Source organism: Lycium barbarum, chromosome 8, assembly GCF_019175385.1.
Source record: "Lycium barbarum isolate Lr01 chromosome 8, ASM1917538v2, whole genome shotgun sequence".
Classification (NCBI taxonomy): domain Eukaryota; kingdom Viridiplantae; phylum Streptophyta; class Magnoliopsida; order Solanales; family Solanaceae; genus Lycium; species Lycium barbarum.
In genome coordinates, this window is record NC_083344.1 from 84,231,382 (window position 1) to 84,292,329 (window position 60,948).

Here is a 60,948-nt window from a genome sequence, read left to right on the forward strand (position 1 = left end):
CTACAGAAGCGGAACACCAAAAACTAGCAAAATCTGACATTTCACCAAGTCCAACCCAAAACCCGACACTCATCCAAGACCCCTCGGACGCAAACCAAATATGCTTACTAATGTAAAAACACTCTACGAACTCACCCGTACCCTCGAAATTCCCAACAGAGATCATCTTAACCCGGTCAACCGCCAAAACCCCAAAAATAAGTTTCCAACCAAGTGACCAAAACACTCCTGAGTGCATCAAGAACTGAACTAACCACCTCACCAAGTTATAAATGACTCTCCGGACCTCATGGAATCTACGAAATTCCCAAAAAGGTTCATTACCCAAAAGTCAACTATTGGTCAAACATTTTTCACTTTAAGCCTTTAGTTTCCTCAATTTTGACTAAGACTCGCCCGACTACCTCGGGAACCGTTCCACCCATCCCCATAAGTCAAACGCGCTCTAACGAAGCTTGGGGAAAGGTCAACAGGGGTAAAAGGTTCAAAATGCCTAAACGACCAAACGAGTCGTTACATCCCATCCCTTTTCATATAAAATCAAGGAATAAGAATTCTCATTCCCCTTCTACTAACATCATAAGGTAAATGACTATCACCCTAAATCCATGGAATTTTACCCCTTGTTCTTGGGTTTGGTTTTTGAACACTAGGGTTGTGGGTTTGGGCGAATTTGGGCGAGAATTGGTATTGTTGTGCTTGAATGTTATGCTTAGGACTAGAATAAGGATTCCCCATTAAAAAGGTTAGGTTTTACAACCCCCATTGTTGTCAATACTAACGGTAACATTCTACGCCCACAAGGTGTGCGATAAAATGCTTGAATCGAGTTTTGTGTGAAATTGTGAAGTCTTAAGTGGCAACGTAACACTAAATGATTATATGAACCCTTGGGCATCAATTTGAACAAAAAATCGAGACTTTGAAATAAAATTTGATAATAGGCATGCACGCCACAACGCAAGTCCTAAAACATGATTTTCTTGCTTTTGTTTTGTTTTCTTTTTTACGATAGCGTAGGATTAGTTAATCTCTTTGTTTTCAATTTTTGTACTGTGGTTTGAACAAAGTGTGGGGTCGGTTCACCCCCAGATGAGCACAAAAAGAGGGAATACTCATAGTTAGTGCCCGAATTTAAGGAGTCACGTACTCCAAACACAAGTACATGTACTAGACCAAAGTGTGGGGTCGTTCAACGACCCTATTTGGTTATTGAATTGTTACTTATAGTTTGGGATGCTTTGTTTTGTAGGCATCGTGGGTAAATCAAAAGGGAAATTCGTCGCATCCTCCTCCTCCCAAGGCACAAAGAGAGGTCGAGAGAAAAACACCCCGCAAATAAAAAAGGGAATCAAATCAAGAGGGGGTTAGAATCTGACAACTCCCATTCCCACAGCTTCGTCTACAAGGACTCGCCCTGAATTTATTGGGTAAGGGTGGGAATGGTGCAAGAGCTTTGACCTATCAGAAGGTTACATCCATGACGGGGTTGTCAACCATGTCCCGCTGAAAGGAAATTTCAAGGACATATATAACAAGATTTCGGCCATAGGATGGAGTTCCATCTTCGAAAAGTCGGGGCCCGTAAATATTGATTTTGTCGTTGAATTAGATGCAAACTTTGATGTTGTACGCTCGGAAGAGTATCGCCCCTCAGTTTTCCTTCGAGGCAATTGAGTGCCATTGATAGCATCTACCTTGTATACGGCTCTTGAGGTTCCAGATCACCAAATTGAGCCTTTGAAAGAACTCATCCGAAGTCCTGACTACAAGGCCATACGAAAGACACTTTGTGGGTCGGATTCCAAGGACAAATAGGCCTGGTATGATGGAAAATATCAAAATCACAAGAGTATGAAGATGAGTAACTTTCATAGAGAGGCACGATTGTGGTTGCGGTTGTTGAACTACATAATCATGTCACTCGATCATTATACGAACATGCTGAAGGAGAGGGTGTGCATAGTGTATTTCCTCATGATGGCTCAGCCCATGAATACATGTAATTGGATGCTTTAGAAGATGCAAAGAGTGAGAAAGTGCAGGTCTCATAGGTTATTCTTCGGCAACACCCTCACCTCCTATTTGATGCATCTCGACAAAAAACTGGCAGATCCTCATGATAGGATGCTTGAGGCACACAATGATATGATTGACATATCCAAAGTCAAGGCCCCAGAGCAATTCACCAAGCATAATCTGACTCCAGCATAAGAAAGTCGGCATGTCCAATCTGCTAACCCAACTCCACAAGATAGCGGTGTTGCAGGTCCAGCATTTTCAGTTTGTTCTCTCGGGAGTATATGCTGAGGCACCACACATAGTGTACTCCCGGGCACTTCTCAGGGATGAGGCCCGATTACCTGTAGATGAAGAAGTAAATACGGTCGATCTCATGGAGGTTGATGAAAAAGGTGATGAAGAGGAGTCACATGCACATAGCGACCCTGATGATGATAATAAGGCAGATGATGGAGTTGAGCTATCTAATGGAGAGGATGATGATGATGTCGCTAAAGGCGATGATGACTAGGCTCTAGCAGGCCCCAAGTATCTCTTGCCTTACTCTGTTTTATTTGATTTTTATATGCATTGAGGGCACCGCATGAAATTAAGTGTGGGGTGGGAGGTGCGTCTCGAGATAGGATGCTTATGTCGTAGGAGTTTATTTCTTTTTCTTACTTCTAGAATTGGGATTTTTAAATTTTGCCCTTAGGAAAAAAAGTGAAAAAAGTGAAAAAGCCAAAAAGATTTTGTTTTATTCTAGCTTTTTATTTTTCTAACTTTTTAGACCCTCAGTAGTGGCATGAGGCATCTAGGTTTTTATTTTTCGTCATAGAAGAGGCTTTTTCCGATGATGGATGGATAACAACCGTCTTGAGGGAAAATTAGTCCATAGGAAAAGAATTCAAGCCTTTAAGACCATTCGAATACCAGGTGCTAGGGTTAGGTGAAATATTGAGACTATGAGCAATTCTCGATGTTGATTTTAAAAGCATGCCTTGAAAACAAATCACCTCTCTTTAAACACTTAAGTGTTTATCTTGCTTGACTCATATATGACCCGCTTAGCGTAAATTGTACGATGTTGCTTGATTTGAGTGACGATGTGGATCCTGCTTACGTTGACTACGTGTCATGTGTGTGTAAGGATAATTCTTGTATGCCCATGCTCTATATTGACACCTAGAACTTGCCATGTGTGTTCATAAAAAGAAATCAAGTGTGTTGTACTTAGGTAGTGATAGAGGCTTTTCTTTGTTAGCCTAAATTTTAACATATCCTACCAACATATACATGATATCCTAGTCAGCCTCGTTGAGCCTTTAGCCTTTTCTTTAAAAATAGTCGAGAAACTCATACCCTTGTTGTTCTAATTGGCCTAAATTTGATCCATTGTACTCCTTGAGCACTTTAATGATAAGTCGATGTAACTGGAGTTGGATTTGATTGAAAGGGGAGAGTTTGTTAGTTAAAATCTAGTAAAGTCTATTGGTGCACCTAATCATTAAAAGAAAAAAAAAAATCTACTTGTTAGTTGGGAATTGAAACTTCAAAAAAAAATATATGTTTGATTATCATAGAATAAAAGGTTCCCTTCTAGCTTGTGGTGCCGAAAATGTAGTTCTTAAACATAAGAAATAAATGGGTGATTTAGGAGAATGGTTGTTGGTTGGTTGTAGAATTTGGTTGATGAAGAAATTGGCACGAAATGATTATGTTGTATGTATTAAAGTTCTTAGGGAGGTTAGTCACTATTTTATCCAAATTTTTCCTACTCATCCCTTAGCCTACATTACAACCCTTTAAGTCCTACTTGATCCTAGGTTCAACGTACTGATGTTAGTGAAGCGGCTACACTAGGGCAAGCTTATGGTTCGTCGTATTTGGCATGTGATGTTCTTTGTGAGAGTGAGCGTAATTGTTGATTTCATGTCCATTGAAATAATGTTATTCAATTCATGTGAGATATATGAATAACTATCTTTCGGTGAGGGCACATAGTTGATAAAAGTTTGGTGAAATATTGGTTTCTCTGTTAAGTAGCATAACTATTTTGCTTTGAGTGGTGTCTTTGAGTCATATTTCATTGAAAATAAGTCATTTTGAGGAGTTTGTTTGCGATCTTATTAAACTGAAAATTTTAAGTGTGGGCATGACTAAAGTGAGGATTGGCTCAATGTTTGATCTATAGTGTGTTTTTGAAATTGTCGCATTAACCGAAGGCCGAGTATACCTGTTTGAACTGCATAGATGTGAATTGATGATAGGTTGGTGGTTGGCGAGTGTTTTCTCGAGGGCGAGTAAAGTCTAAGTGGGGGTGGTGATATTTGGCACAAATATCTATATTTCGCGTCACATTCCCTCTATTTCTTAGTACTTTAATCGCACCTTTTGGGTTGAAATCGTTGTATTCAAGCTTATCTTGCTATGTTTGTGATGTGTAGGTACATCGAGCAAGAATGAATGAAATCCGAACAGTTTTGGTTGAAATTGGAAGCATATTGCACCTGAACAAGAAGACGAGAGGATAGCACAACACTCAGAGAAAACTGGATCACTGAACGACCATGTGCGTTGGGCCCGCATCGCGCATGGAGGGCGGATAAATCACCTCTATGACCATGTTTTGTGCTTGAGTGATAGGCAGGCAACGCGTCGAAGACCGCACATATTTAGACTTCAAAAATCCTTGGGCGATGATGTGTGTCACCTATGCAGCGTACAACATCATCCGTTTTTCCTAATTTGTTCAGAATTTGGTCGAATGCGTCTAGACTTAACCCTAAACTATAAATAGGAGTTTTTAATGTTCAGAACACGTATGGGACATATTTTGAGCATTGTAAGTCGTCGTTCTTAGGTTTATATCTTTTTTATCTTATTTTTCATCATAAAACCCTAGGTTATTCATGAATTCTTGCATCTCTTCTCGAATCATGAGTCGCTAAAAGTTATAATTCTAGGGTTGTGGCAAAGACATGATAGTTGGTTTGACGACAGGTTTTTTCTATTGAATTTCCATCTTTGGGTTCCTTACTTATTCTTGTGCTTAATTGTTTGATTATCTGGCCAATAGTTAGACATTATTTGTGGCGTGTGAATTGAACTTGGAAAAAGGTATTTGCATACGTAATAAGAATAAGTAGAGCTTGTTCGTGATCCCTTTGAGGGTAATTGTTTCGCTATTAAGGATAGGAATATACCCTTTAGCCTCGCTTAGCTGAATACGGAGATTGAAATGCGTTCTTGTTATTTTCCGATGACCATAGGAATATAGGCATTGGAGTAGCTTGAATAGATTTGTGAGCAAGTCGAAAGATACTCATAAAGTAATAATTAACCCGTTAATTAGTAACCGATAAAATAAAATAGGTAGAACTGTTAGAAGTCAACTGGATTGTCGGAAGTCATGACCTGAAACTCTTTCTCATCTGATAAACCTTAAAGTTTTCGTCCCAGTCTCTTTAGTTATAAGTCGTTAGTTTTATTAATTTCTTTTAATCGATACTTTAGTTACAAGCAACTTTTCAATCGTTACATTCTCAAATAGTTATACCATAAATTTGAGTTAGTTAAACAGTAGAAAGTATAAGTCCCTGTGGGTACGATATCTGGACTTGTGCGACCACGTATACTTGCGTGTGCGTTTGAGAGCAACAAGTGCATCTTATAAATATATCTTGAGTTGGTTCGCGTTGATTTTGCCTCTGTTCTATGTGCCAGTTTGATGGTTGCATCTTATAAATATATTCTCAGCAATGTGTATGAATAACTTACCACCTTTTTACTTTTTGATGGTTCTTGTGTCCGATAGTAAATATGGTTGATTCCCAATCCCATCTTTCTTTCTGCCCCCAAGCTAATGCAAGCACAATGGATTTCAGTGATTTACGATGCCACCTTTTTGCTGGAGGATATGCAAAATCATAAGACAAATCATGGACCTCTCAAATTCTTTCTTTCACTGTTCGAAAAATCAGTAGCTTTGTACATGATGCATATGTCCCTGTTTCAAATCGACTGTCGGTTTTCATTTGTTAGTCATTCTTCTACCAAAGGTGCAATAGGGAAGGACATTCATCCCCTTGAATATATTAGCAAGCACAAGAAAGGAGCATTTTTAGCTGAGTAGTGCTTCCAAATTCAAACATTGGCTTCCTCACTAAATTGTTGCCTAAATAGATATGCAAAAAGAAAAAAAAATACAAAGCTAAAGAAGGACTGGGTTATAATTCTAAACAAAAATATTTAAATTTTAAAAAGTATATAATGTTTATTAATTTTTAATATGACAAACCAATATCCAAAGAAATAGTTTATGCATAACTATACGCTGCATAACTAACACCTGCATAACTAACAACCTCATAACTAATTCATGTATTACTAATACCTGCATAACTCTAACCAGCTATCAAACGACCCCTTAGATTTGTATTAGGTGTTGATTTTGTAGTAAAGGGCTTCATAGACTAGGTAGAGTCTTTGAAGAAGTTAGGCTACAATTAAAGCACATTATAGAATGGAGGATAGGTGTTGTAAGGGTCGGTTCCTTAGCTATACAAAGAGTTGTAACCTTAAAATTGCTCGAGTTATAATGGAGAGTTTGGGGATATCCTATTGGAGATAATTCGTGATTTTTGTCTCCCTTTAGTGCTATAACAAGTAAATCTTAATTTATTTTAATATTGTAAACAAACCTTGTAATTTGACCATTATAATAGATATTCAATTAGTTTAATATGTCAAAAGTAATTTTGTGACTAACCTTTAGAAAATGTTTTTTCATGTAAATCATTTTTCTTGTACGGAAAATGGTAGTATTAGTATTTCTTAGTACAAAGGACGTGATGGTTTGCCTAACAAGCTCTTAGTTAACGGATTTTCCAGGGGACCCACAATGATGAGTTCCCCGTGGCATAGAGGAAGCCATTTGGGTCCCATTTATTACTGCAGTGCACGTCTACAAGCTGGAAAAAAAAGTTCAAATTTCCATGTTGCCTCTTTGTGCAGTTGCTGACATTCTTTTGGTACTTACATTCCAAAAAAAAAGGGGGGGAATACGTACTTCTCTTATTGTTCAAGAAGGAAAATCAGCATTGTAAGAATGGAAATGGGTATATTTCTATATGGAAACATGAATGCACAAAGAGAGCAAAAGTATAGCAACAACACCAAATAAGGAAGGAAAAAAAGGTACTGCTATGTGTTACATGGAAAAAGAAAAGTAATTTTGGAAAATTGGATGGTTGTTAGTATTTTTCGGTGATTTCAAGATTCTAGACTACTCTTTTATTTTTCTTTGTATTTCCTTTCTGATCAATGGTGATGAATCATGTTGAATATCCTAAAATATATGTGTAAAAATGTTGTCCTTTTTCTTTCTTTAAACTTTTTTTCTTAAAAACAAAAAAAATGTAATTTTTAAAAATGGAAAACATGGTAATTAATAAAAGCAGTTGAATTTTTCTGGGAAAAAATTTAAGTTTTCTTCCATCCCCCATTAGGTATCATCATCACCTCCTCGACCAGAGTTCCTGCATTAATCCTTTTAAAGAAAAAAGCATAGAATAAATATACATAGTTTTTGGTGCACCAACCATATTGTTCCTTTATCTGTGTGTATATCTTTTATATGCTGGAATCTTGATTTCTCCTATTTGGTTGTAATGCTGGATTTTTCTGGTCTGGGTTTTTGACTTCTTGGGGTTCTCTTCAGATTTTTCTTTTTATTTCTTTTAGTTTTTGTACAAACAAAACCTTGTACCTTGTAACATAAGTTATTCAATATATATATATTTGTGGTTGGCATTCTTGAAATTTTTGGCTTCTTCAAAGGATTTGCTATTATAGAGAGGAAGGCTTTGAATTGTCAAAGAGGGATTGGAATTTCTTGAGGAATTGGAGGCCTGCATTGGTTGGTAAGTTGGGAAGAAAATAGAAAATCCGCAAGTTTATTACAATAATTTTTCAACTGAAAAATTTGGGTTGGTGCAGGTTTATTATGCGGGTCTCGAATGTGTCTTGAGTGAGAGAACATATTGGTTACAAAAGAATGGGCTGCATTTGCTCAAAGGGTTCTTCGGAAGATGAATATGTTTACGAACATGACAAGGAGAAAGAAAAAGAAGTTGATAAATCTTTTTCTGTACAGATGGTTGCTCCCTTACAAAGAGAGGAGATTAAAGTAGACTTAGTTAATCCTAAGATTGAAACACCTATGAAATCTAAATCAAAGCGGATATCAGAATCCGTGCATGCAACAAAAGTACTTGAGGATGATGGAAAAACAAGAATTATCGAGAGGCCTAAGGAAGGGCATCACAAGAGGCGGTCCACAGTTGATTTTGGAGTGCAACAATCAATGTCTAGAGTTGTAAGCATGCCTAATGGTGTACGGGGTGAACTCAGAGCTGCAGGATGGCCATCCTGGTTAAGTTCTGTCGCAGCTGAGGCTATTCAAGGCTGGCTTCCTCGAAGTGCAGAATCATTTGAAAAATTAAACAAAGTCAGTTCTTCTCTCTACTCATTTTGTTTTTTAACAAATCATGCCTAATTTCATTTTGTTCTAGATCTTTTTAGTTAGAACAGCCATAGTTTGTTTAACTTTGATATCTGCATCTTGTAGTTATCCACCTTAGGGATCCTGTTGTTACTTAAAAACGGTCATTTATGTAATGTTGTTTATCTCCAAACTGTCACTCATGTAATGTTGTTTATCTTATGCCTATTTTTGAGGACCTTCCAAAATTTCTGGAAATCTCTTGCTTGCGGTACTCAGGGTATTGAATTTGCTAATATCATAGAGATCAATTGTTTTTGACAGAAGTAGCTGAATCAGTTTCCATCCAAAGTGTCTTTTTTCTAAAAGTTTCTTTGTTATGATCCATTAGTCTATCAGTTTCCATCCAAAGTGGCTTTTTTCTAAGAGTTTCTTTGTTATGATCCATTAGTCTCTCTTTTCTCTCTTGGGTTGCCTTCGAGGACCTCTGGAAAATGGATTGTTGATCCTAATTGTAAATAAATTGATTTTTGACACGACTACTATTTTTTTTTTCTTGGTTTCGTTTGAGTTCCAAATTTGAACTTTCTTAACCCTAGGCTGAGAGTGCTTGATTACCTTGTTCTTGTTGGAAGAACCGTGGAAACAGGATCTGATGTCATTTAGTTTCTCAGAGTTCTCTGACTAATAAAGAGTTCAGATTTTCATATATTCCGGTAATTAAGTCCATAAAAGTTTAATTTTATGCAGATTGGTCAAGGAACATATAGTAGTGTGTACAAGGCCCGTGACCTTAAAAGCAATAAAATAGTTGCAATGAAGAAAGTGAGATTTGTGAATATGGATCCAGAGAGTGTTCGCTTTATGGCAAGGGAAATAAGTATTTTGCGTAGATTGGACCACCCAAATGTCATGAAACTTGAGGCTTTGGTCACATCTAGGATATCAGGCAGCTTATATCTTGTATTTGAATACATGGAGCATGATCTTGCTGGACTTGCCGCAGCACCTCAGGTTAAGTTTACTGAAGCACAGGTACATCTCTCTTCTTCTCTGAAAAACCCTCCGGTAGCTGCATCTTAATTTACAAGATATATTTTGCATTTTGAATGGTGGTTTACAGATAAAATGTTATATGCAACAATTGCTTGGTGGACTTGAACACTGTCATAGCCGGGGTGTACTTCATAGAGACATTAAGGGTTCAAACCTTCTGATTGATGATAATGGTGTTTTAAAGATTGGAGATTTTGGTTTGGCTACAACGTTTGAGCCGAACCAAACTCAGCCATTAACAAGTCGTGTTGTAACTCTATGGTATAGAGCTCCTGAGCTTTTGCTTGGTGCAACAGAATATGGAGTGGCCATAGATATGTGGAGTGCTGGCTGCATCCTCGCTGAATTATTTGCTGGAAAGCCTATCATGCCTGGAAGAACTGAGGTATCTCCTTCTAACACACTTCTGATCTCTTTGGAAGTGTCACTTTAGAACTATTCCATTACCGATGAGTTTAAAGCTATTCTCTAATTTCCACAATTTATAGGTGGAGCAAATGCATAAGATTTTCAAACTTTGTGGTTCACCTTCGGAACAATACTGGAAGAAATCAAAACTACCTCATGCTACTAGTTTTAAGCCACAACACCCATACAAGCGATGTGTCACTGATACTTTCAAGGATTTTCCTCCTTCAGCTTTGGTCCTAGTTGACATCCTACTTTCTATAGAACCAGAAAAGCGTGGTACTGCTTCTTCTGCACTCAACAGTGAGGTAATGAAACTGTGTTCCAGTGCTCATCCACACTTCTTTGGTTTCTTTAGAATCACTCTTGTTGTTGCTTTTTGAATTCATCTGGTTATGAAATTACTTGGAGGTTTTTATCTAGATCTTTTTTCCAAAAAAATTCATTTGAAAACTTCATGGACTCAAAATGGTCCAAGCAGATTGATGTATGTTTGTTAAGCTATTCATTCTGCATTGACGTTTTGCAGCTTGCCGACATTGATATGATTCATGTGTTTTTTTTCCCCCTTTCTAGACATGATTGTTTTATCTTATTTGGCACACCATGCTTGTCTTTCAGAAATTACCAAGAGTGTTCTATATCTTTTTTAAGTACCATGGGAGGGTTACTCTGTTTTATATCTTCTTTGTTTTTTTTATATCTTCTTTGTTTTTTCACTTTCAGTTCTTCAATACAAAGCCCTTACCTTGTGATCCATCTAGCTTACCGAAATATCCTCCAAGCAAGGAATATGACGCTAAAATTCGTGAAGAGGAAGCAAGAAGGTATCTAATTTTAGCTCTTTATACCTCTTATCTAAAATCTGCATATCATTCCATTGCTACATTATTCTACATTCTGATCTCTGCATTTGTTTTCTCTTTAAATATATTTTGAGTTCAAGTTGCACTACTGATACATTCTTGAGTTCACGACTATATCCTTTTTGAGTTCAAGTTGCCAAACTTTAGTTTCGGGAGACAAAGTCTTTAGTATTTTACTTATCTTTTACGAGTAAAACTTGTAGCAAATTTCCCTAATCTAAGCATCCGTAAATAAAATCATGACTTTGGACTATCTTAGTAAGCTACTAATAACCTGTCCTATTGTAATGTACTAGTAATCTCTTTCTTCCTTTGTGTTGTCCCATGACTAATTTCTGGTTTGCTTTTGAGTTGTTTTTGGCTATTTCCTTAATGGAAGTGACTTGGAGGCTTTTACACTTTAAGGTTCATCTATTATTGAAGTTAGCACATACATTTAAGAATCTTGAGATTTAATGTCAATCTTACTTCTTCATTGGAAGTTCTGAGTGATTGGGATACTGATTCCTATTAAGACCAAAAGTTTGCCTTCTCATGCGCTTGGCTGTATTTTTACTTTCGTGTTCTACTCCAGAGAAACTGCATTTTTTGTGTAACCAAGCTTTAAAGTTGCTCTGTAGTCTCACGATTTCTATTTATTTAATCCCAGGCGAAAAGCTGAGAGTGTGAAAGGATGTGGAGATGAATCATTGAACAAATCCTCAAGGCAAGCAAAGGGAGAACATACTACAGCATCAAATGCTGGGCAGGTTGATCTTCTTCTATTTCCCAAAAAAATAAGAATAGTCCCGTTCACTTTGTCATTGAAATGGTTTCCACATTTCAGGGACAGTCAAATATCAGCATCAGTGTTAAATATAATCCTCTAGAAGAAAGTGGAACTGGTTTCCCTATTGAGCCGCCAAGAGTGAAAAATAGGAACGGAATCACTCATTCTTCTTCAGTGATCCATCCTAATGCAGCTGGATATGCTCGCAAAGTCAAAGAGGATTCATCTGTGTCCCAACACGGTGGAGAGTTTCTAAGGCAGGGTTCTCACAAGTCTCGAGCTGTAGGAGACTTTTCTAGTATTCATTCAAAGAGGGATGACGGGTCATGTTACGGGGATTCAACGGTGTGTACTTCAATCTTTACTTTCTAATTATCTTCATCTGTCGACGAACACGAACCGCAAACATGCTTCAAAGAAAGAGTTTATATAAGCTGGTTTCCCTTTTACTAAGTCAAACACACATGACAACTCATCGCACACATATACATGCCTAATATTAGGTCTAATAACCATCACTAAGGATCCATTTAAGGCTGTTGAGCTAAGACCTATGGAGTATTAATTTTGACTACACAAGGAGACAATGATTTGGAAACTAACTTGTCTGCATGTTTCATTTAATATTGAACATTTACCTTCCTTTTTTGAGCCTGACATGTTCCTTGTTTCAGGTTTATGTGCCAAAGAAAAGTAGACTCCTTTGCTCTGGACCACTAGTGCCACCAGGGGGAAGTATGGAAGACATGTTAAAGGAACATGAGAGACAAATCCAAGAAGCAGTTCGAAAAGCACGTCTAGAAAAGGGAAGGACCAAAAAGAACTGCTACGACTATAACTAGGCCAAACTTATGACTAAAGAAACCCCTCCTATCTTTTGAACTGATTGCTCACTTCTGCCGGAAGAAGTATGTGGTTATTTAGTTCTTTGTCATGAAAATGAGATCCACAGTTGTAAAGGACCTAGGAGGAGATACATTCATGGTCAATTCCATTGTAAAGGTTCTCGCGTTAATGCATTTTCCTTCGGAGAAGAATTCTGAAACCTCGATTAAGAAGGAGGGTAAAGCTTGTTGTCGAATTAGTACCTAATATATATATATACACACACCTTTGAGGATGGGAAATTTGCTTGTATAGTTTGAAGAATTTCTTGATTCCTGGATTGGTTTATGTTATGTGTACATGGTAAATCTATATCTTCTTTAATATCCGGTATATTGATGTTCAGCAGTTGTTTCTTGACAGTTTATTGGAGGAGGAACTATCCTTGTAATTTTCTCAGTGGATAGATAAATTTAGAACAAGTCTGGTCAATCTACTCTAGATTTAAATTACAAAAAAACAGTTGCTATGGATGCGCATTTTGTTTTTGTTAAAATTTCTCATCTTCAATATTTGTTTTGTCAGTTAAGAATTAGTGTGCTTGGTATGGCGGAAGTCATTTTTCATGCGTCCTACGAACCACACTAGTTTTTGACAGCTAATGATTGAAGTATAATGCTCATTCCAAAGGAAACTAATCAGGATTATACCTCAATTATTATAGCGAGCTAGTACTTTGCATTTTGTACGCCTCCATGTGTGTACTTATCATTCTTTTAATATACATCTTATCCTATTACTTTTAATGATTTATCCCTAATCTAATAATTTATTTGCAAACCTGAAAAGAGTTTATCTTGTGAGAAAAAAAATAGGTATGTTTAATTTTTAATTGATAAATAGGTGATCAAAGGGAAAGAAGAGAAGGGTGTATGGCGATATGTGGATCAAAGTTCTATTTGCTCGACTCTAGTATTCTACATTGGCAGTTTAATATATTATGATTTGCTATTACATCATTAGAACTTACAGCAACATATATACTTCATGAGCTTGCAATTGTGTGGATGCTTCATTTACACAGTATGGTTCCTCTTTTTCATAGCTAGAAGAAAATTATTAGAATGTGCTTCAGAGTTCCAAAATTGAAAATTGAATCGTAATTTTATTAGAATGGACCAATCACGTCAACAAAATAACTCGTATGTTCAATATGAAATTTCTTTTTCCATATATTTTACTTTAACTCCTAGAGACTAGAGGAAGTTATGCTCCATTTGTTTCTTTTATGTAAAATTAAATTTTTTATAGACATCATTATTAAAGAAATTTAATATTCTACAAATTTCTTAAATTTATTGTTGCTTTATTTTTATTTTTTTCCTAAAAGTTATATTCTTTGTTTAATATTAAGTTAACGTCATTTAAATTTGAGTTCTAATTTAGACTTATAGTGTATATAATTCAACCACACCTGAATGCAATTACCAATTTAAACTAATAATGCTTATATTTTTCTTAATCAAACAGTTTATTATAAATTTAATTTTTTTAAAGGCGTAGCACTACGTAGAACTAAACATTAAATAGCCAACTCGGGCTCGGCTCGGCTCGGTTATACTTTGGCAAGCTCGGTTGAGCTTAGCTCGAGCTAGGTATTGTAAAAAGCTCGGTTGAGCTCGGCTCGGTTGGGATCGGATCCGGCTCGGCTCGACGCCCAAGCCAACATATGTGTATCTCCATGACAATATTTGTGATATACATGACATATACACAACGTGATATACACATGTTACTTGAAACAAGTATAGATCGCTTCTAATTTGTCTCAAAATTTGTATATGACCTCGTGTAGGTGTTTCCAACCAATTCCAACAAAACTCACTCATACCCGCTCAATCTAACAAAGAAGATTTGCGTGAAATTAGGAGGAGAATGATGAGAATTAGCATGAAATTTAGATAAGGCTATACAATCCAAATTTTGTTTAGTTTCAGTTTCTAAATGCCAATATCGGGGTTGTATATAGGTTTCAATATTGAAGATGTGTATATATATAAAAAGTATGAGGGAAGTGCACAGATAGCCTATTCAGGATCCCTACTTAAGGCGTAGTCGAACTTCATAACTTTTTGCAAGTTTAGCCGCTTCATAATCAACTTCAGACTAACCAGTCTAAAAAAAATTTTAAAAATCAGATATATGGGTTTGAAGTTTATGGCTTGCCAATGCCTAACTTTAGACAAAATGTCTGAAGTTTTTGTTTGAAGTTTCACTTGTTGTATGATGTTTTTGCCTGAAGTTTCATTCAAATGTCTGAACTTGACTACAACTCCTTTTCGTTCTTTAACTTCAAGTTTCAATCCAACCCTCCTCAATTTGGCCTCAAAGACTTTCTTACTTCGGATTTAGCTTCTAACTAATTTCAACAAATTTTAGTAGTATCCAAACAAATATTATTCAAGATCGGTTGATAGGGCCGAAGAGTTCATCAACGTTGCGGTATCTACAATCATTGGCAGTGTTTTCTTCGACATTACGATATCTACTACTAAACATGCTCAACTATCATAAACTGCTAATAGACATGCTGGACATTATAACTGATAAAAGTATCACATGACAATATAAATATACAATGTTAAGACCCTCGGGGTCAATGCTCTTTAAAATAGTTATCTAGCTCATAACAAGATAATTTTAAATCATCAGGAACTCAAATAACATGTTTGTTTTTTTTCAGAAAGCAAGCTAAACAAGAAATTAAAGTCTCACTTATCAGAATCTCAACTTCCTCGTGTTTTCGTGATCAACAACTCCCAATTTATGCAAAACAATCATTATCGGAGTGGATTACACAAATTAAATAAGGTTTCGTATTTTTAGGATTCTTCGTTATCAAAGTCAACTTAAATTCAACCCTCGGGTCAACTATCCAAATCTCGAAACAAATTTGTAATTGGGTTACCTAGCTAAGAGTTTCAAATTTATACTTAGATTACCATTTTGAGCACATTTAGGTGATCAAATCATCAAATAAGTGATTTTTGGGTTTATGCTAAAGTACTCAATTTCATCCATCAAATTTCATGTTCAGATATTGAATCTTAAGGCAAAATCATGATATAAAATTCAAAGTTATGTTTAAATCACGTACCTCAAACTTATGAGTCCGCGACTTAAGTAGCACAAAAAAGAAATGTTGAACCAAACTAGTACAAAAAAATAAAAAACACATTAATAGGTTTCACGCACGAATTTCATGCGTGAAAGGACCAAACAGTAAAAATGCACTTTGGGCCTTTCACACACGAAATTCATGCATGAAGCAGGAGACCATAAAACCGACCCCTCCTTCCCTACGTGAAAGGTTAATTTTCCTAACACTTTAAGTTTTTTCACTTTCACGCACAAATTTAATAGGTTACTTTTTTTTAACCTACTAAAATCACGTTTTTTTCAATCCGTCGCACGAGTTATTATTAAGATAACTAATTATCATTAAGAAAATAATAACATAAAATGTACATTTTATTTACAGCATTCACAATCTCAGGTCCCACAAGTGGGAGCCTTTAGAGTTCGGCTAGGCCTAAGGCTAACCCCACCACCACCACCATCATCTCCACCCCCCTTCCTCCTCTTAATTTGTACATGCTCTATGGCATGATCATCCTTGCTTCCCTTCCTTCCCTTCTTTCGACCCGGACCCCGGTTCATAACATGCTTTCTATGGGAAATGACGGTGGGCGGTGGGGCCGGTTCATAACATGGCTCCTCGTCAATCTCATCAGGAGATGGTGTTACATCCCGTGTTTTCATGCGTTGGAAAGTGTGTAAGTTAAATGACATTAGTAACGGAAACGAGGTTATCCCCCAAGCTTATAAGTGGTTAGGGTGATGATACAAATGTGTCGTAAGGGATTAGAAGTTAAACAATTGAAGAAAATAAGTTTTTGCTGAGGTTCGAAATTTATCTGAATGGAATACGGTCCAAGCTATAATATCCGTATTTTTGGACTAGGAAATTAAAACGTCCAGCATGAGCAAATTTACCCGAACCCGAAGGATTTGGTCATATTCAAGCATGAAAATCAAGAACTCGGTGTATATAAAGAATGAAATTCCGAAATAATTTAGCATTTAACAATTGTGGTGACGGTGATTGGAAATAATATTTTATGTGTGCTAAAAGAGGCTACGGAGTAGTAGCATATTTCATGATTTATGATGATGAGTATATGAAGTGTATTAAAAATGATTGCTATTTAAGTGAATTGGATCAAAAAAAAAATTAATTATGTGGCTAATTGGTTAATCATTAGATGTTTAGTGGGAGGATAATATACATTAAATAGTGGATAAGTATTAAAGATAGTGTGTCCACGTGTGTACTCAGCACAAAGATGATCAAGTGACTAATACATTCCTATTAGTGACACATATGGAATAGTCAAATAAATTTAACATTTTATAAAAGTGGCGGGACCCATGGTCTATTAGATGTAGAACCCTTGGGGAACATTTTAGCCGAACTTTTCCCTAATATAAGTATGGGCAGAACGCAGTACTAATGGAACTGTGAATTCGGTTCTTGCAATATTAATTAAGCAAATAGACCATCAAGTCTTTTTCACGTAGGAGAATTGCAAGCATACGTCTTTGGTCTTTGGGGTTCAATTGAAGGAAGAAAAACATTGTTTCCTACAATATTATGGAAGCAGCAACGTGAATGTTAGTAGCAGCAACATGATTTCCTTTTTAAGGAAGAAAAATATATTGCATTTCAAGAACAATATTCGGGTTTTGCTCACTGCTTCAACCTCGTTGTTTCGCTTTGTCGTGTTGTTAAATCCGATTTTCTTCAAGTGAAGTAAGGTGGAAAAAGATCATTTCTTGGAATATAAGGTAAGAATTATTCTCTCCTAAGCATATTTAAATTCATCCCCGTTATAGCAAAAATTTGAGATGGGAACTACGGAAATTAATTGCGGGAAATCGGATAAATGGTTATTGTTATCATACGGACTGTTTGGTGGTTATTATAAATTATTTAGTGAACTGGAATATCGTGAAACGTGTTGTAGTTATTGTTATCCTGCTTGTTGTTATACAATGTATATACAAAAATAAAGAAGTGTATACAAGTATCGATATAGGAATTGATGGAATAAACGCGAACTTACGAATAGAATTGTCAATTGATATAGTTGGAGTTGTGGGCTATTTTTCTTGTTGTAAATATATGATATAAAGCCGAGATTTGTGATAAAGGATGTCCTTATCATATTGAGAATATTTTTAAGGTTAAGAAGAAAACATACGAAAAGGTGCCATGGAGTATACGGATTGTAATTCGAACTTGTCGCTCGTTATAGAGTATCACGAAATCGTTATGGACATGCATGTTGTGTTTTTGGGATTTATTTGTTGTTGGGCTGATATACCAAATTGGGAGATGCTAATGATATAGAGGAGATGCTGCCCGTTCCGTTTTTGAATTAAGTCATCAATTAATATATATGGTATGTGAAAGTCTTCTTAAGTCACGTGTGTACTCTTACGATTATAGGTTTATCATATTAATTGTGGAAGTTCTTGGCTGGACTGAGCTCTTGAACGACGTAAGGTATGTAAAGCAACCTTCCTTCTTTTGGCATGCCTTAATTTTACATAGGCTAGATTAGGGCCTTAAGGGAATTCCAAATTCGAAATCCGAGCATGATATGATCTATATATATTCCTTGGCACTCTTATGTATGATTTGATGAAATATGAACCATTATGTTTTTGAAAGAAGTGATTTCCAAACTTTGTACAAAAAGGTTTCACTTTAATGAATTTCGTAATTTTTGAATGCCATACCTTTCGCATAAAGGCTCGGACTGTTCCAACATTTTCATAAGAGTTTGCATGATGTATAATGAGTATGTTTTCCATAAGCGGGCCTGATTCGGGTCAATACCCGTTCGTGGGTCCCGCGACACCCTTTTGGTAATTTCGGTAACTTTGGGAAAGAAATGTTGTAATTATTGTTCCGATTTCAAATATGACTATTTTACTTATCTTTTGGATTTATGATGATGATTTTATGCATATGATTCCTCACTACTCCGCTCGTGCCCTATGATATCGTTCGCCGGTTCCCGGGCCGGTTCTGTTGTCGTGCGCTTTGTGATACATTCCGGTGTTATGCTGTGATTATGGTTCACCGTGCTCCTCGCTAGAGGGCCGGGTTCCACTTATGTTTGGCGTTATGCTGTGTTTATGGTTCACCGAGCTACTCGCAAAAGAGGGTCGGGTTCCGCTTATATTTGGTGTTATGCTGTGTATGGCGTTATGCTGTGTTGTGATATGTGACGGGGATACGGAGATTTGAAACATTCTGGTGTTATGCTGTGTTATGGCGCCATCGACGGGCGGGCGACCATATTCTTCTGTACCCTACGCATGACTTACATATTTTTGAAAGTAAACAAATTTTGATATGTTGGATTTATACTTATGTTCTGTACTACTATTTCGTTTATGCCTCAGATTTGTTTCTGTATTTTCTGCTTTGCATACTCAGTACATATTTCGTACTGACCCCCTTTCTTCGGGGGGCTGCGTTTCATGCCCGCAGGTACAGACGCACAGTTCGGTGATCCCCCAGTTTAGGATATCCCCTTCAGCTGTTTGGAGTGCTCTTCTCATTTCAGAGCATACACTTTTGGTATATACTTTTGTTCGCTATGCATGTATACATTTGTTCCGGGGTACGGCGGGGCCCTGTCCCGCCATATGATTCGTTTGGTCTGTTTAGAGGTCTGTAGACTTATTTGTGGGTGTGTGTGCCTACTTCTGTACAGTTGTGTCCATATGATCTCTTTCGTTATGGCAGCCTTGTCGGCTCGCACATGTATATGTTGTTTTGTTGGCCCTATGTGGCCTTTGTTGGTATTTGCTGTGTACAGGGTTATTTTGGATAGTCCGAAAAACAAAGGAAACTCTGCCGAAATTTTCTTTGAAAATCTTATAAATTTGAAACACCGCCTTGTCGGCTTCTGTTATATACCTGGATGGGTTTGATATAATCTGAGGCAGTGTTTGATATTTGTGTCGGTATAAGTTATCTGTTTGCCACTCGGATTTGTGATTGTGTTCGGGTGCCCAATTCGGGCACTAGTCACGGCCCACGGGGTTGGGTCGTGACAGAAGTGGTATCAGAGCGGTTTGTCCTCGGAATGTCTACAGACCGTGTCTAGTAGAGTCTTGTTTATCGGTGTGTTGTGCACCACATCTATAAACAGGAAGCTACATGACATTTAGGGTGTTTCCTTTCTTGAAATCTTAGATCGTGCGATAGAGCTGTGCTATTAGGATGACTCTGTTCTGATCAGTTGTTGTGTTTTTTCAGTGATGCCTCCGAAAAAGGCAACGGCTGCCCAGAAGAAAAAGGCGGTGGTAGGAGAGACTAGCCGGGCTCGGAAGGGTACTCTGACCCTTGCTCAGATGATGCGTGATATTGCGCCCCGGCCAACAGACTCTGCTACGTCTTCATCATCGGAGGAGTCTGGAGCACCAGTCGATGCCACTATGGATCAGGGAGCGGCTTCACTATCAGCTCCAGAGGCTCCAGCGGCCGCGCCTCCAGTTCCTCAGCCAGGGGCGGAGGATAGGACGTTGAGGGAGGCGGTACAGTTATTGACTACTTTGGTAGCGGGACAGGCTCGCAGACGCGGGCCGAGAGCTGATGATGATGATGACAGGCGAGATAGCCTGAGAGTTCGTGACTTTCTGACTTGCGGTCCCCCAGAGTTTTTCGGGTCTAAGCCCGACGAGGACCCCCATGACTTTATTCGGGGGATGCGGCGCTCACTAGACTTGGCCAGGGCTTCAGAGACCGAGTCGGTTGAGTTGGCCTCGCATAGACTTCGGGATGTTGCTACCCACTGGTATGAGTCCTGGGAGCTATCCAGGGGAGAGGGTGCTCCTCCAGCTACTTGGGACGAGTTTGTGACTGCTTTCACCCGCCGCTTTCTGCCCCCAGAATTGCGACGGGCGCGGGCTGATCGATTTTTACATCTGCAGCAGAGGGGTCGGAGCGTTCGTGAGTATAATCTGGAGTTTGATTCCCTGGCCCGGTATGCACCTGCCGTAGTTGCAGATATGTCCGATCGGATGCACAGATATGTTATGGGGTTGGATCGTTATTTGGTCGACGGTTGTATGGCGGTGTCATTACAGACTGATATGGACATCGCCCGGCTACAGGCCTATGCTCAGGGTATGGAGGACCGGCACAGAGAGGATCAGTCGGGCAGAGATCGTGATAGGAGACCGCCCAAGCGGGCCAGGTCAGCTGGGTATTCTGGGGAGCCTCAAGGCGGGCAGCCTCAACAGTATGTTAGACAGTCTTCTCAGCCGGCGCAGAGTGCACTCCCGCAGTCTATCGGGGAAGGATTTGACAGTGTCAGATACTCAGAAGCAGGACAGGGTTCCAGAGCATCAGGTTCCCAGAGATTCAGAGGTCCCAGCCAGTCCAGACCACCCAGGCCCCGTTGTTCTTATTGCGGGAAATCGCACCCAGGGGAGTGTTATCGAGCTACATGAGCCTGTTTTTCTTGCGGCCGTCAGGGCCATATGATGCGTGATTGTCCGATGGCGAGTGGTTCTAGTAGTACAGTTCAGCCGGCGGGATCGGCTGCGGGTTCATTTTCTACTCCCTCAGTTGTGCGCCCTGCAGGGCGGGGTATGCCAGCACCGGCGGGTCGCGGTCGAGGCCGTGGTGGTATTTCAGGTTCTAGCGGTCCTTCGAACCGCATATATGCGTTGGCCAGCCGACAGGACCAGGAGGCGCCACCAGGTGTGTTTACAGGTGATTTGAATTTCTAAATTCGTTACATTGATTAGTAAGAAATTGATATATGCTACTCAAAAGGAAACTCCCCCGAATTGTTTGTGAGACCCTATAAGGCTAATCTAACATTCGAGGACGAATGTTCTAAAGGGGGGGAGGATGTTACATCCCGTGTTTTCATGCGTTGGAAAGTGTGTAAGTTAAATGACATTAGTAACGGAAACGAGGTTATCCCCCAAGCTTATAAGTGGTTAGGGTGATGATACAAATGTGTCGTAAGGGATTAGAAGTTAAACAATTGAAGAAAATAAGTTTTTGCTGAGGTTCGAAATTTATCTGAATGGAATACGGTCCAAGCTATAATATCCGTATTTTTGGACTAGGAAATTAAAACGTCCAGCATGAGCAAATTTACCCGAACCCGAAGGATTTGGTCATATTCAAGCATGAAAATCAAGAACTCGGTGTATATAAAGAATGAAATTCCGAAATAATTTAGCATTTAACAATTGTGGTGACGGTGATTGGAAATAATATTTTATGTGTGCTAAAAGAGGCTACGGAGTAGTAGCATATTTCATGATTTATGATGATGAGTATATGAAGTGTATTAAAAATGATTGCTATTTAAGTGAATTGGATCAAAAAAAAAATTAATTATGTGGCTAATTGGTTAATCATTAGATGTTTAGTGGGAGGATAATATACATTAAATAGTGGATAAGTATTAAAGATAGTGTGTCCACGTGTGTACTCAGCACAAAGATGATCAAGTGACTAATACATTCCTATTAGTGACACATATGGAATAGTCAAATAAATTTAACATTTTATAAAAGTGGCGGGACCCATGGTCTATTAGATGTAGAACCCTTGGGGAACATTTTAGCCGAACTTTTCCCTAATATAAGTATGGGCAGAACGCAGTACTAATGGAACTGTGAATTCGGTTCTTGCAATATTAATTAAGCAAATAGACCATCAAGTCTTTTTCACGTAGGAGAATTGCAAGCATACGTCTTTGGTCTTTGGGGTTCAATTGAAGGAAGAAAAACATTGTTTCCTACAATATTATGGAAGCAGCAACGTGAATGTTAGTAGCAGCAACATGATTTCCTTTTTAAGGAAGAAAAATATATTGCATTTCAAGAACAATATTCGGGTTTTGCTCACTGCTTCAACCTCGTTGTTTCGCTTTGTCGTGTTGTTAAATCCGATTTTCTTCAAGTGAAGTAAGGTGGAAAAAGATCATTTCTTGGAATATAAGGTAAGAATTATTCTCTCCTAAGCATATTTAAATTCATCCCCGTTATAGCAAAAATTTGAGATGGGAACTACGGAAATTAATTGCGGGAAATCGGATAAATGGTTATTGTTATCATACGGACTGTTTGGTGGTTATTATAAATTATTTAGTGAGCTGGAATATCGTGAAACGTGTTGTAGTTATTGTTATCCTGCTTGTTGTTATACAATGTATATACAAAAATAAAGAAGTGTATACAAGTATCGATATAGGAATTGATGGAATAAACGCGAACTTACGAATAGAATTGTCAATTGATATAGTTGGAGTTGTGGGCTATTTTTCTTGTTGTAAATATATGATATAAAGCCGAGATTTGTGATAAAGGATGTCCTTATCATATTGAGAATATTTTTAAGGTTAAGAAGAAAACATACGAAAAGGTGCCATGGAGTATACGGATTGTAATTCGAACTTGTCGCTCGTTATAGAGTATCACGAAATCGTTATGGACATGCATGTTGTGTTTTTGGGATTTATTTGTTGTTGGGCTGATATACCAAATTGGGAGATGCTAATGATATAGAGGAGATGCTGCCCGTTCCGTTTTTGAATTAAGTCATCAATTAATATATATGGTATGTGAAAGTCTTCTTAAGTCACGTGTGTACTCTTACGATTATAGGTTTATCATATTAATTGTGGAAGTTCTTGGCTGGACTGAGCTCTTGAACGACGTAAGGTATGTAAAGCAACCTTCCTTCTTTTGGCATGCCTTAATTTTACATAGGCTAGATTAGGGCCTTAAGGGAATTCCAAATTCGAAATCCGAGCATGATATGATCTATATATATTCCTTGGCACTCTTATGTATGATTTGATGAAATATGAACCATTATGTTTTTGAAAGAAGTGATTTCCAAACTTTGTACAAAAAGGTTTCACTTTAATGAATTTCGTAATTTTTGAATGCCATACCTTTCGCATAAAGGCTCGGACTGTTCCAACATTTTCATAAGAGTTTGCATGATGTATAATGAGTATGTTTTCCATAAGCGGGCCTGATTCGGGTCAATACCCGTTCGTGGGTCCCGCGACACCCTTTTGGTAATTTCGGTAACTTTGGGAAAGAAATGTTGTAATTATTGTTCCGATTTCAAATATGACTATTTTACTTATCTTTTGGATTTATGATGATGATTTTATGCATATGATTCCTCACTACTCCGCTCGTGCCCTATGATATCGTTCGCCGGTTCCCGGGCCGGTTCTGTTGTCGTGCGCTTTGTGATACATTCCGGTGTTATGCTGTGATTATGGTTCACCGTGCTCCTCGCTAGAGGGCCGGGTTCCACTTATGTTTGGCGTTATGCTGTGTTTATGGTTCACCGAGCTACTCGCAAAAGAGGGTCGGGTTCCGCTTATATTTGGTGTTATGCTGTGTATGGCGTTATGCTGTGTTGTGATATGTGACGGGGATACGGAGATTTGAAACATTCTGGTGTTATGCTGTGTTATGGCGCCATCGACGGGCGGGCGACCATATTCTTCTGTACCCTACGCATGACTTACATATTTTTGAAAGTAAACAAATTTTGATATGTTGGATTTATACTTATGTTCTGTACTACTATTTCGTTTATGCCTCAGATTTGTTTCTGTATTTTCTGCTTTGCATACTCAGTACATATTTCGTACTGACCCCCTTTCTTCGGGGGGCTGCGTTTCATGCCCGCAGGTACAGACGCACAGTTCGGTGATCCCCCAGTTTAGGATATCCCCTTCAGCTGTTTGGAGTGCTCTTCTCATTTCAGAGCATACACTTTTGGTATATACTTTTGTTCGCTATGCATGTATACATTTGTTCCGGGGTACGGCGGGGCCCTGTCCCGCCATATGATTCGTTTGGTCTGTTTAGAGGTCTGTAGACTTATTTGTGGGTGTGTGTGCCTACTTCTGTACAGTTGTGTCCATATGATCTCTTTCGTTATGGCAGCCTTGTCGGCTCGCACATGTATATGTTGTTTTGTTGGCCCTATGTGGCCTTTGTTGGTATTTGCTGTGTACAGGGTTATTTTGGATAGTCCGAAAAACAAAGGAAACTCTGCCGAAATTTTCTTTGAAAATCTTATAAATTTGAAACACCGCCTTGTCGGCTTCTGTTATATACCTGGATGGGTTTGATATAATCTGAGGCAGTGTTTGATATTTGTGTCGGTATAAGTTATCTGTTTGCCACTCGGATTTGTGATTGTGTTCGGGTGCCCAATTCGGGCACTAGTCACGGCCCACGGGGTTGGGTCGTGACAGATGGGTCCACAGGCGCACAGGAATGAACTTGAAATAACATATAAACAATTTAATTTAGATTTATTCTAAAATGAACCTGAAATAAATAAATAATTAATAAATTATTTTATTTTAGTGTAAAAATCAAACCTGTGTGTCGACGGCCTCCTGAGATGCCTGGTGAGAGGGCTCCTGAGCTGGCTCCTCAACGGTCTCTTGAGTGGGGCCCAGTACAGGAGATGGGTCCACAGGCGCAGTGGAATGAACCTGAAATAATATATAAACAATTTAGATTAGATTTAACCTGAAATAAACAAATAATTAATAAATTATTTTACTTTTTTGTAAAAGTCAAACCTGTGTGTCGACGGCCTCCTGAGATGCCTGGTGAGAGGGCTCCTGAGAGTCGCCATGCATCATCGACGCCCGCATATAGAGTCACCATGCATCGTCGACGCCATCTGGGCCTGCTGCTGCATATAGAGTCGCCATGCATCATCGACGCCCGCACGCTCGTCCCTCGCATAGTGGTCATGCTCCCAAACCGTAGCCGCGGGTATATTCTGTACATACCCAAACTGTCGTAACACACGGTCGGGCGCGTGATACTCAACGATATCCATATGTATCAATGGACACTGCGACATCCACATATGCTGACCAGCCCTACAAAACGCCGGCAGCTCATCCAAAATATGATCATACAGCGTCCATATAAAAGCCTATAAAAAGAATTGAACTAGTTAACAATAAAAGATTAAAATAGTAGCTATGTGGTCTAGCGTGTGGATCCAAAATATGAACATACCGTCTGCGCCGTCATGCGGTCTAGCTGATCCCTAAACGGGAGAAGGTTGTGATGCGTCTCCGCACGTCGGCGAACGCCTCGCAACCATCTCCGCGCGTATGGCATCGGCACAGTAAGATAGTCAACGGGAGGGTGAGCTGGTATGGGCTCAAAAGGTCTCAACCTAGTCCACACCCATATCTGATATAGTCATTTAAAAAATATTTTATCAGTCGTCGTTTTAAAAAAATATATTTTGTGTTTAATTACACACACTTAAATATATTACCTGAAGGAGCGAGCAAAATGCAGGGACCTCTACCCTCGTGCCCATAGAACATCGGCATAATCCTCGATACATGTAGCCCAGCACAACAGCGCCCCAACTATAACATCCTACCTCGGCGAGATCGTCGATATATCGAAGATACCTCAAGCTCAAATGCGAACCCGAAGTGTTCGGGAACAGGATGGCCCCGAATATGATGAGTAGGTATAGACGCGCTCGTCAGTCAACGTCAGCCTGAGGCGTGTCCTCTCCAATCGAATGCTGCATGTCTGTGAGGCGCAAGTGAGCGTAAAGGGCCGACAACAAAAGCCGACTCTGGCCGGAAATGTGACCATCCAGAGCCGCGAAACCGGTGAGCCTAGTCAACTCATCCCGGTAAGGCGGCAGCACAGGAGGCTCCTCAATATATAATGGGCGTCCATCAACCTGTAGCCCATAAATGACCTCCACATCTTGAAGGGTAATGGTAGCCTCACCGGTGCGGAGATGAAATGCGTGCGTCTCCGGTCGCCACCTCTCAATCAATGCCGTCACTAGCGACCTATCGTGCTGTACCCGACCAACTTTGACGCACCGGTAGATACCGCCCCGACGTAGTATATCCAGGACACGAGGATATGGGGGGCGAGCAGCTAAGATCTCCCATGCTGAGTCCCCTAACCGGGTACGGACCTGAGACTCAAGCTGCAGGTCGGATATCCATATATGTTGCGACCTATGCTCGGGCTGAAGATACAATAACTCTCGATCGAAGGGCCCCGGATCAAGAGGGTGGTGATCCATCTGTTTTACGCATTTTAAATCAATCATTAACAAGTAGTATTAGTTATGTAATCTTTTATCAAAAAATTTATTAAGGATTGTGGTGACCCATCTGTTTTACGTATTTTAAATCAATCATTAACAAGTAATATTAGTTATGTAATCTTTTATGGAAAATTTTATTAAGGATTGTGGTGACCCATCTATTTTACGTATTTTAAATAAATCATTAACAAGTAATATTAGTTATGTAATCTTTTATCGAAAATTATATTAAGGGTTTTCAATCCTAAGCTACGGGTTATGAATCCTAAACTAAGGGTTTTCAATCCTAAAATATAAAGATTAAAAATTAATAAGTCAAATAATTAACAATTAGTTAGCATACAATTAGTATAAATAATTAATAAATAAACAATTAACTAACTAATCAAATAATTAACAAGTTATTATCATATATTTAATAAATAAACAATTAAGTAACTAATCAAAAAATTAATAAATTATTATCATATATTTAACAAATAAACAATTAATTAACTAATGAAACAATTAAGAAATTATTAACAAATAAACAATTTCCTTAGCAAAAACTAAATAAATAATTAGTCAGTCTAACAATTGAAATAGCTAGTCTAATAATTAATAAATACTTAAGTCGCTAATCAAACAATTAACAAATACTAAATAAACAAGCAATAAATAATTAACTAATTAATAATAGATAAACAAATTAAAAAAATAAAAAATTTATAGGGGGCAGTCCGCACCCACTGGGCAGTCCCCGCGCCCACTGCCCAACAATGCGCAAAAAAAAAAGCGCAATCCACCACAGATCCGTCCTAAGGTAATAATATATTTAGCAATGTAATAAAAAATTCGTAGTAAAATACCTAAAATGAAGGTGTTTTTGAGTTTTCAAAATGAGTTCTGCACCGCTATATTCCAAAATCTAACCTTAGAAACTTGTTCCTACACTTCAATATACCAAGAATATTGAGTTTTAGATTGAAAAACAGCAACAAAATAACGTTTTCGGGGTTGGGGACCACCTGAAATGGTCGTTGATGGCGGGGGTGTGGTGGGGGTGAACGGTCGGGATCTGTGGTGGGGAAGGAGGGGTCGGTTTTATGGTCCCCTCCTTCACGCACGAATTTCGTGCGTGAAACCTATTAATGTGGGTTTTTTTTTTGTACTAGTTTGGTTTAACTTTTTTTTTTTTTTGTGCTACTTAAGTCGCGGACTCCAAACTTATAGATGAAATCCTTGCTTGAAACCTCTCAAAATTGAGCTTCCCAAGTCTCAAAATTATGAAGAATAAAATAAAATCACTAAAGTGGGCGATTTATACTTGAACTGGAGCCTCAACATTGCGGAATGCACTAAACCAGTGCTGGTTACACTGGCAGTGCACAAGTTCCAAAAAAAATCTAACTTTTTTTCAATGACGCCGAAACTCACCCGACCCTATCCAACCCAAATTGTATTATTGACTAATCTAATGTTTCAAAACATTATTTTGGAATACAAATTCTCAACCAAAAAAAAAAAAAGGGTTGGGTCGTTACATTTTCTACATCCATTGGCTCTAAAATTTTCTCCATCCAGCCAAAATTTGTTTCTTGCTATCAGATAACAACTCGCCTCTGTTTTCTTTTTCATCACACTCTTTCATTGATTCTCTTTGTTTACACTATTCTTATCGGAGTCTTAAATTTCACTATCTTCTGTAAGACAGTCATCAGGATTAAAGGCTTGAATTCATTATCTCTTTGTACACAATTCTCAGGATTAAGACTTGAATTTCATTCTCTCCATTAGCACAGTTCTCAGCATTAGAGCCTTGAATTGTTTTATTGAGTTTTAAACAGTTTTAGAAATATTTTCATGTTTCTTATAATCCTAATGTGACCACAAGTCCACTTATTAATGATCCTCTTTAAAACTGCCACTTGGAATATTGTTCATATGATAAATACAAATGGAAAGGGAAAAAAATAAACGGTTACAATTTAGATGAAAGCTCGAAGTTTCTTTCGGTAAAAAAAAATTCCAAACGATCAGTGGTGTTTGTTTTGAAAATCAAAAATTTTGAATTTGTTTTTTCAGGTTTTGCCAAAAAAAAAAAAAATGTATTGAGCTATTTTTGCATATTACTATATATAATAAGGGTCAATCTAACTTTTTTTGTAGTATTTAGTTAGAATCCTTGGTTACATTACAACTAAGGTTGTCAATTAAAGATTTCCTCTTCCAAATTTATCCCTATATTTGTCTTTTATTATTTCCTCTACTATAGGGTGTTTTAGAAATATTAAGGTACTTCTAAGCCTTTTTTTATTATAGAAAATCGCTTAGACTAACTTTTTGAAGGTCTCTAACTTCTTCATATGGCTTATTTTTATTCCTACTTTATTTCTTTATTATTTAAGGTGCCACACCCAATTTTGGTAAATTTAGAAAATTTTAAGGTCCTCTTAAAATGCTTAAGAAATTATGAATTGTGATTATGTCAATTAAAAAAAAAACACGTCACTATGCATAATTTGAATGAGAGAATACACCACATTTGCAGTTACCTTAATTAAAACATGTATTGCATAAAAAATAGAAATTTCTCTAATTAACAGCTCTTTAATTGTTCAGTGTGAAACTTTGAAAATTTAATAGATAAATTGGTCTTAATTTGGATTAGATATTGTTACCTAAAATGTTTTTTTAATCTAATCATTTGTTAACAATATTGAATTTTGAATCTGTTCATCGGCATGTTTTGTTGGTTTGTATGTTGATTACCCATATCGTTCATGCTTAGCAAAATTAATAACTTTCTTTTTTGGACATTATTTTATGTATTATAATAATTTATTTTTTAAATATGATGCATGCATACTTAATTATACTTTCTATGCATAACGAACAATGTAAGTTGTAGTTTATACTGCATTCATCTAAAAAAATAATGCAAGACGTACTACGTGGTTAGTCAGTTCAATTTTTGGGATGAATTCATAAATATATTTCTTAATATATATTTACACTTAAAAGTTACATAAAAAGAAATTATAATATGAACTTGATGGAGTAGTTTAAATGTTGAGAACATCTTTGAAAATATGTAGTTAATGAAACAATTTTTAGTTTTCAGCAATAGTAATGTCAAACATCTCGTGACAAAAGAGAGTAAACTTTTTATGTTTTTTGAGTATCATTTTTTTTACGCGGGTAAAAAAGATGTTAGGCAGTGTTTGTTAGCATAGGAAAACATGATTAAATGAATCGTGAAGCATCGAATCTTCATTTGTGTTTGAGAAAATAATTAAAATATACATTTTATAAAATAATGTACCATTTAAACTAGAAAAAGGAAAAAATATCATTTTCTCATCACGTAAATTTTTAGAAAGTAAAAGTAAAGTCTAATTATATTAAGAAAAGTAATTGTTCACCAAAAAAAAAAATTTAATTGTCTTCGTCTTTTCAATATACATTGTATAATTTAATTGAATTAACATCTACAAACATTTGTAAAGTATAAAATTTTATTTTTATTTATTTGAAAGATATTTTTGTTTATAAGTAACTTCATTAAAATCTCAACAAAAGAACAAATATAGCATATCTAATTGATGTCTCTGGAACCAAACTTTTTATTTTTTGAAAGAAAATGTTATAGTTCATATTGGATATATGTTGTTAAAAATTAAGAGACTTTATGTCATGTATTAATTAGTTTGAAGGTAAAAAAAAAAAAAAAAAAAAAAAAAAAAAAAAGGTCTAAAGTAAGGACAAAAAAAGAATTTTTGTTCAATTTTTAAATATTTTTATGCAATTTAAATATATGGGAAGCCTTTAGTTTTTAAGCTTTTGCATAAAGTATCAAACTAATCTTTCAATAATTTAATGTCATAAAGAGTGCGGAAAAAATAAAAAATAATTACAATTGTAACTTTTAATCTTGATTTTGGGCCGTGCTAGAGTTTGCAGAAAAAATCAAACTAATCTTTCAATAACTTAATGTCACAAAGAAGCGGGAAAAAAATAAAAAATAATTACAAATTTAACTTTTAATCTTAGTTTTGAGCCCGGACTTAGCACGGGACAAATGCCACTAGTTACTTAACACGATAAGATCCTCCATAACGTGATTACGTAGTGTTAACCTCCATGAGAACCATTTTATAATTGCCCATTCAGATTATAGGGTAATGTAAAGTGGTATCAAGCACATAACAAAGTAGAACTTCACTTTTGAAGGCTACTGAAGTTCAATGCTTTTATTGATCTTTATCTATGGATTTATAATCGATATATACTTGGAGACATGTACGAAATACTCAAGATAGAGTCCAAATTACAAGAGAATATCTCTTTAAAGTAATTCTAGTGGATTTTGTATTCGACTCAAATTTTGTTTTGGATAAGTCATCTTTAATACTCCCCTTACAAACTAAAAAGAGGGTTTCTGTTAGACCCCTAAGTTCGGACTTAGACGTATGCGGGCGTGGGCAGTGTCAAGGGCTTGTGCATTGCCCCTTGACATGGGCCTATGTGGGTGTTAAAAGCAATGTGTGGGGTTGCTAAGTCAAGGTGCTTGGGTGTTGGAAAGGTAGCTTGACGAATGTCAGTGGCACGACAGGCACATGGCACCAGGCGAGCATGCGTGCAGGCAGTGGGTTGACTCGGACGGACATGGGTGTTGGCATGGGCTGGACGAGGGCAAGGTAGATGGGCAAAGCAAGGCATTGGCATGGCATTGACATGAAGATGGGTGAAAAATATTCTAAGTGTTGGGAGAAGCTATGAGGCAGAATTCGGGCTAGGCACGCGCACGACACATGGGGGGAGCATGCATGTGGCACATGTGACGGCTACACAGTGTGCGCGGCATGTGCGACGGTTGAGGCGAATTTCTAAAGGCTTTGCCCACATGGGCGAAGTGTTCCCTTAGAATCAGCATAATGTTCCCATATGTAACTGTTGGCACATGCCAAGCACGCCTCTTCCCTTGTAACTGCCCCTGGCAGGTTTCTTTATGTAGCAGAATTTGGCTATGGCATTTATCAGTTTGGTAAGCCTCCAAATTCGTGAGTCCTTTGTAATATCTGAGAGATAATAAAAGGTTGGTCATTTGCCTGCAAACGTGTGTGTATCTTTCATTGTGTGCTAACCCAAAATTGAATCTAAATGTCAAACGTGTGTGTGCGCGAAGGCTGAAGTTGGCTATGACGCTGACTGTCGAGCAGTGGTGACTGTTACACCTCCTATTTTATTTCAAGGAAATTTCGGCTTATTAGTGATGTATACCGTCGGTACGGTAGCCCGCACCAAAGTCTTGGTTATGAGATATTTTGCTTGGTATGTGTACAGGTGTATAAGTATGTATTCTGGACATTTCGAGGGAATTGGAAGTGAAACGAATTGAATCGGAGCAGTTCAAGAAACTGCTAACACCAGTCAGCGTCGACGGCCCAAGGGACGGACTGTCGACACGTCGACGAGTCGTCGCCTGGCACCGTCGACGAGGTTCTGCGATCAGACATCTCAGGCGGAGGATCGACGGCGCACGTCGACGAGCCGTCGACCCTGCTCGTCGACCCGCCGATCTGGAAGTTTCCAGCCCTGTCTATAAATATAAGAACCCACGTTTTATTTCATTATTTTTCACAAAAAGCAGATTCTATATCTCTCTAGAACCCTCCAAAAACCCTCTCTTCATTTTCATAACAATCTATACCAAAAAGCCAAGATCAAAGCCAAGAATTAAGAATTTCTTTGGCATGCAAGTGGAGGATTTCATTCTAATGGAGTGGAGTAACTCAAGGCTTATTTCAAAGTGATTAAGGTAAGTTTTATGATTCTTCCATGTTATTTAAACTATTGAAGGGTTAAAAGACTTGAATTATGGAGAAAAAAGGAACATGAGTTGCAAGTATGAAAATAAAGATATTTTTAAATCATGACTTGACTTGAATCATAATTCTTGATATGTAATGAGTGCAATCTTGCTATTAATGGTGGTAAAGATGTTGTAGAGGCATTGTATGAGGATGGACACGGATGGTGCCATAGCTAGGGTCATAAAGGAGTGATAGGGAATGTTGGGATTGATAATGTCTAGCTTGATGAAATTGTGGATTAAGATATGGTGGTTGTTGTTGTGATATTGGGAATTATTATTATCATCATTATTATTATTATTATGTGGAGGAAGTTATCGAAATAAAGGAAGATGTTAACTGATTTTCGTTAGCTTTAGTTAAGCATAAGTATGTCTTCGATTGTCTAATTTTGGTACGAATTTCCTTGAAGGTAGAAACGTGAGCATTGGAGAGAAGCATCCAAGTGATAGATTAACGAATCATTAAGGTATAAAAGGCTAGTCCCTTACTTCTAAGGCATGATTCTCATGAAACGAATTCCCTTTTTCCTTCCATGACCTTCTTACATTCAGGGAATATATGAGTCAACATTATATAGAGATTCTAAAGCCCACGGTATGACATTAATTATTATTGATAGACCCACCTTATGATACTAGTTCCTTCAAGGTGAGGTAAGATGATTATGATTTCCCCATAATAGAATCGGGGGTTCTCGACCTTACGTCACCCCGATATGGTTATAGATTATCTCGGGACTCTAATGTATGTTTTATGACGAGCTTATGAGATGTATGCGATGATATGATTCTACCGCGCCTAGATGGCCGGACATGTCACCGCGAATGCGGGCTGCATATGATTCTACCGCGCCTAGATAGCCGGGCATGTCACCGCTAATGCGGGCTACTTGTGATTTTACCGTGCCTAGAGGGCCAGACATGACACCACTAGTGGGCGGCGTATGATGGTACCCAGACGCGGGTACATGAGGATTTTATACGTGATAGGTTGATGTATGTGATATGTTTAAAATGCATTTACTCTTAAAGGCTAAGCAGGCTATGTTTTCACCTTATGTTTCAGGATTTCTTTATTATGCTCATTTTATTTAAGCCTTACATACTCAGTACAATGCTCATACTGACGTCCTTTTCTTTGGACGCTGTGTTCATGCCCACAGGTAGACAGGGAGGTGATCCAGACTCATAGGAGCTATCAGCAGACCTGAGAGCACTCCATTGTTCCGAAGGTGCTATTGCTTATGATTGTGTATATATCTATTTTGGGCACGACGGGGTCCTGTCCCGTCCATATGTCTAGTACTCTAGTAGAGGCTCGTAGATACGCATGTGTGGGTAGTATGGTCTCGCGATTTTTCCCATGTGTATATATGTATTATTATTTTGATAGCCAGATGGCTTATGTATATAAAAGTAATTATGTTTCAAATGGAAATGGTTTCCCTATGATTATAAGCAGGTTATTAACGAATGATCACGGAATGAGTATGATTACTAGTACTATGAGTGGTGCACGGTGATTAGCCCCGGGCACTCGTCATGGCCCTTAATCGGGTCGTAACGGTGACGTTGAAAAAAATCACCCCTGTTTCAGTTTCCCACATAAAGTTTGTTGGAAAGAAATACAAATCGGGTTAATGATAATAATTTTGTGAGAATAGTCATATAAAGCCTCGTAAGTTTTAAATAATAATTATGACTAATTGCGAGCCTAATGACGTGATCAAAATATTTATTTGGTGTAAACGAACTCACACAATGGTGATAAAATATTTGGGACATAATAATATATGAATGATATGGTGTAGAAGTGGATTAAAGTGACGAAAGAGCAAATTTATGGTGAAAGAAAAAGGGGTCATTCGCACAAATGTCCTATTTCGAGGGTGGTCTTTACTTTTGGTCCCTCAAATCGCTGGTCTTTAATTTTTGGCCTTCAGCACTTTAAGTGGCCGAAGATACCCCTGAAATTCTGGGTTCGAACCCCAGCAGAGTATAAAAAAAAAAAAATCGCAAGGCAAGATTTCATAATTTCTGTAGAATTCCAGCAGAGTGGAAAAAAAAATCGCAAGGCAAGATTTCATAACAAACTATGTCTATTCGGGGTAAATTATGTCTTAATGCATACTTCTATAGAAATTAAATTATCCTACAGAACTATACCTTAAGGCATAGTTTCTATACAAAAGTTATGCATGCCTTAAGGCATAACTTTACCCCGAATAGGCATAATTTGCTACGAAATCTTGCCTTGCGAATTTTTTTTGACTCTGCTTGGTTCGAACCTGAATCTCTGATTTCGTAGACTCGTGAATAAGGATACTTTGGCCCACAAATTTTCATTAAATGAGAAGTAGGGACAAAAATTAAAAATCAATCCATATGAAGGCCGATCAGCGCAATTTTTTTGAAAGGAAAATTGAAAGGATTTGAGGAGCATTACCACAGGGTCCGACCAGTCATTAACACAACTGAAGGTGAGTATTTAATGATGTCTAGAGTCAAATCCAAGACACCCCTAATATTATGTATTAAACTGCAGATACACCCCTATTTAATAAAATCAAACATTGACGGCCCTTTATGCTATGAAAATTCTAGTCAAATTAATGATGCCATCCCTATTTTTCTTAAAATACTTAAACCCCTTATATAATGCAAATCCTACACAGAGAAATGTTTATCTAACTAATTAATAAATTTATGATAGTTTGAAACGGGAAAATAAATAAGTAAAAATGAGGAATTCATATCTATTAAAAAAAATAACTTCCATATTTAGAGTGCAAGATAATTCGCAGATCTTATTTTAATATGTGGTCATCTCTTTATTCAAGTGGTTTGAAGATACCAGTTTCAAAAAAATATTTGTTCTCTTTCTTTTAATCGAAGGTGAATAAATATTTCTAATGTCATTAAATTAAATGTATAAAAATGGAAGAAAGATGACACGACCTTTTATGACTATTACTCGTTTTGAGCATAAAGCGGTATATTCCTATCTTTATGAATCGGACAATACTATGCTATTCCCACTATTTGTAATTGTAACTTGTCTTCTATTAATTACTATTTGAAAGTTTAATTTTAAATATACCTCAGATTTCTCAAAATCAAACACTTGACACCCTAGTTAAATAAAAAAAATTATTCAGCCTACATTTTGCGTAGGATTTCGGTCACATAGAAGGTATAAGTATTTGAGTTAAAATACAAGAGATTTATTTGCTATTGCGTTATATTACAGGACTATATTGTGTAATTTACCCTAAATTGCATATCCATTTCCCCAAAAGCTGGAAAAAGAAAATGTCTCCTATTTTTGTGACTTACTTTTCCACTTTATACCAAGATTCTTTCACACTAACAAATTTGTCTCCTATTTTTATAACTTGTTTATTCACTGTAAGTACACCACAGAAGATACAATACTTGCGAAGAAACCAGACATCATTGTAAATAAATTATCGTTGTTTCAGTCTTAATAGGTGGCACTTTCTGTAACTGAATTACCAAAGATTAATATGGAGAAAGTTACCCTTCTTTTTTGGCATTGAAATTGCGGAGGATGAGGTGTATTTCATTTATTCCTCATGGTATCCAGTTATGTTCAAAAAATGAATTATGAATATTACAAACAACACTTTTACATACTTTTGGCAGAAAAACAAAGGAAAAAGAATTATTTTGCACTGTTCTACCTGATGGCTACAACAACAATTTCCATCTTGCAGCAAATGAAATCTAAATGTCCGTGTCAATCGACAGCTTTTAAGAGTTTCTAAAACTGTGTTAAGTGGATCTTTCACCCAGCTCGGGTTTTGAGAGATATGACTTAGCTAAAGCAAAGCATTTCTCCTTCTGCTTCTTGTACTCGTTATAGCGCCGGAAAAAATAACTGATATAATCAAAATCGATGGGTGACATTTTCGCCTGGCGATATCAAAAAACAAAAAGATCATAATGTAAGGTCTTTTTTGCATTTTCTTTGGACTGCAACTAAAATATAGCATAATAGCAGTACCTGGATCAAAGCCCAGAGAGCCCAGTATAGATGTGAAGCTAGCATGTAACTACTGGTCTCGACATATAGGGCATCAAGGTCCTTATCAGATATCTGTCATCAAAGGCAACTTAGATATACTTTGTCAAATGTGTACAACATTTGCAATTATTGATATTAAGTTCAACTGTTTTCTCCCTACCTTCACAAGTTAGGGGTAAGCTCTACGACTCTGTGTACACTCTACCCTCCCCACCCTCCCCAGACACCACATGTGGGATTACACTGGTTTTGTTGTTGTTGTTGTTGTAAGTTCAACTGTTTTCTATTGGTGGCAGACACAGTAATACAGTAGCGTTCCAAGTCTTAATCCCATGATTTCTTCCAACAAATCCACAGGAGCGTGCATATAATATCAATGTGTTTATGTTCCAGAAAACCAGATCGTCCAGCTACACTATTGAGAGGACATGGGCATAAGAGGATTTGTTATTTTCAACACATCAATATGGCATGTAAAGCTCTGTGGTGAAAGAAACATTAATCCTTCCAAACTTGATGGGAAGAAAGTCTTTCAAACTTCTCTCTGGCACTAAATCACGATACTATCTTAAAACCTTCATTTTTGGTCAATTAGATTATGCCTTTTCCGAGATTGTTTTACACATGCTTTCCACCCAGAAACTTCTCCATTGAGTTTGCTATATATCCTCTTTTGTATCATCGGAATGTTTCTGATTTTTTTTATTTTTTTATTTTGGCTAAATAATTGTTTCACATATAATAGCAGTAGACAAGTCCTGTCCTAGCTATACAACATGCACTATTAAGTATGAAGAAGTTTCAATTTTTTCCCACATTTACCTCATTCGGTCGGTCAGAATCCAAATAGTGCCTGAAGAAATGAAACTGCTCATCCTTACTTGGATATCTACATGTTGAACCATCTCTAATATTAGTCTTCATTTACAACAAAATATCACCATAAAGATAAGAGGGAAAAGAAGGGAACTGGAGGACGTGGAGAAAGAGATGCAGAGAGGGAGAAGCAACATACAAGGTGTAATCACAATCATAGCCAGCATATTCATTGAAGTGATTCCCTATGTCAAAACCCCTATAATTGTAAGATCCATACTCAAAATCAATGAAATACAGCTTTCCTGAATTTTGATAAATGGAAATGAGGTTAGTACAAACAGTAAGTTAACGTAACTAAGAGAAAACTCATCAAGCATTCTTCCAATATGATAGCAAACACCAACATCAAATTTAGAGATGTCAGCCATTAGATACAATCTAGAAACCAGGTTGAAGACTTATAAACCATTCAGATATATTTTCTTAACAGGATAGACTATTTTATTTGATGATATTTATCATATGGAAAGTTTGTCAAATGAAAAATGGACGCAGGAATGTTTAACTGTTCAAAAGAAAAAATTGGACGCAGGGGTGCCCTGGTAAATTCCATCCAAAGACTTATGTTGCATCTTTATCAGAGTATACAAGCCGAATCAGATAAAATTAGTTCCCTTACTAAACATAAACCTTAAGAAGGACGAACAAGCAATAGTGACCAGCTATATGTTCATCTAAGCATAAAAATTTGCAGAAGTATTACCAAATAGTCCACAATGTGCATAATCAATTAAGAGTTCTAAATGATAGGGGTTTCCTCTCCAATAGATGAAAAAGCATCTCGAGGTTACTGAATTTTATAATGACCGGGAGAGGAGGGGGGGGGGGGGTGTGGAGAATTTCTAATTGAAAATGTCACTACAGAAGAAAGTACCTCTATCAAAATGTAAAAACATTGGAAAGCTAGATCATAAGTACCTTTATCCTCATTAAGCATCAGATTACCAGAGAGTAAGTCATTGTGCGCAAACACCACCGGGGCATTAAGACGGTCCGTCAATTCCTGTTCAGAATTGCATGTCATGAAACAAAGGAATATACCCATTTAATACGTGAAGCTATTTTCCAGACCCCACTTGTGGTATTACACAAGGTATGTTGTTGATGTTGTTGTAAGCTACTTTAATAATGCCATTCTGGCCCAATACCAAATGAATTTCTGTACTATCATCTGCTTTACAGAGGTAGAAGTAGTAACACAGATAAATAAACCCTAAAGAAAACTCCTCAAGTTAACTTCCTATATATTTCAGGTTTCTTAAGTTCAAAACTATGCTACAATTATGGAATGTTAAAAAAAGCCAAGAAAGAGCACCCTATGTGGGAAATAAGTTCCCTTAACTTGGAAACCTACAACATTTCATCTGTGCCAACTTTTGGATGTGATTAACTACTAGAAAGACCTACGATGGAAATATATACAAAGCCATCCAATTTGAAGTAATCTGCATGGAAGTATGATGGAAGATGAGTCAACACCTAAAAAGTTCTTTGGAGGTTGTCATAGCTGCCATAGGAGATTGCCTAGATCTCTCCAGCGAGATAAAAAGAGAAACAACAGTTAACTTCAGAAAATGATGTGCTGAACATCTTCTAGCTATTGATTTCTCCATAAGGGGATAAGGGAAAATTGCTAGCATATGGTCTCAAAATAGCAAATCTGTGAAAGCAAACTGATTTAATACAGATTAATAAATATGTTAAATGCTTGTAGGGCTGAAATTTGCACTGTCATAAAGAAGATAAAGGGAAATCCCCTCCCCTAAGGTGAACAGCAAATAATAATTAGAATAAAAATCAAGTACATGCTCATGGGAGGTTGCACTACCTTGAGTTCTATGATTTCATTATGAACTTCCTGGAACAAAATTGTCTCATACTTTATCTTCTTCTCACCATCATCAAATTGGAGAGTTGATGCTATAAAAATGGAAAAGCACTCACGCATGAGAGGATCTTTCGTGGTAGCAGTTAATTCAGTACAAGCTTTCCAGTCTGTGAGACTAGAGGGTCCATACATATTATCCAATCTGGGATGAATGATTTCTCGGTAATATAATATCACTGGAGAATGTTCAGTGAAGGATGCACCTTTCGTGAAGAACTTGAGCACATCATTCCATACTTGAGGTTCTTTCGAGCCCGGAATTTCCACCTGATGGAACTTTCGAAGTTGCTTTGCAATTTCAGCAGCAAGCTTGGGGTTTCTCAAGTCTGTTGAAGAAGTTAAAAGAAAATGACAACTAATTTGCATATAATAATAACACCAAGAGATTGACGAGAAGTGAAAATGTAGGTATCCCCGAAAAACAGAGGGACCACAAAGTTGCTTTGACAAGCCCAAGATACACCTAAACTAACGTGTAAGTGCAACAGGTCAAACAAGATCTGTTGATGAAAGGGCTCAAAGGCAACTATTGTGTTAAACTTTAGTCCTGCTGCAGGGGCTTATAAAGCTCTCCTTTCTAACGTGCTCTTCTCAACCTAGTTTGTGGATAAGTTTTATAAGATCCAAAGCACACAACAACAACAACATACCCAATGTAATCCCACAAGTGGGGTCTGGGGAGGGTAGAGTATACCGAAACTTCTTTTCTATTAAACTACTTCAGAAGAAGAAGCAGACCCACAGAAAGATGATGAAATGACCACGTCAATTAGGTAAAAAAAGATGGATCTTGAAGAATGCAGGGTTATACAAATAAAGATCAATAAGGCTGGTCAAAAATGAAAGGCTTAGGATAATCAACTATCTTAGAAGATTACAATCTTTTATGCACATTTTGGTTGCTAATAATAAAAGAAATTCCAGCCTATGTAATGACCATCTTTTTATTTCTTCAAAATGGACCAATTAATATTCGGTTACCATTCTCAAAAGAAAAAAAAAGGGGGGGCCAATCAATATTACATTCTTTAAGAGATCTAACAACTACTACAACATGAACCATGGACGAAATATGTCAAGCATATGATATGGACTATTTATTACCAGATGTAGCCCCTTCGGCCCTTACATGGATTCCTTGGAGAGGAACAAGAGAACCCTTAAGAGGTGGAAATGAGTTAAAACGGTATAGGGCATGTTTTTTATTTTTGGTCAACTTTTGGTGCAACCACAAAGTTCCTGTTAGTATAGATGACATGATTAGGTATCATTCATAAAATTTATTCCTTTTCTGTAGGTTTTTACTTTTTGTAAACAACTAGTACACTGAGCTTTCCCAAACAACATCATTCGTAAGAAAATTCTTTTTTTGGTAGGTTTTTACTTTTTTGTAAACAACTAGTATACTGAGCTTTCCCCACAACATCACTAAATTATTTATTTATCAAAAAAGGGAACTTTTTATTACCCGTTTGGCCTTGGCTTGGATGATTGGCCATATAAAAGCAGCTACAGAATCTGGAAGTCAAACCTTAAACCTAAGGGAATGACTTTGCTTTTGATGGTTTGACTAAATACATGAAGTTCTCTTGACACAAAATGAAAACCAATGGGAACATCACAACATAGGATGGAGGTGGATTGCAGATTATAAATTCAATATTCATTTTCACTCTTCAACAAATTTAACTACATATGGACTTCCTTGAACGTATCTTACTTTAGATAGGTTTCCTAGAAGTCTATAAATAATAGGTATTCTGTTTTCAGGAACCTTTAGATAAATCGACATCGCGAGTTTGACCTAATAGGATATAGTGTACTAGTAGAATGTTGTGTTTTTATGTTAATGAAAGATGGTGTTTTTCTGTTAATGAAAGATGGTTCAAGGGCTTTGAGGTGCACAGAGGGCAACGATGTACACTATCCATTTCATCATCTATATGCAAATGATACTCAGCAGTTTTCCTGAACCAGCAGCACGTCAACTAAGGTACCTGATATATATTTTTGAGTGTTTTCGAGGCTGTCTCAGGACTTCATGTCAATTGGTCAAAGCAGGCTAATTCCAGTTAACTCATTGCGAGATTTTACAAGGCATGACAACTATTCTTGGCTGTCAAGCGGAAAAAAATCTTCCAACAGTTTAGGTTTTTTTTTTTTTTTTTTTTTTTCAAAGCAAATCCAACAGTTTAGTTGGATCTGCCTTTAGGGGCAAAACATAAGGCAGAATCTATATGGCTGGAGGTGGTGGAAAGATGTAAAATGAGATTATCCAGCTGGAAGAAAAATAACCTTTTCTATGGTGGGGTGGGGGGGGGGGGGGGGGGGGGGGGAAGAGAATCTTGATACTTATTAATAGTGTGTTGGATTCAATGCCAACATATATTATGTCTTTGCCTGTTAAGGTAAACAGGAGAATTAGCTAGTTACGGAGAGATTTCTTATGGAAAGGCAATAGAGGGTAAGACTTTCAACCTGGCCAAGTAAAGCATCGTCACTATAAAGAAACAGGAGGGTCGGCCAAAGGCGGATCAAGGATTTAAACTTTATGGGTCCAAGTTTGAAATCCTACCACAGTTCATTTGATATATAGGATTTAATCTATTATTTGTACTATTTACTGAAATTTTTTCACACATATACAGTGCCTGAGCTAAGCTATTGAGTTCAGATGAACCCGAGCCCATACTACATCCGCCCTATTGGTTGGGCATCAAGAACTTAAGGGGTCGTTTGGTGTGAAGGATAAGCAAAAATAGTCCCGGGATAAAATTTTAGTGCCTCCTTATCCCATGTTTGGTTGGAATAAAAATCCGGGATAACTAATCCCGGGATTAGTTATCAAGGGATTGTACCCGGGATAACTTATCCCGGATTAGTTATCCCGGGATTAGCTGTTTCCCAACCAAACAAGCACTAAGAGTATAGAATAGGAGCCTTTTGATTAAATGGCTATGAAGAAATAGTGTTGAAGACAATGCTATAAGGAGGAAGGTTATCACAGTCAATTTTGGTCAAGAGAACGTGTGGTGTTCAAAGACGGGCGCTCCACCACAAGGAATAGGTATGGGAGAAATATCAAAGCACTATGGCCAAGTTTTTCACAGGACATAGGAATCAAGATAGGCAATGGAAGAAAAATCTCCTTCTCTGACATAATTGCACAGGAGCGGGGATTACCCTGTACGCACCCGAAGGATAGCGGCTGCGGGTTCCCTTGTCATCAAAAAAAAAAAAAAATTGGCTAAGGTTACTTTCCTCTTAGAAATCAATTTCTCACTCTTTTTAACCTTGCACAGGACACCAACTTTATACTAGCACAAAACAGGGAGGGAAACATTTGGAACATCACTTTCAGAAGAAATCCTAATGAAGCAATGAAGATTAAACTAAATTGGAAGGGTCAGGCAAATGAATCATTTCCAGTTAGTTCATGGTACAGTCAGAAGGAACAATCATATTACTCAGGGACAATGGAATAAGGGTTGGAAAACCTATTTCCCAGTCGAAGTGATCTCTGAGGCTAATAATCAAAGAATCATACTTGACTCAAGATACTCTACAAAGAAGGGGGATACAATTAGCCAACGGATGTTACATGTGTAGAGAAGAATCGAATCAAACAATCATTTATTCCTTCACATTTCTTTCACTTCACGTGTTTGGAAAAGATTGAGCCAAGAAAAGTTTCATAATTTCTTTTGAGCTGGAACAGGAAAGGACTGACTAAGCACTTAAAGAAGACTGGGAAGACCATACCTGCTTACATTTGGAGGTGCATCTGAAGAGAAAGGAACAGGATGCTTCACAGGACAAGAAAACACTATTTTGAAAGTCAGATCTGATTGCATCAGTTGATAGCTTTCTGGTGTCATGTAGAAACAGGAAAGGACGCAGAAACACTACCACACTTCATAGAAATTTTTGTATAGACACTCGGGGTTTTAGCTCTTTCTGATGTTTCTACTTTTTGGATGTAATTGCAGCACATTCTTAAGTGCTGGTCTTGATATCAATAATACTTAACATCTCAAACAATAAAACTATATAGTTTACTTCTTAGTTTTCTTCTTCAAAAAGTTCTTCCCAGATCTTTCTTTTTTTGAATAAGAAGTTCTTCCCAGATCTTCTGATGCCTAGTCCTAAATAATTCTGAATAGGAAAGGGAAACACGTGAAAAATTTCAAAATCACAAAGGAAATATAAACTCTGGACTGGTAGCCAAAAGTCATTTACACTAAACCACGAATAGTGTCTACTACATATAAGCTACAAATGGAAGTCTGGTTAAATGCCTACCTGAGGGTGTTAAAGTGCGTGCATCAATAAATGACTGAACAATGCCATTCCCAAATACTCCAAGCAACTTGGCACCAAACCCAGCCGCTGAGAGGTATTGAATTGCCTAAGGAAAAGAACTTAACAATCATAAAGTGTGTATGATTCATGGACATGACCATAGTTACAAGAATTAAATCAATAAACCTTCTAAGTTCAGAGGAGAGTGGATGCATCCATTGAAAATACAGATTTCACCCACGAAGATGTGGAATCATGGGCTAAACTTATGCAAGAAATAACATATTAACTGATCACAAAAAGCTTAGACCTATGTAGTCAAAACCTGACAGGAAATATATGTCAAGAACAAAAGTAAACTTGCATATGTTCAATCAGAACATCTAGAATCAAAGAGCCGATTTCTTGTATTATTCTGAAGAATGGTAAATGTACAACTTCTAACAATAATAAGTGAGAAAAATCTTAATAATTAGGCATGAACACTAGAGATTTTGTGATATAAAGGTGCTCGGATACTAGGACTCCAAAATACTCTCTCTGCAGAGTAATTCAACTAGTTCCCTCCCCTTTTTTTTTTTTGGATAAGGTAGTTCCCTCCCCTTTTCTTCGCCTCAATTTGAACAAAACAGAATTTAAAGTGAAGTGCAAAAACAAGGCAAACTCCGCCATTAACTTGGGACAATAAGATACTGTGGTTATCCCATTTTACATTGCATATTACTATTTGAAGTTTATTTTTTCTTTGCTTACCATTGTATTTATTTAAAACAAAATTGAGGAATCAATGTCTAGAACAAAATTAAATTTCGTAGTCCGAACACCGTTTTCTTCTTAAGATAGATAGATTTCAAAATGTTTAGCAGGTTGACTGGCTTATTTGCCCCACCGGATAAGACTACAAGACTCACACATGAGGTCTACGCATACTCTTCTTGAAAGCAATCCTACTTACAAACAAGACGAGATAAGCAGATAACCCTTTTGCAGTCGACTTAAGTTACTCAAAATTCAACTGTTTCCGGTCCATATGATAAGAATAATGCACGTTACAATAAAATCAACAGAAGCCTCTGAAACTAACCTGCAGTTCTCGTTCACGGTTAATGACACATTCAGTATTAGGACCATATAACCTAACTGTCATACTTTCATTCTTTCCATCATCTTCTCTTACAGATACTTTTAGCACTGCAAAAAGAAATAAAATATTGTTAGGACATACTTAAGTCATACAATATTTCGGTCAACAAAAACTTTAAAAGTGAATCATTCTTTTGTCATAGGAAACTACATATGGTAATGGTATACGCCAAAATTTAGAATGATATATTAGGAAAGCAAATGAAGGCTTACAAATAGCAAATTCAAACCAAAAAAAAAAAAGTTACGCACATAAATTTGTGATGCCACCAGACACCGTCTCAACAGAGAAGTGAGAATCATCCAGACATGACCATCGGTTAAACAAGTCCTTGCACAGTTCTCTGCACAGTTTCCAACCAAGTTCAGAAATAGAAGAGGAAGAACAAAAATTAGTCCCAATATACAGGTGCATGCATATGTAAAAAATTACTTTTGAGTGTGGGAAGAATAGATAGAGTGCATCCATTTTACATACACATTTCATCAGCCTAATAAACCATATCCCAATTAATTTCACATGTACTTGTTACAGCAATAACCAGAGGGAGACCTTTTTCTTTATAATCATGGGGTCCTGACAAGCATATGCACCACGACTAGCTCACTGGATACCTGTTGCCTCCTAACAATGTAGGTAATGGGTAATGAACCTACCAAGGCTTAGACAAATGGAAAAAATTCACCTAGTGTCGCCTTCGCTAGGATTCAACCTTGGTTTTCCAAGGTTGTCACTCCAATTCTTCGTCCGCTAGATCACTCCCTTGGAGGCATAACTAGAAGCCTTTGAAATAGCAAAATCTTGTATTTTGATTATCCTCAAAACTAAAAGTTCATCCGTCAAATGATACATTGTTGCCGTCAAGCTACGTAAAATAGATAAATTTATGCACTCACTACATCTCATGGTACAATTTATTAACATTACATTCATATTTGAATGCCAAAATGGTGCGCTATGCTCTTGGAGCAAGTGAAATACTTTGAAATGAGCAAATGTTAATTCTATACATCCAACAATAAGAATTCTGGTTTTCATACCATAAATGAGGACTACAACAACAACAACATACCCAGTGTAAGGGGTCTGGGGAGGGTGGTGTGTACGCAGCCTTACCCCTACTTTGTGAAGGTAGAGAGGCTGTTTCCTATAGACCCTCGGCTCAAATAAAGCATAACACACCATAAACGAGGACTGATACTCAAAAAACCTACTCCTGAAATAGTCGAATATCATTTCAACCAGTAGGATCATGAAGCTTTAATATCATGTCTAACAGTGTTACGTATCATTAACAACCTGAAAAGACCTTAAGTAATCACTTTACACTGGTCCACAGTGAGTCAATGTTAATTGAACATAAAATTTTTACAATATTTCAACTCAACTCAACTCAAATTATACTTTTCTTAACGTAAACGAAATTGACAAGGCCTCCATCGATCCTACTACTCCCTCCGTCTCTATATGTTTGGCTTGGTTTAATTGGATACAGAGTTAAGAGACGAAATAAGACTTTTGCCACATAAGTTAACATAAATAAATACCAATACTTAATCAAAGGCATAATACATAGATAGACACCTTAACTTGGCGTCACCTGGCAACTAAACACTCCAACTTTGAGAATGCACAGCTAGACACCTCAACTCGTCCCTATTGTGTCTCGTGGACATCCGACGCTGACGTGGCACATAAATTTTGGATTTGGAGGTGTCTAGATGATCATTTTAAGTTGGAGTGTTCAATTTACACCGTGGAGACGAGTTGAGGTGTCTAGATGATCGTTTTGCAAGTTGAAGTGTTCAACTGACAGTAGAGGTCCAAGTTTAAGTGTCTATCTATGTATTCTTCCCTTACTCAAATTTTGTTTTGTATCCAGTGGGGCTTATAATAAGTCATCCAAAAGCACAGCCACAACCTAAAGCTAGCATCGAAAATTAAAATAAATAGCTCAAAGAAATATGTCATCCCACATTCATATAAGCGGAAATCGAAACAGAGCTCAAAGCTAAATTTAGACTTGATTATGTGTGCACTTACTTTTTCTTCAGCTTCACAACACTTTCTATCTGAAAAACAAATATCTAACTTCAATAGCAACATAGACGGCCTAAATTCTTTTTTTCCTTCCTTTTTTGATAATGCTAATACCCTAACCATCTTCTTCTGTGCCCCTGGACTGTTCCACCAGAATTCTTAACATAAGGAATGTGGACCTAATTAGCATTATTCAGTCAAACCTCTCTATAACAGCGTCGTTTGTCCTGATACTTGGCTGCTATAGCGAGAACATATAATATACTCCCTCTATCTCAATTTATACTTTTTGCTTTTAGAGAGTCAATTTGACTAAACTTTGAAGCTAAATTGAGTTAGATTAACTCAATATTTTAAGATTAAAATTTGTATATTTGAAAACTACACGAAAAGTACGATAAGTTACAACTTTTCTCATATCAATTTATTAAAAAAATACATCTTAAAATGTTGTGCAGTTTAAATCTCAGAAAACGAAAAGTATCTCATAAATTGGGACACACGGAGTAACATAACATGAAAGATGGGTTTCACACATGAAACATGGTTGTTACACTGTTATATAGAGAGGTGTGACTGTATTCCTTGAAAGTTAGCTAATGAGCTTGGGTGAAACACAAAGGATATTAAGCCTCGAAAAGGTGCATTTCGAGAGAAAATTAAATATTCATAAAAGAAAAAACTGTGTGAATGCTCCGCAGAAACAAAAACACTAGGTAATTTCCTCCTATCTGTCCTACACAGAGTTACCAAGGTTATATTAGTCGAGACCCGGACACCGCGGTTATTAAAAAAGCTGTGTGGGAAACTCGGAAAACGTACACGATTTGAGGTTTCATGTGGGGAATAGAGAGAGTATGATCGACGGTGAGGGGCGAAGATGCAAATTTGGTGTTGGGAGCTCCATCTGCTACTTCCATGGCGTTCCAGATCTTCTTAACTGCTCCCATATGTCTTTGCTACCACTAATATTTATAATACTCTCTTTTGCAGCTAATAATTCCAATGCTTTCTTCGATTAGATTTACATGAACCAGAAGTTTTGTCTCTTTCACGTTAAGACGATATTGTCCTTGCTCTAATTATTCTACTCTCCTTTCCACTTTTACACTTCTCTTTAGCTAAGCTTATCAATACGTGTAAAATAAAAAATAGAAAAGGTTAACACTAGTATAGAAATTATTACACTTCTACAAATTACCACGAAAACTCTTTTTTCTACACATGAAATAATTAAGAAATATTTTCTCTATTGCTTATTCTGGTTCTTCGGCTATATTATATTATATATATGACATGATACAAAGTTTTTGGATATGCGTGTTCCTCCTGTGTTTCCTGTTAATCAATACTTATTTTTAAGAACGGCATAGACAATACTCCTCCCCATTCTAAAATAATTGAATTTTTGGGATGTGACACACTAGTTAAGAAATCTAATTAATGGCATTAATCAAAGGATTATTTGACTAAATTATCCTATATCTTTCCCCAAACTTTTTTTAAAAGTTGAAATAGTGAATGTTGAAATTTCGAAAAACTATTAAAAAGAATGGTAACTTTGGAAAAATTTCATTAATAATCTTTTGGACTTTGAAAAATTCACTTATTTTGGACCAAAGAATAAGACTCAAAAGTTTATTTATTTGGAATGGAGGGAGTATTAAAACATGTGTATAATGGGTAACATAAAAATCGAATGGGAAAATTACAAGTTCAAATTGACAAACATTCTACCGACTTGAATGACTTATTAATCGCTAAATGATTAGATATCCTCTAAACCTCAAAGTTGAATGACTAAAACTATTAGTTAGGTAGTATGATGTGTAGTGAGCGAAGTTTTTGTCACGACTCGTATCCATGTGACCAGCACCCGACACTATACCCGGTCCAAACAAACCAATCCATACAAGAATACCCAATTATATATTACGTTCCTAACGTGTATGCAGAATAATTTTAGAAACACAATCATTTTAGAAACCATCTCTCTAGCTTTCTCTAAACCCATTTCCTTTGCTAGCGATTACGGATTACGGGTGACCCGTTTCACGGCTGGCCGGAATGGCCAAAGGCCGGCAAAAAAAGAACCAGAACAAGGTGCAATTATCTGAAGTGAAGACCAAAGCAGTACATCGCCGACCATTAGAGATGGTACAGCAAAGCGAAGCTAGGGTTCGAGAAGAGAAGACCACCAAACAAGGGGAAACGACCTACATGCCGCCAATCTCTGTGATTGGTGCAAAAGACAAACAAAGTGGGAAAAGCCTAATAGCAGTAGCTCGCACACAACTGAGGTAAGTGCTATTGCTACACCATCGTCCACTCCACCGCCACAAGTGACTCGACTGCCATAAGTGACTCCATCGGTGGTAACTGGTCCTAGGGTTCATCCCATTCAAAAACCAGCACTGGTGCAGGCAAATTCCGACGAGAGATCTTGGGCTAATGTTCTCACTAAAAATAAACTAGTTGCTCGTGGACAAACTCTGAAATTCATTGCTCCACAAATTCAAGATGGGATTAAGATTGCTCAGCTCCAACAAGCTGATGTCGATGTTGAGGCTGCTAAATAGGAACATGTTATTATCCTGTTTGCAATGGGTGCTACACCTTCGATTGGGGCCGTTGAACGATTCCTAGCTTCACAATGGAAGTTCACTAACAAGCCTAAGGTGTTTCTACATAATGAGGGCTATTTTATTATTCACTTTAATGATGTGGATAATTGTCATGCTATACTGTACTCTGGGCCTCATACTTTGAACAATAAACCTGCTATTGTGAAGCCTTGGACCCCGAATTTTGATTTTCATTCAGAGGATTTAACAACTATTCCATTATGGGTTAAGTTTCCTAATCTCCGTCTTAGTTGTTGGGGTATTGAATCACTGAGTAGAATTGGTAGCACTCTAGGTAAGCCTTTGTATGCAGATGAATGCACATCTCGAATTGAAAGAGTATCCTATGCTAGATTGCTTATTCAAGTTGACATTACTAAGGAGTTGCCTAATACTACAAAGGTTAAAGACCCTAAGGGTCAGGTATTTAAGCAAGCTGTTAATTATGATTGGAAGCTATCAAGAATGTCTTCAACTAGGTGCTACATCTCGGAAAATTTTCCGTTGATGCATAGTAAATAGACTAAAGAAGAGCATGAAGTATACGGTTTTTCAATGAGTGAGGAATGACATTTGATGACCCTAATTAAGATTTCAAAGACATTCGAGGTAGGGGAAGAAAGTTTGCCAAGAGAAGGCAAGGCATACGATAGGTATCGAAAAGGAATTACGAGTAACGAGTTAACGATGATTTAATGATGCTTTGGAGAAGAATTATAATGTCCCTTAGATTGTTAATGAGGTGATAAACAAGTGTCAAGAAGGTTCCATAAGGATTGGAGATCAAACCAAGTGACAAGAACAAGATCAGTGAAAAGATGAGTTATACGGTCGATTATACGGTCCGTATAATGTTATACGGTCCATATAATAGACCGCAGAATTGTCATAGTGAAGTCCCTCACTGGTGAGATTATACGGTCACTTATACGGACCGTATAAAGTTATACGACCCATATAATGTGCCGTATAATTGTCACAGAGGCGAGATGTTGAAGAGGAGATTTTACGGTCACTTATACGGACCGTATAAAATTATACGGTCCGTATAATGAGCACAGAATCGAGTGATTAAAGGGGCGATTTCACGGTCACTTATACGGACCGTATAAGTTTATACGGACCGTATAAGTATTCGTATAATTTTTCCCGACAGATCAGATTTCACGTTATTAAAAAGGGACCAAGTCATTATTTCATTTCATTTTTCATCCAACACTTCAAGAACTCTCTAGAAACCCTCTCCACTTTTCATCTACAAGAACACAAGAGAAATTTATGATCAACTTCATCAAACTAAGAAAACCAAGTGTAAGAAACTCATTAAAGATTATCCAAGCCAAGAAATCTCATTGGAGATGAACTAGGATTTTGGCTCAAGTGAAGTATTTCCATCCAAAGCTTATTCCTACAACATCTAAGGTAAGATTTATGGTATTTCCATGTTGTTTAAGGTATTTTAAAGTTAAAACACATGGATTGTAGGAGGAGATAGAAAATGAGTCATGAATGTGGGAATAGTGTCATTTTTTAGAAATGGCTTGGGTTGAGTAATGATTCTTGATATGTTATGATTATAATCATGCTATAAATGACATTAAGAACATGGGATATACATTGTATATGAGTGGATATAATAGTGTGCTATGACCATGAATATGGACGAATTGGAAGAGAATTGAGAAGTAAGGATAATGTATGTGAATAAAGAGTATTGTTATGATATTGTGAATGTTATGATTGATGTTTGGGAGTTGATGTATGATATGGAGGAAGTCGTATAAATAAAGGAGACGCTGTCCAATTCTCTCTAGCTTTAGTCATGTATGTTAAGTTATCGACTTTCTAATGATAGTATAACTCTAATGAAGGTAGAAATGTGAGCATTGAAGAAGAATGTGCAAGTGATAAAATAGTTGAACGGAAAGGTATGTAAGGCTAACCCTTCTTTCACAAGGCATGGTTCTTTGGCCAAATATCTATTCTTCTATGAGCCTATGATGTCCTTCAAATGATTCTATCTTCAAAAGCTACTAAGCTCATGATTCCCGATATGTTACGATTATACTAGGTTCCTTATATGACGAGTAAGCCTACAAAGATATATGTAATGAACGACGATAATAGTGATAATAATGATGACGATGATAATAGTAATGATGCTAAATATGCTTATGAGCTATTATGTATATGTGTCTATGTATGACTATTATGGAACCCCAAGATTATAAGGCCGGGTAGAATATATATTTATGTAACGCGCGCGCACCTCTGCAGCTGGGTACGGATAACCCTGAAGCCTTGGTAGGGCCAGGTAGGTGAACCCTGAGCCTTGGTTGGCCAGGTATGTATGATAACCGAGCCTAGCCATGGTCGGGTACGTGAAACACTGAACCTTCGTGGTCAGGTATGCTATGTAAATGCTATGTATATGATATGGATATGTATATGATTTAGATATGAGTATTAATGCGAATATGATACGAATACGAATAAAAATATGTATATGAATACGACTATGGATACGAAATGTAAGCGAGTACGGATACGAATACGAATGTATGTGCACAATCTCGCATTAGAAATGGAAAGTCCCTATGAGAAGCAAGTAAGTGCTTATGACGATGATACTACTATCTCTCATCCTATGCTATTTCTATGTTGTCTATTATGCTTTCATAATGATATTGATCATGCTTTACATACTCAGTACATTCTTCGTACTGACGTCCTTTTGTTTGTGGACGCTGCGTTATGCCCGCAGATAGCCAGGAAGACAGGATTGATCCATAGCTATATTTCTCAAGGACTACATAGCGGAGCTCCATTTCCTTCGGAGCTAAAGCTTTGGTACTTATTCTTTTGTGTATATATTCATGGGCATAGCGGGGTCTTGTCCCGCCTATATGATATGACATACTCTCCTTAGAGGCTCGTAGACATGTGTATATAGTTAGATGGGTTTGGCCTTGTCGGCCTATATTTTGGATATTATTTTGTTAGCCTCGTCGGCTTATGTACATTGATATGCGCATAGTTGCTAATGATGATATAAATGTATTGACTGTCCAATGGGATTAATATGATTGATGGATAGAATGTATGATTTAGTATGTGGCTCACCTAGATGTAAATGTAAAGGTATGTTAAGAGGTTCTCGGGTGGGCTAGCACAGGGTGCCCGTCGCGGCCCTCCGGTTGGGTCGTGACACTAGGTCATAAGTGTCAGCCAAAGCAGGCCCCTAAGCAACCAGTTCAACGGCCTCTCAAGCCTGCTCAACCAGCTCAACCTGCTAAGGAGATGAGGAGATACAACAAACAGGAATGGCACAACAAAGGTGTGATTGAAATTCCAAAAGCTGGTCATGAGACAACAACACAACAATCTGATCCTCAAGCCAATGACTGACAAGTGGTGAGAGGGAAAAATGTTGCAAAACCAAATACTGCTAGCAACAACCAGAAAGAAACAATGGAGCATAATGAGTTTAGTCCTTTGGAAGAGGGGAAAATTCCTGCAGCAATCATTACAGCTACTGAGGCCTCAAGAAGTTTATGATCGATACTAATATGAATGAGCTTCAAAATTTTGGGAGAGATTATACTTGGACAAATGGTCATGTGCTTAGCCGAATTGATAGAGCCATTGTCAACACTGCTTGGATGACAACTATGCCTATGCTTCAGATCCATCTACTGGATCCTTCATTTTCTAACTATTCTCCATTGCTGCTTGACTTTGGGGACACCTACCAGTCTGGCCCGAAACCCTTTAAATTCCTCAATTGCCTAGCTGATCATGCTGACTTTTTAGAAGCTGTTGAATAGAGCTGGGCCAAACCAGTAAGGGTTATCACCTGAGAGGAGTATGGTTAAGGCTTAAGAATGTTAAGATTGCCATGAAGAACCTGAACAAACAAGAATTTGCTGGAGTGGATATGAAAGTTAAAACTGCTAGGCTGGCTTTGCAGAATATTCAAGAGCAAATGAGGAATCATCAGCAAGTTCCTCATTTGTTCCAAGAAGAGAAAGATCTTAAGCAACAACATGAAAAATAGAGTCTGATTGAAGAAAGCATCTATAAGCAGAAGTCCAAGAATCTATGGCTTAAACTTGGATACTCAAATAATGCTTATTTCTTTGCCAGCATGAAAGGAAGATATACTCAGAACCAAATCAAGTCCCTAACTTCCCTGACTGGCACCGTGTTGCAGAATCCTAAGAAGATTAAGGAAGAAATCATAGGCTTTTACAAAGGACTGCTAGGTTCAGCTAGCAATTCTTTGCCTGCTATCCAACTTGATATCCTTTCTTCAGGCCCTTTACTTTCTAGAGATCAACAGCTTCAACTTATCCAACCTTTCACTAGAGATGATATCTACCGTGCTATCAAAGATATGGATGACCTAAAAGCTCCTGGTTGTGATGGATTCAACTCTTATTTCTTCAAGAAAGAATGGCCAGTAGTAGGGGAGAAGATCACTGATGCAGTTCTGCACTTCTTTGATACCAATTGTTTGCCCAGGCCATTTAACTGCACATCGGCCTTGATCCCAAAGGTAAATCATCCCTCCTCTATCAATGAGTATAGGCCAATCTCTTATTGTTCCACTATTTTTAAGATCATTTCTAAAATGATAACTAAAAGGCTTCAACAGTCATGGATTTTCTTGTTGATCATAGCCAAGTGGCCTTTGTTCCTGGAAGAGTTATTTCAGACAATATATTGCTTGCTCATGAACTAGTAAAGGGATATAGTAGAAAGGGCATTTCACCTAGATGGATGCTAAAAATTGACATGCAGAAAGTATATGACTCTGTTGAATGGCCCTTCCTTGAACAAGTTTTAGTAGGACTGAGATTTCCTTCTGTCTTTATCTCTTGGATTATGACATGCGTGAAGACTGTTTCTTATTCTATAGTCATAAATAGCTCTCCTACTTCCCCTTTCCCAGCTAAGAAGGGTGTAAGGCAAGGAGATCCTATGTCACCTTTCTTATTTGTGCTTGCTATGGAATATTTGACTAGAATGCTCAAAGGGTTGAAGAATGAGCCAAATTTCAAATTTCATCCAAGATGTGCAAAACTGGACATAACTCAAATTGGATTTGCTGATGATCTACTTTTATTTAGTAGACAGTATCTATTTGACTACTTCTAACAGCTTTCTGAAGTTTCTGGCTTAAAGGCCAATCTGGGAAAGAGTTGTATCTATTTTGGTGGTGCAGATGATGCTGTCAAGAAGGAGATTATTCAAGCACTTGGCTTCTCTATTGGTACTCTTCCATTTAGGTACCTGGGGGTTCCCTTAAGTTCCAAGAGGCTGACCATTATGCAATGTCAGCCTCTATTGGACAAAATGACAGGTAGGATTACTACTTAGACTACTAAGTTTCTCTCTTATGCAGGGAGGCTTTAGCTTTTCAAAAGTGTCCTACTTGCCATAAAATCCTTCTGGTCCCAATTGTTCATTCTCCCTAAGAAGATTATCAAGATCATCGCCATATGCAGGAATTTCCTATGGAATGGTGGCAATGAACTGTCCCATAAGGCATTGGTAGTTTGGGAAACTCTGTGCTTACCTAAAACAGCTAGTGGTTTAAACATTGTTGACCTTGCTATTTGGAACAAAGCTTCCATCCTTAAACACCATTGGAATCTTTGCTCAAAAAAAGATAGTCTATGGATCAAGTGGGTGCACATGTACTATATCAAAGGCATGGAAGTAAGACTTGTGGAAGCTAAGCAATCCTCCTAGATGATTCAAGATCATCAAAGCAGGAAAATATGTGGAAGCAGCAGGGATAGATCTTTCTCAGTGGCTCTCAGGCTCTACATTCTCTATTAAGATGGTATACAACTAGTTGAGAGCTGTTTTTCCTAAGGCAAGATGGAGGAGACTTATATGTAACAATTTGTGCTCCCCTAGATAGTCTTTTATTCTTTTTTATAACACTGCAGGGGAAACTTTACACTGGGGATCGACTGCTAAAATGGGGACTGCTTTCTAATTCTATTTGTCCACTATGTGACATGGTGGAGGAATCTGTCCCTCACTTATTTTTCGGCTGTCTTGTTTCCTCTTCTATCTTGCAAAGAATTCTTACCTGGCAGGGAATTATCAGAACACCAAGGCCTTGGCAAGATGAGATTTAATGGGCTATTAGTTATGCCAATGGCAAAAGCACAAAGGTTGAAGTGTTTAGAACATCTTTGGTTGCTACTGTTTACTTTGTTTGGCAAACAAGGAATCACAAAATCTTCCAACAATAGTCAAAACCTGGGGATATGATTGTGAAGCAGATTGTCCGAGAGGTGATATGTCGACTAGATACTGTTGGTAGAATCGCTAGTCTAATCGAGCATCTGAACTTTTATCCTTAGAAGTTGGGTGCGCAGATGTTGGTAATGTTGCTAATCAACATGTGTAGGGGTTCTTCATGGTTAGGATGACTGTAGTGAGTAGGCTAAATTGCATGGGTGAGTTGTCCAGAGGCTGGGATCTGTCTAGCCCTACAGTTTTGTTTATCTTCATGCATGTCATATGAGTAGTTATAGCTTACAACCCCAAAAGAATAGTACTGTTTGTGAAAACTCTATAACGCTGAATGAAATTGCCAACCAAAGATACTTAAAAGAACAAAAGTAAATAGTTCTCCATGAATCCAAGATGGAGTCTCACCAAAAGTAGTGCAAGAGATGTGGAATTTCCTAACGGCGTGGCTCAAGCTGATCCGTGCTAGTCCCTGAAATCAAAAATGAAAGTTTTTGGCCGAATGACCAATCTTCACATGCCTAGTATGTATCATAAATTCTTTTCCCAAAAAGTGAGACAAGATGTAATTAAATCATGAGAAGTATTTATATCAAATTCATAACTTTAAACACTTGAAATGGGTCAATAATGTAAAACACCTTTACAATCAACTTTTTTTACTTCGGTCAGCTGAAAAGGGATATATGAGCCATTCTTGTAACGACGAGTGGAATAACTCACTTTTTTAACGGAAAGCATGTTTGCTCTAAATCGTATAATACAATGGTATATTTGGACATTTTTCCTTTATTAAATTCACTATCATAAATATTATTTTCTCTCGTATCCCGAGTTTCAAAGGCATCGCTCAAAAACTTTTTTGGGAGAAGATGATGATACTTAATGGGTACAATTACATATAAATTGTGTTCAACCTCCTATGTGAGGCAACTTACATGATGTTTTAGATATTGTGGCATTTGGAGTTGACAACGAGCTAGGTGTCTCCTCTATTCTTTGATATACCTTGGTCCTTGGTGGACCTCGCTTCTTTTATTGGTGGGTGCATGCATGCCTAGAGGTTTATTGATATTTGTAAATGTCCATAAAAGTTCCAATGACACTGTGGGGAGGTCTAGTCATGTAAATGGAATCTATATATTTACTTCTCATGCTCTTTTCGTATTTATGTATTTTGGCTAAAGGCCTAATTAAGTTTTGAGTCAAAGAGAGACCTTTTAATCGAAATAGTCAAGATGGTTTTCAAATATTCAAGTAACATTTCAAACTTTGAATAATGGTGAATGAAAAGAGATGAAGTGTCGTGCTGCACTTATCTTTTAGAATGGTGACATATGTCCAAATAAAAATAAAAGAGAGTTTGAAAAATGTACTTCTCTGGGAGACATTCAACCATAGAGTATTTCTCTTCCTTGTCCTCTGTCGCCTTTCATAAACTAGAACCACGACCATAGCCCGTAGTACCACGGACAATTTTGCATCATATGTAATCAAATACTAAAAATTGAGTTATTCAATTTTCTTGCATCTTATCTTACTAAAGGTTCAACGTTAGGTTTAGAAAGCTTTCAAAAAAAATTCTTCGAATGAAAGCTTTTAAATGGACTAAATCGTTTCTTGGATCCCATCTCATAAATGTTAATTCTTTTTGTTACCGGTTATTTCATTGGGAAAAAAGAAAAAATCAACTTTTCGGTAGGTTATAAATGTCAAATCAATATTCTTCTTCTTCTACTATTTTTGGTCAAAGATGATTTCTTTAATAAACCATGTGCCCGTGTTATTCAATTGTTTATGATTACAAAGAAGAGAGAAATTGAATTTTTAATTAAACGTGTGTGGTACACATACTTTAATAATTATAATATCGTTCTCTTCTTCAGGGTAATACGTTGGCTAGACTGTAACGTTAATTTTCTCTCTCCTCTCTCTAAACCCTCCCGTCGCAAGTTAGTAGCCTGACTAATGGGCATCGTCGGCGACTATGGGATGGGGAAGAGCAAAGAAAAACACCACGAGAATGCCGCAGTCACCAGTCATGACGCAGGGAGATAGTCTTCATATTACTGGAGGTGGATCGATGGGTGTGCAAAACTCACTGATCTAGATCCCAGATCCCAAATTGGTGTTGTTCAATCCTCAACATATGGACCCAGATGTGGGCATAGAAAAGGGCCCAGTAACGGTGGAGATGAATACTGGGGTTCCTAAGCAAACCGCAGAGATTGTGCAAATGGGGAATATAGCGACAACGGGAATTCTGCCACAAAAAGAAAAAACAGCGGAATTGGAGGGGAGAAAACCCGCAACGAATGAGTCACAAACTCAAGCTACTAGAACGGGTGAACAGACATGGGCAACCGTTGTTGCTGGTAATAAGATGGCAGCTAGGGGCATGGACCTAAAATTCGTGGCACCGAAAATTATAGATGGAGTGAAAATTGCGAAATTAGAGATGGAGGATATAGAGACAGAGGTGGCGAAATGGAAGTTATCAGTGGTGCTATACATGATAGGAAACTCGCCGTCGATGGGTGCTATCGATAGATTTCTTGCATCGAATGGTAAGTACTCCCAGAAACCACAAGTATTTTACCACAACGAGGACTATTTTGTGATTCGATTCAACACAATGGAAGAAAGGGATGGGATCCTTTACTCGAGCCCCAACAATAAATAATAGGCCTGCAGTAGTTAAAGCATGGTCACCTGATTTCAATATCCATGAGGAGGTCTTAAGCTCAATACCACTATGGCTTAAGCTCCCAAACCTACCATTAAGCTACTGGAGTATGTCGTTCCTAAGCAAAATTGGCAGCACACTAGGAAATCTTATATATGCAGACGAGTGCACCACTAATATTGCTCGAATATCCTATGCCAGGCTACTGGTTGAAATGAACATTACGAAGCCTCTTCCTAGAGTGGTTAAAGTCCAGGACCCATTTGGCAAGGTGTTTGATCAGCCTCTACAGTATGAATGGGAACCTGAATATTGCCACACATGTATGCAAGTAGGCCACTGCTGTAGGACTAACAGGCAGCAGAATCAAGGGGCTCAGGAAGGTCAGTTCAAACAGGTTGAGCAGGCTGAGAAACGAAAGCAAGCAGAAAAGGGGAATAAAATTCAACTAGCTAATCAATATGATAGAAGGCAAGCAAAACCATCGCAGCGATGGCAAATGAATGGGAAAGTAGTAACTCAACCGAAACCAGTGGAGGGTAGAACTGGGCCGAATGACAAATTAATGGATGAGAGTGTACAAGAAACAGAATGGGTACAACTGATAGACAAGGCTGTGGCAAGATCTCCAAACAAAAGCCCAAGAGGGAGTATGGCGTTAAAAATACAAAACGCTTTTAATCCCTTGGTTACTCAAATGGCAAATGCTACAGGAACTAGCTGTGGCAGCACATGAAGGGGAAAGGAAAGGGGTCATATGGAGCAAGAAGTTGGTAACAACCCCATTCTAAATCCAGTATGATAATAACCTGGAATGTGAGGGGACTAAATAAAGCACACAAGCAAAAGGAGATGAAAGAGTTTGTTAGAAAGAATAAAATGGCATTAATAGCAGTCATAGAGCATAGGGTAAAGGAACAAAAGGAAGAAAGTGTAATAAAGAAAATTTCCCCTGGATGGTGCTGGACATCAAACAGCAGCCCTGGTACAAAGAGTAGAGTATGGGTGATATAGGATCCAAATATCATGGATTTCTCAGTGATTGACATGGACCCCCAGTACATCCATGGTGTGGTCAGGTTCTATAGATCGAATATCGCAGTCTCAGTAACAGCAGTATATGGGCTGCACACAATACATGATAGGAAACCACTCTGGGCAAAACTTGAACGAATAAATAACTCTTAACAAGGACCATGGCTTGTCATGGGAGACTTTAACACATTGCTGAACACATAAGACAGACAATGTGGTGTAGAGGTTCAGGATGTGGAAACGAGAGATTTCAGATATATGGTCATCAATACTGGAATGATGGTGTTTCCAACTACTGGGAGGGCCTATACATGGACAAATAATCACACATATAGCAGGATTGATTGGGGACTAGTTAATGCGGAGTGGATGACACATATACCTACACATCATATTGTCCTTATGGAGCCTTACTTTTCAGACCATACACCCCTACAGATACAAATACATAGAGAAGCACCGGGTGGAAGGAAACCTTTCAGATTCTTTAATTGTTTAGCTGAGCACCAGCAGTTCATGCCTATAGTAAAAAAAAGGGTGGTCCAAAACTACCACTGGGGGGAAAATGAATCAAGTATGACAAAAAATAAAGTGCCTCAAAGTGGAGCTTAAAGGACTGAATGCTAAAGAATTTGTGAAAACATAAGAGAAGTTGGAGCAAATCCGGTCCCAATTAAAGCAGGTACAACAACAGAGGGCTCACATCCCACATGACACTACAAGCATCCAACAAGAACTAGATCTGAGGAAAGAACTAGAGAAATGGGGAAACATCGAGGAAAGAATGTACAAGCAAAAGTCTAGAGTCCAATGGTTAAATCTAGGGGATTCAAATTCAGCCTATTTCTTTGCTCAAATGAAGAATAGGAATGCCACAAATGGAATCAGAAGATTAATGAATGAACAAGGAAACACCTTATTAATAGAGGAAGATATTGAATTGGAGGTCATCACTTTCTACAAAAGACTACTAGGCTCCTTCGCTAGTAGACTGCCTGCTATCAACCCCAACATAGTAAAGCTTGGTCCAATTCTAAATGCTACCCAACAGAGAGAATTGATCAAACCAGTTGCTAAAGAAGAAGTATGGCTGGCCCTAAAGGATATCGATGACTCAAAGGCTCCAGGATGTGATGGTATGAACGCTTATTTCTTTAAGAAGGCATGGCCAATTATTGGAGAAGACATGACTGATGCTATTTTAGAATTCTTCAGAACCTCCAGTATGCTGAAAATTATAAATTGCACATCAGTTACTCTAATACCGAAAGTTAAGAATCCAGCAACCATAAAGGAATGCAGGCCCATCTCATGCTGCACCACCCTATACAAGATTATCTCTAAGATTTTGACTAGAAGACTCCAACAGGTCATGGAGTATCTAGTGGATAAATCACAATATGCATTTGTTCCTGGTAGAGTAATCACTGACAACATTATCCTAAGCCACGAACTGGTTAAAGGATATGGCAGGAAAGGAGT

General features: G+C 37.6%; 2 protein-coding genes and 2 long non-coding RNA genes across 6 annotated transcripts; 3 read left to right on the forward strand and 1 right to left on the reverse strand.

Moving 5' to 3' along the window:
- The first annotated feature begins 6,987 nt into the window (after positions 1-6,987).
- LOC132606248 (probable serine/threonine-protein kinase At1g09600) lies at positions 6,988-12,955 on the forward strand. 2 transcript variants are annotated; one of them, XM_060319658.1, is made up of 10 exons: positions 6,988-7,200; positions 7,843-7,925; positions 8,002-8,512; positions 9,257-9,541; positions 9,630-9,947; positions 10,051-10,278; positions 10,697-10,797; positions 11,486-11,585; positions 11,663-11,950; positions 12,280-12,955. In XM_060319658.1, exons 3-10 carry the CDS (start codon positions 8,060-8,062, stop codon positions 12,445-12,447), a joined length of 1,941 nt encoding a protein of 646 aa, XP_060175641.1. In that variant the 5' UTR covers positions 6,988-7,200; positions 7,843-7,925; positions 8,002-8,059; the 3' UTR covers positions 12,448-12,955. The 2 variants fall into 2 exon arrangements, with proteins under 2 accessions (XP_060175641.1, XP_060175640.1); XM_060319657.1 differs by having other exon boundaries at positions 6,988-7,925.
- A 3,978-nt stretch (positions 12,956-16,933) lies between these two features.
- Positions 16,934-19,570, forward strand: LOC132605119 (uncharacterized). The gene is made up of 3 exons (XR_009569042.1): positions 16,934-17,338; positions 18,003-18,059; positions 19,056-19,570. It is a non-coding gene; the product is annotated as an uncharacterized LOC132605119 (long non-coding RNA).
- A 2,563-nt stretch (positions 19,571-22,133) lies between these two features.
- Positions 22,134-24,773, forward strand: LOC132605120 (uncharacterized). Its single transcript, XR_009569043.1, has 3 exons — positions 22,134-22,539; positions 23,204-23,260; positions 24,257-24,773. It is a non-coding gene; the product is annotated as an uncharacterized LOC132605120 (long non-coding RNA).
- Positions 24,774-36,075: 11,302 nt separating this feature from the next.
- On the reverse strand, positions 36,076-47,940 carry LOC132606249 (probable ethanolamine kinase). 2 transcript variants are annotated; one of them, XM_060319660.1, is made up of 11 exons: positions 47,671-47,933; positions 45,060-45,151; positions 44,749-44,855; positions 43,665-43,770; positions 39,566-39,688; positions 39,303-39,394; positions 38,393-38,477; positions 37,611-37,716; positions 37,418-37,484; positions 36,575-36,667; positions 36,076-36,483 (listed from the first exon to the last, which is right to left on the reverse strand). In XM_060319660.1, exons 1-11 carry the CDS (start codon positions 47,796-47,798, stop codon positions 36,343-36,345), a joined length of 1,140 nt encoding a protein of 379 aa, XP_060175643.1. In that variant the 5' UTR covers positions 47,799-47,933; the 3' UTR covers positions 36,076-36,342. The 2 variants fall into 2 exon arrangements, with proteins under 2 accessions (XP_060175643.1, XP_060175642.1); XM_060319659.1 differs by having other exon boundaries at positions 39,303-39,688; positions 47,671-47,940.
- Positions 47,941-60,948: the final 13,008 nt, after the last annotated feature.

What these genes read in the sequence shown, in the direction of transcription:
- LOC132606248 (XM_060319657.1), top strand. Translation starts at nt 8,060, where the DNA reads ATGGGCTGCATTTGCTCAAAGGGTTCTTCGGAAGATGAATATGTTTAC. An exon ending in CATTTGAAAAATTAAACAAA is followed by an intron (nt 8,513 to 9,256) that starts GTCAGTTCTTCT and finishes AATTTTATGCAG; the next exon opens with ATTGGTCAAGGAACATATAG. An exon ending in CTTCTGCACTCAACAGTGAG is followed by an intron (nt 10,279 to 10,696) that starts GTAATGAAACTG and finishes TTTCACTTTCAG; the next exon opens with TTCTTCAATACAAAGCCCTT.
- LOC132606249 (XM_060319659.1), bottom strand. Translation starts at nt 47,798, where the DNA reads ATGGGAGCAGTTAAGAAGATCTGGAACGCCATGGAAGTAGCAGATGGA. An exon ending in TGGTGGCATCACAAATTTAT is followed by an intron (nt 44,856 to 45,059) that starts GTGCGTAACTTT and finishes TTCTTTTTGCAG; the next exon opens with TGCTAAAAGTATCTGTAAGA. An exon ending in CTCTCTGGGCTTTGATCCAG is followed by an intron (nt 36,484 to 36,574) that starts GTACTGCTATTA and finishes TGATATCGCCAG; the next exon opens with GCGAAAATGTCACCCATCGA.